Source organism: Fringilla coelebs (genome assembly GCF_963513975.1).
Source record: "Fringilla coelebs genome assembly, chromosome: 1".
Taxonomy (NCBI): Eukaryota; Metazoa; Chordata; class Aves; order Passeriformes; family Fringillidae; genus Fringilla; species Fringilla coelebs.
In genome coordinates this window covers 87,157,640-87,229,728 of record NC_140028.1, presented here as the reverse complement: position 1 = coordinate 87,229,728, position 72,089 = coordinate 87,157,640, and the positions used below count along the sequence as shown (strand labels likewise).

At 38.9% G+C, this 72,089-nt stretch overlaps 2 protein-coding genes across 2 annotated transcripts; both read left to right on the top strand.

Annotated features, from left to right (window-relative positions):
* Window positions 1-34,896: 34,896 nt before the first annotated feature.
* Window positions 34,897-51,629, top strand: EEF1E1 (eukaryotic translation elongation factor 1 epsilon 1; the record flags this gene model as incomplete). Its single annotated transcript, XM_084203497.1, is given in 5 exon segments — window positions 34,897-34,925; window positions 34,927-35,053; window positions 37,030-37,230; window positions 43,854-43,949; window positions 50,998-51,629. Coding segments are annotated over 5 exon segments (594 nt in total). The 3' UTR covers window positions 51,139-51,629.
* An 8,459-nt stretch (window positions 51,630-60,088) lies between these two features.
* BLOC1S5 (biogenesis of lysosomal organelles complex 1 subunit 5) lies at window positions 60,089-69,797 on the top strand. The gene is made up of 5 exons (XM_084212290.1): window positions 60,089-60,323; window positions 61,442-61,524; window positions 63,680-63,809; window positions 65,440-65,498; window positions 67,734-69,797. The coding sequence occupies exons 1-5, from the start codon at window positions 60,209-60,211 to the stop codon at window positions 67,911-67,913; spliced, it is 567 nt and encodes a 188-aa protein (XP_084068416.1). The 5' UTR covers window positions 60,089-60,208; the 3' UTR covers window positions 67,914-69,797.
* Window positions 69,798-72,089: the final 2,292 nt, after the last annotated feature.

The following is a 72,089-nucleotide window of genomic DNA, read 5'->3' as shown; positions in this document are numbered from 1 at the left end:
CTCAAGCAGTAGCAGATAAGTGAGCCACTGTAGCTGAGACAGAAGAATGGGGCTCAGAAGGTGATTCTACACCAGCATTTTTGCACTCTATCTTGGTGACTTCAGGCAAGCCACATAAGCCCTTTTCCCTCTTTTTTACCGTCTTCACACTATTAATTCAAATTGATGTTTAGCTTCATCACCAAGATGATGTTAAATGTATTAGAACCCATAAGCATTGCCTCTCTAGCGAGCCTTCCCATGGCAAAACAAAATTGTGACATAATGGGAAATCTATCTGCATCCCATGAATTCTAATTTTATTGTGAAATTACTCTATCATCAAACATATCAGTGTAAGTGGGATCTACCATACACTATCTGTGCTGTATCATATATTGATCTGCCTCCAAAAATTAGGCATTTTGAATATCAGCCATCTCTTACTGAAATTCACACTCAGTGTAACAATAACCGGTTGAAGTGAAGAGCATAATCCATCCTATTTTTCTGTGAGGGGAAGAATTATAGACTACAAAATTTCTTGTAGGAAACACAAGTATTGGGTATGAAACTCATGTAGCAAGACTGGAAGCCCATGCCAAGTAAGAGTATAAGAGGAATATATCCTTGTAACAGGGAAAGACTTTTAAAACCAAGCAGCAGCTAGTGCAGAGCAAGTTTACTTAGAACAGAGAGATTGAGACGGAAACTTAATGGTTCCAAAATTGCTGTATTGAAAAAGGGATTCAGGACCGGCCTGACTCAAAAAACCTTTTGGAATTAATGAAAAAATTTAGGCATGAAATCTGTAGAGAGTTTATTGCCCTAGCCAGATTTGAATTTTTCATTTATATAGGGACAGAAAAACTGGGTTTAAGATTTTGTGCAAACTGTCTGTGTGTATCATGTAATTTCCTAATTCTTGTCTCTGAAGAGTTAAATTATAAATGCAGAGTGCCTACTGTGTACTACTCACTCCATGGAAGAATGTAATTAAGCTATTGGGCAAATAACACCTGTCTGAAAGACCTGAAGCACCCAAAGCCAACATCTCAATTCTTGTGGTAAGGAATAGCAGAACTACGTGCCAGAAATACAACATGAATGCAGAAGGAAATATTTAAAACATAATAGCCCAGCCAAAAACACAAAGCCTAAATTATCGATATTCACCTATCTAGCTACAACTTTGATGGGTTTTGCACATATAAGTACAAATAATCAACTGAGAAAATTTAGAGAAAATTTACAGAGGAAGTAAATATGTGCTGTAAAAATCTTGAGTTACATATTGCAATCCACCTTGATCTAGTTCCTTGCTTCACGTGGTTATATTGTTCTTTGTTTGTTTCCCTGTCTTGTTCTATCCAAAGCACTTTAGGTAAAGCAAAAAGGGGAAAATCTTCTCCATCAACCATAAAGAAAAAATTATTTTAAGAGAAACCAAAATTATTTTCTTGATATAAATACCAGACCAAAACTTTATGAGTTTCCTAGTTTTATTTTAGGCTTCCTATACAGATACTATGCACTTGATACACATGGGTTCAAAAGCTTACTTTAACAGCAAGGACAACAACAGGAGCAGACTTCACAGGTCTGCATTGGCTACAGCTACACTAACACAGGTGAAGTGGGGAATTAGAACCCAGCAGAGGAAAAGGAACCCACTTTCCATAACCATGGGAACAGACTTTTTCTATGCAATTAATATTATATGTAGCTTAGATCAAGGTGAGAATTCATGAGGCTGGTTTCTGGCCAAGGGGAAACACTTCCTTGCATTTACTTCCCACACTAAATGGAAGGTTCTGCACTCCTCACATCAGACATTCTGCCCTCTGGAGCACAGAGTGCTGCGGGTCCTATCTAGATATGCACACATACATGACTGCTTTTCTGTTGAATTAGTCTGGCTACATTATACAGAGTTTATGCAAGCTTTATTTCTTGTGAATGTTGTATTAGGCTGAGGGAGATCAGCTGCTGGTTTAGAGCAAAAGTTTGAATGAAGCAGGAAGACAGTATGTAACTTGGCAGAAACCCCAGCAGTATGAAATTAATACACCCAAATACTTTTACCTCATTTAAATTGCTGGAGTGAGATTATCCCAGCTCAGTGCTTTAAATTCTATAGCCAAAAAGTTTTTGATGTGGAATTAGTGCCCTATTGTTAGATTTACTGTGGCCACAAATTTATTCAACTAATATCTTTTCTTGTCTGGGCTGCTGGCTCAATGTAGAGCTGGAGGGTGACCACCACCTCAGCATATCAACATACATTGAAGTGTCTTCTCTAAGGCAACTAGTGATTCTCATGGGGTTTTGTTTTTATTTCTTGAAAGGAGCCTTTCATTAGTCTCAGCTTATCATAGGGTTTTGCTGAATCTCAGGTGTGACTAATCAGGTGAGGCACCTGATTAGGCTAACAGCTAACCCCTTAGAACATTTGAAACTAACCTCAGTAAACCCATACACTTGTCTCTAGCACTAAAGTTCCCCAAGGTGTTCCAAAAGCACAATTAAAAAATGAAGCTTTCCACAAGGCTTGGCAAAAGTCTATCATGCAGCTGGTAGTGATCTATTTTTTAAAATCTTTCTTCCAGATGGCTAAAGTATAGCCACTCTCCCAAGAGTGATTATGCTGCAGATGAAACCTCTCTATTTTTGATCATAAATTCATTGGAAAGGAGATTTAGTCTTGTGCAACACCAGGTGTATTGTCTGTGATTAAATAGCAGGTGATAAGAACAATAATGATTCAGCAGCATGGAGAAAAGTCAGTTCCTACCAGAGAAAAGTCAGGAAAGAAGGGAAAAGAAAACTGATAATATTTGGATTTGTTAAATCCACTCAGATTTACTGGATGCAAAAAGATGCAGCCCTGTACTGTACTCAGCTCACAAGTCAAATGGAGACAGACTGCCAGATGCAATCAGCTGCAGGGGAATCAGACCCAACAACCTGACTTTTCTTTTTCTTTGCCTTCTCCTCAACATTAGCCTAACTTTTCAGAGTCAATAATATCTTCCATCTTCCCCAGCCCAATGTGGACGAAGTTTAAATTAGTCATAGCTTTACTAACAATTAATTTAAGAGCAGAACTATATCATTAATTCAATCAAGTAATAAACACATAGCACTTGGAAAATTGTTTCATTTAAGAGGTATTACCCTTATTTCCTTAGGAAATTTAATTTGTAAAAGTCATCTTTTATTGAACTTGATAGCCATCTCACAGCAGGAGAACTGCCAGTGTGAGATGCAAATCATGTAGGAATACAGAATATTTAAGGAAAATATTTGAACACGTGAGGGATTACTGTTTGCTTGCTAGTTTATATGGATAACCGAAGCTTGTAGATTTCATGATTTTGAAAAATCTACCAAGATAATGGCATGGCTGTGCCATTCCATGGACACTTAACCCTTTCACAGACTTCATCAGACACTACTGTTCCCCTGATTTTCACAAGTAGTGTCTACACCATGAAGTAGTGTACCAGCAAGAGAAGCATGTCCACCTCTACAGTTTCCAACTTGAGGGTAGTCAAACAGTGAGAAACAGAATTTTCCTGCCCTTAAGCCCCATTAAGGCTCTGATTCTGCAGTGCACTCACATGGAGAATCACTGAATCCAGTGTGTTCTCTATGGATATGCTCTGAAACCATTTTGAACAAGAGGAAAAGTTGCAGCAGAACTGACCATACTCCTATCACAACCCATCAGCTACTTAGTAGAGAAAAAATTTGTTGATTAAAACCCATTTGGCAACAAGGCTAGTAAACTCATTTCTTAGAGTGAAGAAAACATATCTTCCAGCCTTTGAAGTTTTGAATTACTTGCTTTGCATGCCACATTGGGTTCACAACCATGCATTTCCTAGTAATAAATTATAAGAATATTTAAGTAAAAGCATTCTCTTTCTCCCTGACTCAAACTAAAGAAATGTCAAAAGAGTTGCTGCAAATGGTCAACACGAGACTGAGTCAATGACAGAGATTTGGAATGGTTCTGGTTTCACCCAGATTATTCAGCTTTACCTTCTAAGTATGAAAGGACCCTACCTTATTTAACAGTATATATGTGGATGTTACCAAACCAAACTAATCCAAAGCAGGGTTTCATCCCTCATTTTTAACTGGAACACATAGGTTAGTGTTAAAAGTCTGATTAAATAAAAATGTAATAATTTGCATCTACTGAATTGCTGTAAGATTTATAAAGCTTTGTTATTGTGTCCTACATGGAAATAATAGACAGATTAGAGCTTTCAGGACAGGAATTTTCCAATTAAGATAAACAATTGGTAACCTTAAAGGGAAGGTAAAATGATTGATCCCCTGCATCACCTCCTTACTGACAATAAAGACGAGTGAACAGGAAGAGACAATTACTCTTTTCTGAACTACCAGAGAAACAGATTGTGCACAGCAGCTGCACTGGATGGCTCTGGCAACCACCTTTACCAGTGAGAAAAATATATACCTTTTGGATTTTGGCAGGGTATACCAGCCTTGGGGTACATTATAAAGACTAATCAGCCAGTCTGACAGGAAGCTGAGATGTTAAATCAGCTAAGAAGGATACTTATTAAGTATAATCTTTGTAATACATTTTCTTACTTCATCTATTTGTAATTTTATTCTATTATTTCTAATGTGCATTATTTCCTAGCTAACTGTAGGGTTTTTATCCTTAAACCTTTTCAAAGGATTTAAGGATCTGACAAACTACAAAGCATGCCAGTTCTTTATCCCTGAAGTCAGACAGCTGAAATACTCTTTGTTGTGCCCCATATCTCAATACCTTTATCCATATTTTCCAAAGAGTATCAGTGCTGAACCTCTAATTTTGCCTGGCTGAGAAACAATAGTTTTAAGGGTGAGTGAAAGAAACCTCACTGGTGGCCTGTGTATGGTAAATGTTTCTTCATTCCCCCAAAGAATTTTGGAAACTGTCTAAAGTTCAGGGTCCTTATACCATCACAAAACACAGTATATGTTATAATTTCAGTAATATGTAGCTACTTCCTGGAAAAACAATTACAAAGCATTTTGTGTTTAATAATCTATTGTTTACTGATTGCTTTGAACAGTTTAAAAACCAATACTGAAATTACTGTACTAATGTGACAAAGCTGCTGCTGGGATTTTTTGTGATCAGAGGGCCCTTTATTCCTCCATTATTAGTAACAGCTGCAAGCAGCAATACAAACATTTTTCCTATTAACTATAATCACAATAACACACATTTAACATCTTCCCCTTATTGAAATTTGAAGTCCTCTTCGCACACACATGCTTGTCACAAGCTCTTCCCTTCCTCACTAACCACAGTTAGGATCAGTGTAAGAACCTCTGCTGACATGGCTTGCCTGAAATTATGCTCTTTAGTCTCCCTTACACACCTGCATGCAGGACATTTGTATGCAGAATGGTGCTAGGCAGCTCTTCATCCATTCGCCTGTCTGAAGCGGCATCAATGTGACATCTCAGCCTCCTGAAACATAGTTTCTATGTCTTTTGCTTCTTTCTTTGATAATACTGACAAAGTATCTTTCTTGTATGTGCGTTGGAATAAAAAATGAAAAAGAGGAGAGAATGTGGCAGTTTGAAGGTGCTGCCCAGTTGGGTACTTTTGTCCTTGTAGAGAAGGCAGAGAGCAGAGATGTGCTCATCCTTGCTTTCCTGCAGATCTCAAGCAAAGCTTAAGATGAAAGCAAGAGTGAGAATGACTAGCAGTATAGAGAGACCAGGACACTTCAGTCACCAGGTTCAAGTGTTATTCTTCCTCAATACCCTTATTCCAGCCAAAAAAAAAAAAAAAAACCACAGAACTTGTTTATATTAATTTGAGCAACACATTTTTTAATCTGTGGTTTTTATTCTTGTTATGCACTTTGCTACAAAATACCCATACTAGGTTCCATTTACCATAGAAAATTTTGTAAAGGAGATGCACAGAGGACTGGACTTACTGAGTTCTCTCTCCTCTCTTCCATCAGCTCCCATCTAGCAGCTTTCTCTGATTCGTGCTAAATGAAAACCAGAGAAGGGGTGACTTTAGAGACTCTCAAGTGGCTTTTGCTACTTAACTCGTTGGCAGAAAGTCACAGTAGATATCAGCAGGAACACAGGCAGTAAGACAAAAGGGAAGAAAGCATGCATCAAATGATTGGAGAGGCCCATCAAGGAGAGAAATGAAAGAGAAATAATTGCTAGGAAGTTTTCTTAGTGCATTTCCAACTTAGACACATGCATTGAGCTACCGAAGACGGAGATGACAACCAATAATAATGCTTTGCTAGAGAGGCAGGTCTAGGTCACGGCTGTGTTCATGCTGGTCAGATCTGATTGACTGTGACAAACAGTGCTGAGTAATTGCTCTAATCACTCCAGTAGGCATTGTACCTTGGCCCAACAAAAGGATGATGCAACAGCGGCTTCAGAAGCCTGCTGGCCCTTCAACCTGACATCTCTGACAGCAGCGCATTTGTTTTAATGGGAGGGTTATTTGGAGTTGCTGCTGTTCAACAGGGGGAAAGCCCAATGAGTATTCCTAAGTTGGCCAGAGATAAGGGTCTCATTAAAGTGCTCAGGAGTACTTATTTGCAGGTTGACTTGCTGTGATGATCAGTTGGTGGAAAGCTATAACAACAAGAAGCACAAAAACATGTCATAGAGCATTGGCTGCAGGTTTGTGTTTCTCAAGAGCAGCAATTAGGATGGTGTGTCATCAAAACTTTCACATCAACAAAGCAACACATTTACTTTAAATAAGACAAAGTCAAATCTACTTAAAGGAAACCAGGAATGGAACATTCTTCTGTAGTGCAAGCCACTTTAGGATGCCAGTCTGAGAAGAGTATTGGGTGAAAGACCCTATGAAGAATCTCTAGTTCCTTCCTGTAATTCTTGCTTTTTTCTTCCTTCATGTCAAAAAGTCTCTGCCTATAGCAGCAAAGTTTTCTGAAATCTCATCTCCCTTTTAAAGCAGATGAAGCAGCCTGAAATATCTTCATCTTCCTTGTTACTGGAGGTCTTAAGAATGACTGCTGTGTAGAAGGAAGCAGGCTCTGTTTGCCTGATTATAAAGAAATGATGCACTTCTTAAGCTCTTCAGCCACTCCACTCTCCTAATCATTTCCTGCCTCTGGAAGCTAAGTGTGCTCAGGGCTCTCCTTGTTCAGAGCAAGTCTGATGCACACACTGAGCACCCGAGATGAACTTGAGTATCTGGTTTTCTGGCTGCCACAAGAGCATCTGCCACACAAACAGTATGCACTATGTGATTTTATTGCCCACTCTCTCAGTATCAAAAGCAAACACTGCTTGCTGGGATGCACTCCCAAGTATCTCATCTGTAAGTACTAAGTGAATTGTCATTGAAATATACAGCATAGCCTTCCATTAGGAGAGCTAAAATGTTTAACACATGGGTGAGTCCCCTCTGGGGGACTAACACTTGGCAGAGCTGGCCTCCCTTAATAACATGTTGCTCTCCAATGGAATGACTACAATAGATAATACTAAGTGGATGTAAGTGAAAGGCATGCTGCTAAATACTTTGTTTATTTTTACTTACTTCTGTGTGTGTGTGCACACATGCAGCAGCGTGTGTCTGTAGGGAGTTCAGGCTGCTTGACCTTCAGAAAATAGGTGGAGCTGCAAATTCAGCAGCACAGTTGTTTGCACTGCCTTAAGCATTAATTCCCCTGTAACAGAGAAATTCAAGAGCTGACCCTTAGAGCAAGTTTTTAGTTTATATCACCTAGCTGCTGCCAGGCAGTGGGAGCTGTGATTCAGCTTTATATTTAAATATTTAAAATGCATTTTTGTCTTCATTATTTGCTGTTAACTTAGGTACTCCTGCATTTTGCAGGAGTATGTGGATGTGCATGTGACAGTGTGTGTGTGTGTGTGTGTGTGTGTGTGTGTGTGTGTGTGTGAGAGAGAGAGAGAGAGAAAAGAAGAAGACGCAGCAGCCCATTTAACAAGAGCTGGGGCTTCCTCCTTGGTGACCAGTGCACAGGAAAGTCATGCATGTTTTGTCTTGGGAAGGTAGCCACATTTGCCTTCTCTTAGAGGGTGAAAGGTAAATTTGAACTGATTGCCCCCCCCTGACTAGAGCAATAAATGATGACTGGAAGTCTGGAGAATGACCTGCAGGATCCTTTTAGTAATATCACAGCAAAGGCAGCACTTGAGTGTCACGTATGTAAAGAGATGCAGTTTTAGCCCATGCTTTCTTCAAGGCTGCCATAAATATCTTCATTAAATTAATCTTAAATTAAATTAAAGATTGATCACCCAAAATATAGTCTATTGGGGTAGTAAACTCTTCAGATGACTTGTCATTGGAGTTCTTGGGCCACTGAAGCCTCTCCTGAGCCAACTTTTGAAATATTAGTATCCTTGTATCCAGGTCCACTTAATTTTATGCAAAGGTTACATGAGGGAAGGTTTGGAATACTGGAAAATTACAAAAACTATGCAGCTGCCATCATTCATTGATGTAAAAGGTAATTTATTTTGACTTATTGGTCCTATATTTTTCCTCTTGTCATATCAGTATTAATAAGTGATTCTGTTCACTTCATTGAAGGTAGTCAGTTATATCTACAATTGGTGCCCACAGATACAGCTCCAGTGACTTTGATTTGCAAAGCTGTGGATTTGGCCCATGTTCTCAGTGGACCAATTCCAGATACACATGAAGGTTAGAATCTAACCCAACAGGTATCCAGAACGGTTACAGTTTTAATTGTGGGAATTACTTGTGTAGGGACATTACACTGAAATTTGATTATAGCTGCTTTGACAAGTGTAACACTCTGTAGGAAAATCAATCCTGTTTCTGTAATGAAGAAAAACAAGTCATTTTCAAAAGGAAATATGATTATACATTCACAGCTTAGGTTGAAGAAACAGAAGGCAGCTTAATACAGTGCAGGCTTGCTCAGAGGGAATATCCACTCGCTGAGGCCAGCATAACAAGATTGGATTCCAGTTTAATGTGGTTGTGACTCAAATCCCTTTGGAGAGTTTGTTTGACAATCTGACAAAGTTATCTCAAGAAAAATAGGTTAAAAAACATAAACTTGACTTCAGTAACTGCATTTCCTCTTCAGCATGTAGAGTATTTTGCCTGGAGGCCCTTGCAGCCCGAAGCCCCATAGGTAATACCACTTTGTGCCTTTACATAAACCAAAATGTTTTAGCAGGCATTTTGCTCCAAGAAAACGTTTGCCATGTGATCTTAATACGGGGAAATAAGGTCTTTCTGATCTCTCTATATGAAAAAGAGAATATGAAAGAGATGAAGTGTAACTGTTGTTAGTGCAAGGACATGGGCTCATTTCCAATAATTTCTAACAACTGTTTTAGTTATATTTGAGTAGATGCCAGTTCCCTCATGATGCATTTCAGAAATCCCAGTTTAAAGTTGAATCCTCACACCTAGTGTCAAAGCAGAATGTACTAAGTGAAAGTGAATGCACAGCACTGCTCTGCTTCCACAGATGGGAAATGGAGGCCCAGAGAAATGTGCCATGTTGCCTTTGGGGCTAATTGCTTAGTCACTGGCAGAGTCGAGTCACTCCCACACTCTGTCTTCAGGCACAGTCACAGAGAAGCAATGGCAGTAATTGGAGCCTTCAAGATATTACAACCTCTAACTATTCATTACTGTCCCCAGTTGTCATTTGCCATCTTTCAGCGGGTGGTTACCAGCTAATAGTTGAGCCACCAGAACAGATTATGTAAATCCTAAAGATTCAAAGCCTAATCAGACAGGTCTTCTCAAGTCACCTTCATCTCCTATGAGGAAAAACTGAGGGAGTTGAGTTTGTTCTGCCAGGAGGAAAGAAGGTTCCAGGGAGACCTTATTCTGATACATAAAGGCAGTACATAAAGGCAGCCTATGAGAAACATGGAGACAGACTTTTCAGTAGGACCTGTTCCAACAGGACAAGGACTAATGGTTTGAAATTAAAAGAGGGTCAATTTAGATATAAGGAAGAACTCTTTTATGATGTGGTTGGTTAAGCCCTGGAACAGTTTGCCTGGAGAGGTGGTGGATGCCCCATCTCTGGAAATATTGAAGGCCAAGCAGGACAGGACTCTGAGCAACTCTGATCTAGTTGAAGATGCTGCTGGTTATTGGAAGGGGGACTGGGCTTTATCACTTTTAATGGACCCTTCTAACCCAAACTAGTCTATAATTCTACTGTCTTATCTCTGGTTTAGGTTGGGTTAGATGAATTGAAGTAAGTGTGGCATGGGATATTTTTGGAAGTACAAAATAACATGACCTTGACAGCAGACTGTCCTGTCTCCAGGGTATCAGCTGAGAAATACAGAAAACTTTGTGAGGTCTCTGAAACCAGCTGAAGATGACCCCAGCACAATATTGCAGTGACCCAAGATTTTGATAAACAATCAGAACAGGTCACAGGACAGAGAGAGAGGATACATACTCAGTTGAACAACGTTCATTCTGAATTCCTGCATGGCTCACTCAGATCATGAGCTGGGACCCTTCCAAAGGGCATTCTGAACTTCAGCATTGTCTTGGTGAAGTTGCAATCAAAATGATTCAGATCCAAATGCTAAGAGTCAAGAGCTGCCACATCTCAGAAACTTTAAGTCCCTTTCTCCTCAGTGCTCAGTAAATATCACTGGTTGGGTGGGCACCTTCCTGAGAAACGTGTAAGAGGTAATGTTTTAGAACACTTCCTTTCAGAAGCTCTCCTCATACTCTGGACCTCCCCATATTTTAAGTGTAACCTTCTGTTGTGGTTATTGCTCTTCTCATGACTTAGATGCCTCAGGAAACAGGAACCTGTCATTTCTTGACTTTACTGCCCTCTGTTGAATCAGCAATGAGAAAAGGTCTGAAAAAACAATTAGTTCTGTCCTCTGCTCTCTGCTCATGCAGCCCAGCGTGAAACACCATACTCTGGGCATCACATCTGCCCTCCTCCATCACCAGCTAGGAGCAGGAAATGAGCACTTCCAGGGGCAGAGCCAACAACACATGCACCTTGCCACCTATGGCAGCCTGGGACTATCATGCCCTGACATGTAGTGACATTAAAGCAGTGTCTTGCTTGTGACATGGTCACTTTCTAGGGTTTTTCCTGTAGTAATAACAGCCTCATAAGCAGAAGCTAACTTTCCTACCACAGTGCAACAGGCCATCATCCCAAATTCCACCTGCGAGATGAGAGCGAATGGCATATGGGATACTCTGCACTCTGGGCTATCTCAGGGCTCCAGCTGACATAAGCACTATCTGATGGGCTGTGAATAATCAACAGGAGTGCATGCCTGCCTGCACCAAATTTGTATGGCCAGGTGATCCAGTAGTGCATAAATCCAATCTTAGTGATCATCTGACCACAGCCTAAATGTTCAATGCTTGGCTGTATCATTAATCTCACTGTGTGATTTTAGAAAAGTCATTTTCCCTTTCCTGAAAATCATTTTCCCACAGCTGGAAAATGGGACATAAGAGGTTCCTGTAAACCCATATCTCTTGGGGGCTTACTGTCCCACTGCAGGATGTAAGTAAATTCTGCTTGGTTAGAATGAGTGTTTGCAAAGAAACAGTAATCATAAAATAATTTTTTTTTTAAAAAATAGAGAAGTCAGAATGAAGAACAATTGTATTTTAAAAGGTTGGTTGAAGGCTGTCTCCAAAAATAATGGGCTTTATTTTTATCCAGAAAACAACTCTCAGAGAAATAAAGTGTCTATCTGTCCATCCACTTGATGTAATTAGTCCAAAATAGCCCTTTCTGAGGGCTGTAATCTGGAGCACAGAAATCAGCCTCAGCATTGGCAAATTCTAATACTGAAAGAATATTTCTGCTTCTGTAATTAATTAGATTAAACTGAAATAATATTTGCAGTTTTATCCATCTGTTCCTTTTTCTGTTTTCAAATGGGTTATTCTCTTTATTACCAGACTGAAATATTTCTGTGAAGAGTATTAGGTGATTTCATATAATGTTAACCTGTGAGCCATTATAAAGTTAAAAAAGTAGATGTGTAGGAATAGTATGATGAAATTCACCTTTGTTCAGCCAAATTATTTATTTTAAAAAAATTTTAAAACTGAGAAAAAATGGCATAATATGCACCAGAAATCATTCTAAACACTACTTACTAGCTGTTTCAAAACTGCATCTTTTAACCTTTCAAAATAAGTTATGCTAAAGTACTGTGCAGTGTTGAAGAATGTATTGCATTTACTCAGACTATTTTTCTGTCACTACCAATGTCTGCCACATGCTGCCACTGTTACTATTGCCCTTAGTGATTATTGGGTTTGCCCATGTTTTGGAAGAAAAGCAGTTTTAACATTATGGGATAGATTCAGTCATGTACTGGAACCCCTCAAATCTGTCTAAAGCCTGTTTTAAGCTCATATATACTTTTTGGCTTGTTCCTTTTTTCCCTTTTAAAAATGTATATCCCTGTTGCACAAAATGGGGACTGACTGTAAGTGAATTAGTCCCCATTTTAACAAAGCTGTTTAAGTTAAGACTGTTTAAGTATGTGAGTAATCAATAAGCTCAACTCCAGGAAAATGAAATGAGCGTGTGAATATAAAGCTCCCTGAATACATGCCTTAGCATGGCTGAGGAATGGGAAGTCTTCTTCATAAAGTTGATCCCAGAGCTGCTGAACAGTGGGGGACTGCAAATTAAAGCAGCCACCCATGTACTGAACAATCTTCTCTCTAACACAACCTTGTGAGTTTAGTTGTCATGCTTTGCCCATCACCATAGCACCTGAGCACATTTGGAAAGTTAAGGCAACCATTTTACACTAGATTCTAAGATTAAAAATGTTTACACTTAAGTTTTCAACCGTGGAAATTTACTTACATTACTTTTTGGGCACAGAGGGAGCATATATTGCCTTACACACCCACCCAAAAGTTGATGACTTCAAAAAACCCCAGGCCTAGAGAATATGAAGGAAATGTATTGTTCAAATCAAAGTTAAATTTATAATGCGCTTTGATCTTCTACTAAAAAGTAACAATTTAAGAACATTATCTTATGCCTACCACAGATTTAAAAATATTAAAAATGGAGAAACTCCTTTTACTTGTAAGGATCTAACGTCTTACTATTGTATAGGATTATTTCTTAATTAATATCACATTTACAAGCATTTTATCCAGCAAAGGTTTAAATGTCTCAAAGAAGATATTTTACAGTTGATATCATTCTGTCAGTGCTGAGATAATGGTGTTACTGGTGCTGCATAAAAATCACTAAATAAGTATTAAAAGTAACTGGAAAGGTTTCTTGTCATTTCCAATGAGAAACAGTCTGCCATGTGTGCATCCATGTGTCTGAATTTGGGCTGGTATTTCAGATTGTGAATTTTAGTAAGTCCTTCAGGTAAAATGGAGGGTGAGTCCCTGTCAAAGTACTAAGTAAAAAAAAAAAAATTACCACCACCACACAAAACCCCCTCTTATTTCTGAATTATATCTAGGGCAGATATTTTCAGATAACAAACCTGACCCAGTGGTCAATCAAAGCCCCTTCTGTGAAAGCCGTATGTGCCAAAGATTTTTTTTTTTATCACTATTATTTCTTATTACAATGAAATGGTGAATATTTTTTATTCTGTTTATTTTTTTCCCCTGTACTTGTTTGCTTTTAAAGTAATGGGTAAAATCCTGCACAGCTTAAGCCCCTGGGAGATTTGCCAAGATATCAGTCATCTAGTGCAGCTTTCACACCATAATGTAAGTATTGTGGATGTTGAATTTTAAATAAAAACATCCTCTTTCCAAATGCTTTTTAGACACTAAAATTAAACAAAATGAAAAAATCAAAGCAGTCATGCCTAAAAACCCTTTTTCCTCTAAAGACTTGACATTTTTTGCTCCTGACTCTTCTGATGTTATAATTTAAACACATTTTTGGTTCTTACAGGCAGGCAGGCAAGACAGGACCTGAACAGTGAACATAAAATCCTTGCTTTCTTCTTGCCTCCTTTTGAAAAATGCCTATCAGACAGTCTTTATATGCATAAAAATACATTTTAAAAAGCAAACAAATCTATTATTTTTATGGGTCATGATTAAGACTTCAATTAGTTGGCTTACTCAGTTAATTCAACTTTTAGCTAACGTTTCATTTTTGAGCAAGAGATATTGACTCATTCACTGAAGTTCCTAACAAGCAGTTCTACTCTATTCTTTGAAACAGAGGTTTTTCACTTTTCTTAAATCATATTTCTTTCTATTTTCAGGGGATTTTAGTGCTTGCCTATGCATATAGATCATAGACACTTGGTTTAGATGGCACCTACCTGCAAGCACCAAATGGTACTCCCTTTTCCATCAGCTGGTGAGGCATTTCAAGAGCATAGAGGCAAGGCAAATTCAAGTTATGACATTGTAATAAGAATTCTTGTGAAGCACAAAATGCTCAATAAATGACAAAGGTATCTCTTGAGGAACAGCTTAAAGCCATCTATACTCAGGCATTTCTATAGCATAAGAAAAGCAGAATGAGAAAAATTTATTGTTGTTATTTTTATTGATTAAACTTCATGTTGAATTTGAAGTAAGTGCATTCAATGGCAGTGTAGTCTCTGGAACCTACTTCTAATCCAACTAACTTGAGGATAAACTCACAGTTATATAGATGATGCGTATTCAGCAGCCATTAGCTGTGACACAGACAGTGATACAGCATAAGAAAATTTGGGAGGGGAAGGATTCTTTATGTTGGAAAGAGGCTTGCAATTTTGCATGACAGGACATGCAAAATACTCTTCTATTAAATAAAATTAGCTATATATGAGAGCTAGAGAAGAAATCACTGACAAATGGGCAAATGGGTTATAAATCTTTCTCCATCTGCTACATGCAAGGCTTTAAGAACACAGATTCATGTCAGAAGACAGATAGATGTTGCATTATTATGTTTGTGTAGAAAAAGTCTTGCAGATGAAAGGAAGCCTGCAAAACATAGCATTACCTACACACAGGTATACGAGATGGATTTCAGAAAAGTTGATCACCTCTTTATTAGGAGACTTACCTAAGTCTGACAACTTTTTTTTAAAAACACATAAATATGTGGCCATTTGCCCCTCACTTAGGCAATTTGTGTTTCTTTCCAGGATTTAATCTAGATCAGGCCTATGTCACAGCCTCGTGTCCTCTTATAAAGCACAACTATGGACTACCTAGGCCTGACTCTGTCCCTGCCATTGAAGGCACAAAAGCCTCACTTACAAGCAGACAAGTAGACCTGGGGCAATCTGATTCCACCTCACCCTTCCCTTGGAGCACATGAAGGACATCTCATATTTTGTTCCAAAGAGAGAGGCTCTGGCATTGGGGAGTATTTCTGATCTCTCCCTGTGGGTTCTTGCTCCTTACTTTCACTAGTAGCATTCAAAAGTGGTTTCTCTGCAAATACAGGTTTTTTTCCACTGTAAAACGTATATATTATTATTCCAATGTCACTCTGCTTTACAATGTTCATCGCAGACATGGAGTGTCATCTCATTTTTGTTGTCCTCTTATGAGTGACCCCAGGGGAAAGGCAGGCAACTCTCTTGTTCTAGTTTGACCCACCTCTTCAGTGATGGCAGCTCTGAGGACTGGTTCAAGCTCTGAGGAAGCAGAATATGCTTCCTCTATCAGAAGTTGAATGCACACTTCCTCTGATACATCTGAGGAAGGTTATTTATAGCAACTGCTTCTAGAAAGGCTGTGTGATCTGTACAGGGCTCTTCTGAATTGGATTTGTCCCTGGCTTGAGCTGTGAATTAAGATTTCTGACTATTCAGTAGTTTAGTATTCATCTTCACTCTTTTCTCTCTGAACTGAGGGGGAGGATAGAAAGCCTTTCTTTACAGTCCCATGGGGTTCCCTGTATGGAAGGAAATCTCCTGCAGACCCAGTGGTGGGCTTTGTGGTTCATTTTAGGTTGGTGGGCTGCAGGCTTGCTAAGCCTGAAATTCAGACTCACAGAAGGCATTTTTTATGTTTTCTCACATCTCTTTATCTCTTCCCTGCTCCACAGAACATTTTGTTCTTACTTTAGAGCATCAGTCTCTGATATCTATAGGCAATGCTTCCTGTACACTGTTTCATTCATCAGACCATAAGTCATTCAAGTTAAGGATGAGTCCTTTGCAGACTTAGTCTAATGAGTAAAGGACCTGAATTTCATGCAGACCAGCTGTATGATAAAATCAAGTTAATATTACCTACTATTTCAGCTGCCTAGACCAAATTAATTGTGTTTAATTGAACAGTGATAAATTCAGCTACCCAGTTTAGCAGATCCCCTTTTCTTTCCCAAGCATCCATCAGTCCTCCCTCAAACAATATTATATTTATGGGGATTTTAGATAGTCACCTACAGCCACCATATAGCAAGATATAAATGGGGACAACTCCAAGAGGAAAGACAAACTGATAGATTGTTAGACAGACTGAATCAGTTTGCAGAGTTGACAATTATATTCATTAACTCAATCAGCCTTCTGTTAATAGTGTGGGTTTGATTGCCGTCTTGCCTACAGGTAAATCTCCATCAAAATTACAACCATCAGTTAGTCCCCATTTTTAGAAACTATATGTGCCGGGAGAAAAAAAAAGAAAAAAACAGAAAAATCTGTTGCCATATCCTTTCTTCCAGCAGCAAAAAGCTGCTCCAAAAGCAACGGGAGGTGCGGAGCCACAGTGACCTCAGCCGGCGCTGCAGGGACCGTGCGGCACTGGCGCCCCGGCGGGGACCGCGTCCCCAGCTCTGCCGTGCCGCGCTTCCAGCGGGAGCGTGCCCAGCGTTCTCCCGCCCTCTGCTACTGCTCTTGCTGCCTGATAAAGATCCAGGGGCGAGATCTGAGATCTCAGACTGGGCTGAAATCTTCTCCAACTCCCCATCCTCAGACCCTCTAAGAAACACGGTTCAGGATGGCCACACCTCCAATTTCGCTGGGTAAGGATGTATAGTAGTAACTAGGCAGATGTTGGCTGGTACCAGCGAGAACAATTTATTATGGGCTAAAATTAATATTACTATTTTTTGCAGGCACTTGTAGCAGACTTTTTGAAACTGTCCCCCAACATTTAGTAATAAACAGCACAGATCTTATGCTGATGTCAGCCTCAAATTCAAGGGCTGTGGTGACACGAAAAAAATAATTCTGTAAAATTCTCTATGAAGTAAATCAATTTCATAAAAATTTCTACACTTTACAAAATTATATCTCTGATATTCTTATATTGTGAATTCTCAAGTCATAGTCCATAATTATTTAGTACATCTTCATGAAAAAAACAATGCTGTTAAGGGCACTAACACACACATTCCAAGGTGAATGGTGATCATTTCTGTCCAAGCACTCATTTTCATATTTCTGTACATATTTTGTGCTAATTTTTTGAACTGAGATCATTATGTTGCAAATAACAGAATCATCATTAACAGCTAAAAGCATCTTTTAGTTTCACTCATGAAGTTTCCATCATTTAAAAATACATCGTGCTATTGAAGCCATATAAATGTGAGTCAGTCTTAGTTTTACAGATTATATAAACATATTTTTTCTACTGATAAGGAATAAAACCAAGACATTTTATTTCTCAACACAACACAACTGTGGGTAGACACAGAATGTACAGATTGTACACTCAGCTAAGACAAATGCATCTTGTTCTATTTACATTTGTGAGCTATGGTAGATTTCCACCAACCCAAGAATCAAGCTTCCTGTGTGTTCAGGGGCAATGTCTCTGTAGTCCACAATCCTCATAAAATCTAAGCCAATCTTTCCTGGCCCAGGTTCACATGCTGTTCAACAGAAAGCCTGTTGTTGGGAGCTGGAGTAGGTCAGAGCGCCATGCTGTGCTGTAAGAAAAGGTCACTCAGAGGGCTGAAGACTGAGGGCAGTTGAGGTTGAAAAGTGGGAAGAGCAATCTGGGAATGGGGCACAGCCAGTGTTCACAGTGAACTAGTTCACATCAACTCCGTGACAAAGCTTCCAGGGAGCCACAGTTTCCCCCTGAAGCTGTTTCTCATTGCAGAAAATTTTGAGAAGTGATTCTGTGTGCCTTATTCAGAGGAAATTCTCTAAGAACTTACACTGCTCTATATAGATATGACATCTTTTGTCTGATATGGTGTATCTGGGCCCTTTAGATCTGATCACTTGTGTCCAGAAGCTTTAAACCTGAACTGCATTTATTTTACACAACCACAAGCAAGTAGTGCATGTTTCCTTTCCCCTTCTTGAATTTAGCAATCTATACATGCCTTCGGTTTGTTGTTTTGGTTCTTCTATTTGCATCGTCTGGAGAACTGGAAATGATCCAGAGGTTGTCCATCTGTCAGAAAAATGTAATTTTTTAGTCAAATTCTGCCCTGCTATCATGAGAATAGACATTTCCTTTCTAGCTGCAGCCTAAGTCAGTTTCCTTTTGTGTGCTCTAATGTGCTTCTGACCAACCAAGGTTTTTTTTGTTGTTTTTTTTTGGCAGGGTGGATGTTGGCTTATTGGTTATGAGAGCCTGAACAATCACTGTAGTGGAAATAAAAAGCCCTGACACTAGAGCAGTAGAAATAACAATGTTGGTTTCTTCCCACTAAGTGGAAATAACATGCTTTGTTCCACCAATTTGAGGTACAGAATACCTGACATGAGATGGTGTATAACATTTCGCATTTTTCCTGGGAAAATGTCTCAGCCACACTGTTCTGTGCACCAAAAATGGCCAGGTACAATGTCAGTGATAACAAGCCAGATTCTCAGGGCTGAGGTAAATTGGAAGCACGAAGTTTACAAGGACTTGTATCAATTGATAATGTGTCCCAAAACACTTATTTCACTGACTAGCTAATAGTCAGCTCTTGAGTATTGGGCCCTAATACCCCTGTGTGAAATGTTTTAAAAGACTGTCTCTAAACTCCAAAAAATAAATATATAATGAGTGATAGACACTTTCAATAACTGATCACATATAACTGACAGGAAGAAATGGTGAGCCCAGTTGAATAAATCATGCAGCTTGCTGAACTTGATAGCATCATATATTTTTAAGGTAAGCCCTCATGGATTTTGAATAAAACAGGAATCACTCAGAGAAAGGCATGCTTTTGCCTGTTCCCTATCTCACTGTATTAAGGTAATAAAAAGCCAGTAAATTGCCAGATTCATTTATTTCTTTCACTGTCTACTTTGCAATTCTGCATGGTCACAGGTAATAATGAACAAACTCTTTCTACTACCCACTTGTAACATCATTTTTAGTATATACTCTCTTAAAGGACTTAAAAATATCTGTAGTTAAAAAGTATTCTAAAATTTTAGAGGGACCCTAGATGTATTAGGATTAATGCAAACATGAGGAAACACAAATATCTACTTCCGTGGACAGTGAATCAGGACTGACCTACTGTGAGTGAGGCTGAACAGGAAAAGAGTATTTTTAAAATACATAAATTAGCAGCATTTCCATGGAGAAATTTTAAAACATAATTCTGGAAAGGAAACATAAATTCTTCTTTTTAAGGTTTTTCTATTCCCTTTTCTCCACAATTTTTTATATATTTTAATAGTCTAATTTAGTGTAAATCCTACAAAACTGTTGTCTAAGACTTCTTGACTTTCCTTCCTATTTGCTGGCAATTTAAACTGAAAGCAAGTGTCACTTGGCCTAACTGACTATCCACTGGGGTCAGCAGTACCTCAGCAGTACCCTGAGACTTTGTGCCAGCTTTGTGAGCACAGATGGGGCTGTACAATGGAAGGGACCAGCCTGGTTACTTGTCTGCCTCTCTCTCCCATGAAGTACGAGCAGGGCACTGAGCAGTGCTGGTGGAGCCAAGGGGAGCGCCTTTGAATCATCCCAGTCTTTGGGCTGCTCTCCTGTTAATGGCGTGGCAACGGCAAATTTAAAATCAATTGCCTTTATATAACACTCTCCATTTGTCAGCTCACAAGACAGACATTTCCACTTTTCTGTGTTGGTTAAGCTGGAGCATAAACAACTGACTTTCCAAAGATTATCGATAGCCTCTGTATTAATTATATAACAGACAGAGACCTCGGCAGGCAGAAGTGGCCTGGAGACCATGGCATTAGCCCAGCATGAGAAAGATTCATGCTCTTCTGATATGTCTACCTGGGTAGCCTTGAACAAACCATTTACTTACCCTGCTGGGTCCTGTTTGGCCAAACTGAACAGCTAACCCTTCCTTGTTCCACAAGAGGGTTTGGTGTAAGAATAACTATATCAAAGGTAAGAGCGCACCGTCTGTGTATGGGGTGATGTACATGTCTTATGGTGCAACTACAGTTATGAGATTTTTTTTCTAACTTTGGTCTAGTCACCTTACATCTTCCTTTGAAATAAAATGGGTTTTTTGACCAGTGTAAGTCTATGCAGTCTTCATAAAAATCTGATCCGAGTATTTGTTTGAAATTTTTCCCAGACTGGCCTGAAGTAAAACAGAGAGATGCATGAGGGGAAGATGAAGCTTTTCTGCTACAGCTCCTGGATCAGATTCTCAGCTGATAGAGCTACAGGGTAATTGGATTACAATTAATGTAAATCTCCTGATTGATACCACCTAAGAATCTAGTCCCGTCTTCTAAAAACAGACTTTTTTTGCAGAGGACTGTGATTCCTATAATGTTTTTCCTGTCTGTTTGTTAAAAGATGTAATGAGAAAATAGAACAAGCTTTAACAGTGAACTTCTGGGCTTTTCTGAATTTCAGTTTACTCTTACTGTAATATCTTTTTTTATGTCACAACTAGACTGCAGATAGAAAGGCTGACTGTGTCGAGGGAATTTTGATGTTTTACATTTAGAAGGAACATTTAATGAATTATGCTGCCCCCAGATAACCCCTATTTCATTTGTATATAACGCTCAGGGCTAAGGATTGTCTTCCTGATCCTTCTCAGATGTTAGGCAATACAATTCAAGAGTGGTCAAATTACTGCTCACATCCTTACTTCAATTCTGCAAGTGTTGAGTGCCTTAACTCCCACTGAGGACATAAAATGGCTTAAATACAATAATAATCTTAAATTTATCAAAGGCATAAAGTTCAGAGTGAAATCAAACACTTTTTTCTTCATGTGGTTAGAGTGCAAAACATACATAAACCTGACCTTTTAGTAGTGTACTATTTGGTTCATTTATATTAGTACCTAATTGTTAGATTTTTTTTCTATATGTAAAGTACTCTAAAACATTAAATTGCTTATAAATATTCTGCCCCCCTAATCTCTGGAGGTATTACTGACTCAGCTCCCACTAACTGGACTTGTCAGTTAGCAATTTCACATCTTCAGGAGAGGAAGAACAGGTATTTAAGTTGATGTCAGAAAATAACTAAGAGGAATCAAATGTTATATTGGTAAATGAAACAGTATTGGTCTTAGGAATAAACTATTTTATTACTTAACAGCCTTTCAGTAAAAAAACTGAAAAACTAACCAGACATCAGGCTTCAGGGTAGAAGTTTGTTGTCTGTCAGGGTCAGTGAAAAGATTTCTCCACCTTCCCCTCTGTCAAGACACTGGTATAATTGGCTCCATGCATTATGGAAAGCAGCAGCTCTCCCTGTAGCACGAGGCAATTGTCAGCAGCCTCTGGAAACCGGGCCTTACCCACAATGTGCTTCACATCCTATGTCTCCATGTTTGCTTCTATCGTGTTTGTTTTTAAAATATGCTAATTATTTGCAGCTATAAACACATGAGCATATTTGTACCTATGTGAGAGATCAGGCCAGGTGAAAAGTTTCTGCCTCTCATCTGTGAGGTTAAGCAGGTGAGTGAAAGCCAGCATGACTCAAGTGTGGCTGCAAAGACCAAGCAGCTGCACTTGCAACCCAGTCCAAGTGACTGGACCCTCACAACAACCATAAAATTTAATTACTACAAGCAGTGTCCAGCTGCAGTTACACATCTCAGTAAAACTAGCCTGTGAGAAATGAACTAAAGTTAGTCTGAAAATAATTTACATTTTTTAATACAAAATGTAACACTTCTGAAGTGTTGCCTAAAGACTGCATTTGCCCTCTGATTTCTAACTCACCCAGATGTACAGAGAGAGCAGTATATGGAACAATGATATGTTCAAACACTGTCAGCCTGAGCCTTGGACAGGAATAATTGGGGTAACTTCAGTGAATAAATACAGTATACATCACTGGCTACAGTGGAACTGGGCTAATTTAATTACCCTGCCCTGTGCTTCCTCAGAGCTCTAAGCACTTCTTCCTTTCTGTTTTAGTGTGGTTTCATTATCATTTGAATGAACCAAGGAAGGATCAGTGGCTGCAGAAGGCTTACCCCAAGCACTCTCATTTGAACTGGGGGCAGAACTCCCCTTGTAAAGAGTGGAAGTCCATTTGGGCCTGGAATGGTGTGTTTTCATTGGATTTTCCTCTCCTTAGGATTACGAATGAATCATCAAGAAGGACTGAATCACTTTTCAGATGATATGGTAGTTTCAAGAGGGAAACTCAAGTCCAAGTATTGGACTAGGACAGGAACCTTTTTGAGTAGCACTGATAATTTTCTTCTACCTGTTTTCTACTTGCATTCCCGCTTTGATGGAACCACAAAATAAGAGCCTTTTGACCAGCAACACTTGTTGATCCAGGGCAGAGAGCATAGGACAGAACCAGCAGGTGCTCCATTGCCCATACAGAATCCAGATGTTATAAAGTGCAGCAGAAGCAAGACAAGCTGTGAAATAGAAATAGACAAAACATTCTGCAAATTCAAGGACTCATTCACGTACTTGCTTCTCAAACAAACAGCAACCTGATATGTTGGAACTCAGCTTTTGGCATCAGTATTAGAGGAGGATGAAAAATAGCTCTGCTGAGCAGAGCTGGGTACCTCCATTACAGCAAAGTAACTGTACATGCCAAATAGCAAACACCTGGTCTTTGGTGTAAGCAATGGTACATGGAAGAGCTGCAGGTCTCCTCCATATCATCAATATTGACCCAGCTGTCTCTCATGGTGTCCATAAAACCATTTGTATGAGGACATGGTGTTTTTTTATCATCAGGAAACCTGTTGCAAAAGATCTGTCTGAAGTTCCTGAAGTCTTCTCCCTTGACTAGACCCAGTCAAGTGCAGATGAAACTTTGTCAGGAAAGTTTCAGTGCTGGTGGGGTTGCTACAGCAGACCACCTTAGTATTTGTTGCATGGTATACTGTTAAATTCAACTTTGTGAATTATTCCTGCTGCTGGGTATGTTCATTTACACATAGCAAAAGATTGGATACAGAAGAGAAAGATGTATTACTGCCAGAATATCACAGAACATTCTGCGCTAAGAAAAAACACAGAAGAATCATCAAGTCCAGCTCTTACCTGATTGGGCTATACAAAGATAGAACCCACAACGTTGGCATTATCAGCACCATGTTCCAACCAACTGAGCTAAATCATGTGGCATATATATCAATCTTTTCAGTGTATAATTTATCCCAAAATTAGTCATTTTGCCAGTGAGGAGAAGATAAGCTTAGTTTGCAAGCATGAAGTGATAATCACAATATTTTTAATGATCATTCATTTGTATATATTTCTGATGGGTAGTAAAGACTGTTCATTTCTAGATCACAGGCTAAGATGCTAAGGCTGCGAGCCCAAACTGCAGTAGCTTGACACTTAACTGTGTTTTCTGCATACCTCTAAGATACCTGAATTCCTTCAAAAATGCAAAGCAATTAAATATATTCTGTTAGCTCTCTGCTGAGTGTTCAAGAACTATTACACACTGACAACTGATCTGCAAGTTGCATAGACTCTCTCTAAGATTGCATCTCAGCTTCTTTGCTCTCTTTACTTAAACACTGCATCTCTGTAGAAAAGTGATACAGCCCAGTCTGAAGGCCTAGGATATGACTTAAGAGCCATACAACACATCAAAATCTTGAGAAAAATTGATTTGCAGTGCATGCAGTAAACATCTAAGGAAATACTCAGCAGGGTCTGAACAGGTTTTGTCATTCCAATTAGGGATAATGATAGCTGCTGCATTGTAGCTGCACTTCCTTACTCAGGCAAAGTTCTGCTCTGTTTAATGTCATCCAGCAAAGGAGGACTGACAAATTCTGGTGAAATACCTAAATAATATGGTATTGCTCTGTCCCAAAAGAAACAGGTTTACTGTGTCTTTGAATAACAGAAATTTGCAGTTATGTTTTGATATGCCCAAGAAGTTAGTAGAGGACCACAATCTGAAAACATGCAAGCTACCAGCTATTCACCTTTTAATCATTAAGTACGTGATATCTACATTCACAAAGGTTGCTCTTAAAATGTTTATGTTATTATGGCACATGCCCCATGCTTCTGAGAGCAGTTCTCTTCTGTTACCTGGGGCAGCAAACCCAAGCATGGTTCAGTTCTTCAGCCTCCATCAACAACAGCTCAGCTCATAAACACCAATCAGTCTCCATCACTAATTTCAAGGAACACAGCAGGCTTTGAAAGAGGATGGTGGAAGGGTGGCCATGAGCTTCTTTCCATCTCCACTGGAATAAGGTCCATAACCTCCAGCAAAAGGACAAAGCAGACACCCAGGGACAGTGACCCCTTAAACTACCTCAGCAAGCACTGGCAGGGGCCATCTGAGCACACCCTGAGGGCTCACCACTCTCCCTGTGAAGAATGAGTGCAGACAGCTTCTGTACCCTCAGTTTTCATCTTACCTTACCCCATGCTGATTTCTCCACATAAACAGGCCTTTGGCTGCCCTTTAGAGTCTGCTTGCTCCACAGATATTTGTTAGTCAACTTTAAAACTGTGAAGAGTAAGAATTGGCATCAAAGATACCCGTGTTATTTAAAGACTGCTTCTGGACCCTGACCATATTACAAAGCTAAACAGAAAATCTTGCTGACATCTGGGAACCAAAATTTTTTGGGTCAAGCTCACTTGTGTTCACTGCAACCTACTTATGATATATTTAATTAGTCCATACTTCAGGGCTGCTGTCAATCAATTTCCTCTGTCAATTGGCCACAGATGGAGCCGTGTTGCTGGGGGAGGTAGCAGATATTCCTGACACTACTGAGGAAGATCAGCACGTCTTTTTCACACTCACACCATTAAACTCATCATCAGATTCAATAGTAACAAGCTAATGGTTTGATAACAACACATTTCAGGACAGAATTTTACTTCAGTAAATCACCTGGGAATATCCTTCTTCCTCTGGAGATTAGGGCATGGCCCACGGTCCTGTATCTTCCTGGGAAGATCTGGAAATGCCACCTAAGAAATTGCTACTTCACTCAAAATATTGGCAATAACTATTATTTAATCTCTTCCTTACCTGTAGCAACATTTTTTAGGCTTAGAATCATTATAACAATTCTCTCACTCAGAGGTCTCATAAATTTGGGTTAGTCTGTTTTAAAGGACTGTCTACAGACGTAAGACACTGATTTCATGATGTAGTTGGTCGCTTTATATTCCTCCTTTCCTAAATGAACAAGAGCTCAAAGACAAACCTGGGAGGCTCTTCATCTTTTCCAAAATGAAAGGAGCTTAATTTCTAGGTTTAGAGTGAATCAGGCAAACAATGCATCTAATTTTATTTCCCATGGTAAATGGACAGTTGATGATTTTATTTTCCCGGTCTTTCCCACTGAAAGATCTCAAAGAAGCAGACTGCGTTATAAATGGTAAAGAAAAATGATAATCCCAACGCTGTCTCCTGCTTCTAAATGATGATGTGCAAGGCACATACATAACTTCTTGGCAAGGATCCATTTGTCAAAATAAGAGAAGCCAACTGCATAAAGGAAAGAGACGATAGATCTTGACAAACTTGTAGATGCTAGCAAAAATGGAAACAAGAAGTTGCTGTGACTGATGTATTAATGTAACACTGCCAGAGTACTAGCTTCAGAAATTAACAGCTGTTGATGCTTTTGTGCCTAGTCAAAAGAGCAAGTGTCATGATTTCTGCTATGTTTGACATTTTCTATAGTTTCTACTCAATTTTAATCTCTGTGTAATACTCAATGCTCAGCTTTCTACAAGAAAGACAGAATAAGTAAGATTCCCACAAATGGGATAATATGTTTGAAGACAGCTGACCTTAGAAAAGAGATAGCAGAGATGAAAATTTCTTGACATTTTTATGAACTCATCATTTTTGCCATTTAATATATAAAAAGAAAAACCTATTTCCACTGATTGATTACTTTAATGAATAAACGTACTCAATGATTTGGTGGCTTGAGTGGATTAAATTTCCCTTGCTGGCAGGAACTGGCCTTGTATGAAAGTGTTTTGAGGGGTTATTCCTTTTTGCCACACCAAAAAAAAAAAAAAAAACAAAACAAGAGAAGATAGAAAATCAGTCTGAATTTCAAACCACTTGATCTCTGTGTATATTTTGTAAACCACTGTCTGAACCTCTGTGAGCTCCCAAGAAGTAAAATTACAGGCACCCAGACTATAGGCTCAAATAATTCTAAACCAGATATTTCAAAACATCATTGATGTGTTGAACAACACCCAGCAGCTTATAACCATAATCTGCTTCCTTTGCATTATACTTCCTTGCTGTAATCAGTTCAAATACTCATCATCACAAAATCATCGTTCCTCGCCTCCACAAAATGCTTTCCAAAACAGCAGTAAATAAACACTAGATTTAAAAAAAATGTCTGTCTCACCATATATGGTTTTGACAAGTTTTAGATGGAGAGAAGCAAGATCACTGCCAGGAGGAACAGGGAAAAGGAGGAGAGATCACTACAAAAATCAAAATTTAAAAAAGAAGACCAAACCAAAACCAAAAACCACCCTAACACCTAGGAAAAGGAAGAATTGTGTGATTTTGCAGAGGTGCTTAAAAACAAGATAATCTTCTATCTGTGACCCTGTTTTCTTCTGGTAGGCCCACTATTAAACTCATGGGTTTTGGTCAACATCACCTGAAATTCTTAAACTCATAAGGTTTTTGTGTCATTCCTTCCTGCAGTCCTGGGTAAAGTGCCATGAATCACAGTAGCAGAGCTTCATCTGACATCTCCATACTAATACAGATTTCCCTTTAGGAGATGCATGTGCTAATGTCAAACGAACACACTTGCCAAAAGCTAAACGTAAATTTCCTCTCACAAAGGCAGCCACCCAGAGACAGAGCTGGTGCTGGCCTGGGTCTCTAAATTATATTCCAAACACATTTTACCTTTAAGAATGTTGCTTTTCTGGAAAAATATGCATTAAAGAGCTATATAATGTACTGCCTAATTCCAATTCTATATTTTTAATTTGTTATCTTACTTCATAGATCTGTGTGTCCAGCAATTAAAAGTTAAAAGAGACCAAGCAAAGAGAAGAACAAATGCAGGAACCTTCATTTTTACTTTACATTTACTTTCACTAGCAATATCAGCTTCAGGGGGCTTTGCTGCAAATAAACCCTGCAACTGCATGAATATGAAAGAGATCTCAAACTATGGTCACTCATCAGCTCCATATTTTCATTTGTCAGGTTGTGACCTGATGTTTTCTCCTGCTGTCTTCATGCAACTTGTCTCAAACCGCATTTGCAGGAGGAAGGCTTTTTAGCTTTCCTTTGGGGCTGGCTGCTGCTCAGGGAAGGAGCCTCTTGGTGTTCATGTCTGGATAAACACACCTGCCTATTCACTCTGCCAAGTTTCTATTGCTCTTTTCTCATTTTCCTGTTCTGAAATGTTCCCTAGTTTTAGTGAGTGGTTCCTCAGTGATTCAAAAAGAAGAAAAGACAAATGTGTTTGTGTGTAGTATTTGCTCTCTCCTGTTCTATTAGAGGAAATGCACAGGTACTTTACTCTAGGAAGTGTCAGATGGTTGGATTAAGAACTATCTAAGCCTGATTCCCTTTTTTTAATTTTTTTCTTGTTACTGTTTTAACTACTGCATTCTCTAAATACTAAAATATACAGTTTTATTCAATGTGAGATTTTCCCATTGCTACTCTCAAGAGTCCCAACTATTTCACTACCCAGTAAGGCAATTGAAACTACATAAGCATTTGCATTTTTCAGAATTCTCAACTGATAAGAGCTACAAGTAGCAGTAGTTTAGAGGAGTGTTGGGAAAAAACCCCATGTTTTCCACCATTTCTTATCTAGAGATGTGCTGATTAGGTTTAGATGAACTGGCAATAAAAACTGCCTTGCTTCTATGGAAGTACTTGAGCCCTGAAACTGATATAAGAAACTACCTAAGATCCTCAGTAAAGACTTTGGTACAGACTTCTGTCTGTATCAATAACTATATTAGATCAAGTCTGTCTGTAGAGTAGCTGTGTCCTTAAAATCAAAAGAATACTTGATCATTAAAATCAGAAGAGGTGTACGAGTTCAGAAATTCTCACACCAGAGCAGGAATCCTAAATGCATCTGACTGCAACTCAACACTGAGGAAACTTTTTGTCTGAGACAGGAAAAGCAACTGATGGCCACTCGTGGCTTTCCTACCACTACCACTAATGTAAAAACGCAGAACTACAGGAAAGACTATTTTAAAATGTAGTTCATTCTTAGAGCCCAGTGAGACTCACCTATGACATTAGCATAATCTGATAGTGATGTGACATCTCCTTTCAAATCCACCCTTTCCTCAAGGACATCAGGAGAGGTGAAAGCTGACAGCATTTCTGATACAGTGACAGAGCTGTGGGTCAAGCGAGCACCACAAGTTTACATGAGGGCTGAATTTGACCTTGTGTCACGACAGCTCCCAAAGGATCTTCCAGTAAGCAATAATGTATTCAAGACTGTACATACTGGCATTGCAATGAGATCACCACTTTAAGGGCAACGTTGAGGGCATCTTTCATCCTGGGGCATCACAGAGCATTGGAAAGATGTTCTGCTACAAAAAATTTGCGACAAGCTGCCATCGTCTCCTGCAGGGCAAATACAGGAGTCTACTGTTGAAGACAAGCCATCAGAGCCTGCCTCAGGTGCTGACAGCACTTCTTTAACACATCCACTTCTCTAACACAAGCCTTATTCTCAACAACAGCTGCTACTGATCGAGCTGTTACTGATCGGGCATCTTCTCCTTGTCGGCTAAAAGGCAAAAGCAAATCTGTCAGAAACAACATGGCCTGGCATCCTGTGGGCAGAGGGCTACATCAGCTTCTAGTCCGCTGACTGCATACTCGTATCTAGTACAGCCGGCCAAATGTGCTTTGCAGAGGCCTGGGGAAGACCAATTGATCTTTTGGAGGCAGGAGAGAGGCTGTGTGATGAATGGCAAGGCTCACTTCCAGCCCCCTGACCCGCCTGCCATCTAGTGTATATTCAGGACATTGTGTATACTTCCAGCTCAGCACAGCCATAGCTGGAGAACAAAGAACAGAATTAGTCTGGACAAACGTGGCACGTTACTGATAGGGTACACTGAAATAGCTTAACCTTTTCATCCCAGGACTCTGCATTATATAGTTAGGGCAAACCCCCTAAAAACAGCTTCTTGACAGCAGCAATTCACTTACAATGATCATGTTCTCAAAAACACAACAGACTAAATCCAGCACTTACTTATCTGTTAAAAGAAGCTGCAGATTGTATTTCAACAACCAAATGTACCACATTTACACATGATAAACCAGGTGTAGTTTTCTAGGTATAGCACCTTTAATATCTGTCCTCTGCTTCATCTGTTTAGCTGTCAGGGACAGAACTGCTTCTGCCAGATACACATAACTGCTGAAAAAAACAGTGGTCCCCTGCTGAGCCAATCCTTAGCATTCAGGTTGGTATGTCAGACACCAGTTTGTTCTTCTCTGCGCCATTTTTTGTAAGCCTGAATTTCCATACAATATTCCATACAATTCCAGAAATAATGGTTGCTTTTCTTTAATGATATCTTCAAATTTGGAAGGCAACTGAGAAATAAAGGATAGCAAATTTGATTTAAGAGGATGAAGCTGAGAGCAGAATTTGTCTCTACAGAACTCTCAGTAAATTTTCTGTGTAGGACCATATTTCCTTGTCTCAGGGAAATAAACCTCGTAACAATCAGTGCTTAAGAGTTGACTCTTTCCTTATTGAAGAATAAAGTTTCCTGGGCTTTCTGTCAAAAAAATACTCCAAAGGAACATCAATGAGACAATTTTTATAGATGAATAGATGTGTTTATGAATACATGCACACTGTTGATTGGTCTCCAAATCCATGGAAAATAGTTAAAGTTATTTTGGAATTATCAAACCTAAAGTGTCACCTATGTTCAACAGTTGTTTAATTTCAAAATTGAGTCACAAGGTTTTTGAGACCCAAATGTAGATATGCCTACAACAGACAAAGTTCAGGGAACTCTGAGCTATGTACATGTGAGTCATGTCTGGGAACACTTTAGGCATGGTGGTGTGGAGATGATTTCCTCTTAGCTGGGTTGATTAGCTTTTATGCAGCAGTGCAGTAATGCAGCTATCCTCCCTGTGGATCTGGCCCTGTCTTGCAGCTAAGATAATGGCCTTAACTCGCTGCAGTGCCTGGGCAGCACCATGGCTTGAAATTGTCTTCCATGGAACAGAAGTGAAAAAGAAATCAGTCAATTTTATAATGGTCAGTGATGAATCCTGTTGCTGCTCTGACTGAAATGAATATAAACATATGCACCCCTTGCTAAATTAAGGCACACATGTGCATGAGGTCAGTATTCTCATAAGTATGACAAGTGTCCCTTTCCCTGCTTTTGGTGGTGCACTATCACAGCAGTAATTACACAGCAATGTTCCCTTCCCTGTTTCCTTCAATATGCACTTAGGCTAAAATCAGCCGCTGGGACAGTAACCTCTATGAATGCCTGCCTGCAGAAAGGCTTCTAAGTAGCAGTCCTTTTGTCAGTGTAACCTAGTAGAAATGAGGCAAAAAGAAAAAATTGTTGTGCCTCTTAAGGTTTAAAATATTGTTTTGGAGTTGTTTTCTGCCTGACACATACAAGAATGGCTAAATTTTAACACAGACCTAGGGCTCATGTTTCTCTTATCGAGCATGGGGTTGAGCAGGAAAAAAGAAGATGAAGCAGAGGAGAGTTGGCTGTTACAAGCACCATTCTTTTCATGTGTTTGATTTTCCAAGAGCACTTGGGAAAAAAAGTCAACTTCATCTTTGCTTTATTCAGCCACTGCAGGAACCAGGAACAAGTCTGGATCTTTCAGTTTGTCTGCCACAAGTTCCCCTCATTTCAATGAGCACCATGGTCTCAGTCTCTTTTTTTTTTCCTCTTAAGCTGAATGAATATCCTGATCACACAGTCAGTGTAAAGGGTATCACCCACAAACATTTAGCCAGTTTGTTACCCACATTTAAAAATTAATGGTCAAACCTTGCTGCAGCACCCTGCTTGGGAAATTTTTTATAAGGTTTGGATTAGGAAGGTCCTACTGGTCTTGTGAGTGGGAAATAACATGGTATACTGACATTTTTATTTTAACAACTGTGTGAAAGTGTCCCTTGGGCAAACCTGCCACCTCCCTGGGGGTACCAGAATAACAAGCCTTAAGGTGAGCGTAGTTCATTGCGCAAAGCAAGGACACAAACCACAAAATGTGAAAAAGACCTCTTTGCTTCTGGTTTGGGGCAAGGGGAGGAGGCCGTGCAAACGGGATCTCCATGCCCCAGGGAAGTGGGCTGAGGAAGGAGTGGTACTCAATTATAACTTAGGCCTCCCTGTGGAAGAGGATGGCAGGGCTACAGCCGCTGTTGCTGAAGTTAAAAAGATGGAAGGAAAACTGGATTCAAATTGGAACTGCAGTGGGTTCAAGGCACAGGGCAGAAAACATTTTCCATTTGTATAAAATATAGATTTGTATGTAAATATTCAACAATAGCTTCCGTAGTAATGAATAAGAAATAAATTGCTTATTTGATGTATGATAAAACCACTATTCTGCACAGATGATGCAGATGACACTTGATTTATATTGTCTTGCAAAAGCTTCAGACAATTAAGGAGAAAACTGTTCTGAGACTTATTCCATCGACAAAATTCTGGTACAGCTAACAGCAATATGATTCACACAAGGATCGTCTGGCATGTGAAGCTTGTTTTAACAGATACCAATGTGACATACATAAAGCTGTCAGGCTTTCTCCAAAGGACAGTCATCCACTTCATGTTTCAAGTGGCAAATTAATTATATTTGACATTTAATTTATAACCTAAGGTATTTTAGACTCGGAACTTGACTATGACAACAGCAGATTAGAGCAGGGCCCTGTTTGACAGAATCGATTTTTCAATTTATTTTCCTTGTATGTGAGAGTCTTGATTCAGATTTTTGTGTCTCGAGCTTGCGTACAGGACAACGATACCTCTAAGCAAAGAAGGTTTCGTTCACCTCCTCCCCCAGCCATTTCGTGGTGAATTATTTTGCACTAGGAAGCAAGTTTCTTCTGCAGCCTTAATCACAAAGCTCCACCTAATGGAATGAAGGGAGAACTGTGCCCAGAAAAAGAGAGACTTTGCTAAACACTGCTATCAAGGGAAAACTACTACACAACCGTGAGCAGTTAATCTCCTCCATCTAATTTATAGAGTCTCCTTTTCCAAGGTCTTTAAAACTTTGAGGTAGAAAGTAATAACAAAAAAAAACAAACAAAAAAAAAAAACCAACCAAAAAACAAAGCAAGGAACCACTGAACAACCCCCAGGTTTCATCTGACTGAAATTGTGACATTTTTATTTTAACTGATAGATACTTCAACACATCAATACTAATATTTTACACTCCTAGATAGCATCTTCTAGGTTCCAAAGCATCTAAAAATTACAAATATATAAAATAACCTGTAAGTGTAGGCATATATTTACTGATAGATGGTTCATTAAAAAAGTAAAATTGCTCAATAAGGAAACTATCAACTAGCTTTCAAAAAGAGGGGAAAGAATTTCTTTCAATTTTTCCACTGAAAAGGAATCCTTCTGTACAATTTTTGACAATTTATTGATATCACAAAGCTGGAACACTACTGGAATACTGCTGGAACAATATAATTTCAAAATATTGCTTAAAGAAATGAGCTGATTAATTTTAAAAAGCTCTGCAAAGAGCAAGGCCATTTTCAAAGCTTCTTTTTTAATTAAGTGCTGTGCAGATGTTAATATAAAAGATCCTATAGAGCTTAAAAATCCACTCATAATTTCAGATTTGCTCCCCAGCAAGAGGAAGGCTCAGTGTCCGCTTTCAGACTTTTTCTATAACAGAAGGTACAAATCTAAATGTCACCTTGTATCAAGATAAAGTGTTTCACTGGAGAAACAGGACATTTGTCAGGATCATCTTATCTGAGATGACTAACGCAGTGATAGCCCTGAGTCTGTATTGTGAAAATGTCAGTAGTAGGACAAGACTAGCTCATTCTTTCTAGTAAAAACAAAATGTTAATTTAATGTTTAGTAGTCTTCTATCAAAAATTGCACTTTGATACTCTGCAAAAATAAACCTGAAAGTCTAAAATTGTTTTAATTCATTTATGACCAGATGTAAAAGTATGACATCTGCAGCAGAGTATCTTGCATTGAAAAGGTGATTAAATCGTGTCTTCATCAAATCTCAAATACACTAAAGTGCAGTTAAATAAGGCTATTTCACGGCCAGCTGAGATTTTGTAAGGTTTACCTCTTAACTCCACTACTACTATTAACAGTCTTAACCCTACTTTTATCTCTCCTCCTCCTCCTCTGATGCCCTTGGGTAGCACCTTGGTTCTGGCTGATCTTTCATTTCACAAGATCCCTAGTGATGTAGCTATGCACAAAACTTCAGCTCCCCTACTAAATTTGGCTGCACTTGGACAATGAGTTCAAGATTTGCCCAATGAAGGAAGGCAGGACAGGCAAACAGATGGATAGAAGCGGTGCCTGAGAATGGTTCTTGAGAAGCCGAGGAGAAGGGAGGGACGGTCTGTGCGGAGAAGCGGAAGGCATCCCCCAGGGACATAACAGGGCAGCCCCTTGTGTATCCCTGAGCCATCCATGGAACCGAGCAGCGAGGGGCCGGCAGGCCGGGACACCGGGGGTGTGGAGACCCGGGGACAGAGCTGGAACTGTCCGGAGAAGGGCAGCGAAGCTGGGGGAGGTCTGGAGCACAAGTCCTGTGAGGAGGGGCTGAGCGAGCTGCGGGTGTTGAGGCTGGAGAAGAGGAGGCTCAGGGGGGACCTTATCACTCCCTACAACTGCCTGAAAAGAGGCTGTAGCCAGAGGGCTGTTCTCCCAGGCAACCAGCAATAGAGCTAGAGGAAATGGCATAAAGCAGCACCAGGGGATGTTCAGGCTGGACATCAGGAAGAATTTTTCCACAGAAAAGGCGGAATTGGCATTGGAATGGGCTGCCCGGGGAGGTGGTGGAGTCACCATCTCTGGAGGTGTTGAAGGACAGACTGGACGTGGCAGTCAGTGCCATGGTCCAACTGACACGGTGGTGTTGGGTCCTAGATCCGACTCCGCGACCGCCGAGATCTTTTCCGACTAAACTGACCCCGTGAAACCCGAGGGCTGGGACATCTTCCGGGACACCTCCCGCGGCGCCCCCGCCCTGCCGGGGGTGGGCAAAGGGGCGGCTCCCTCCCGCCCCCTCCGCCCCTCACGGATGCCCCGCCCCCACAATGCCGCGCCCCCCGCAAGACCCCGCCCCGAAGGCGCGGCTTGGCTCGCGCGTGCCTGGCCCACCATGCGGCCGGCGACGTGCAGGCACGACTGCGCATGCGCTACCCGTGACCCCCACTGCTCCTCCTTCCTCCCCCCGGACGGCTGAACGCGAAGCCTCTCTGGGCTTCTCATTGGCTGGCCGGTCCTTTCGAGCCAATGGCAGTTGCGCTTCCTCCGGCGGAGCCGTGGCGCTGTCCGCCAATGGGGCGAGCGGTTGTTGCCGCCCTCCTTCCCTGTCCCGCGTGTCCCGCCGCGCAAGATGGCGGCAGCGGTGCGGGGCGCGGAGGAGCTGGAGCTGCTGGAGCGGCTGCTGGGGCTGCCGAGCGGGAACAAGTACGGCGTCCAGGGGGAGCGGAAGGTGAAGGGAGCGAGGAGGGGCCTGGAGCGGGTGGCGGTGGCGACACGCGTGGGAGGGTGGTCGTCCTCTGGTCTCCTTTCCCCAGTGACTGCTTCCCTCCGAGCTTCCCTTCCGTCTCCCTGGCAATTCCCCTCAGACACCGATGTGAACGTGGCTGCGGCTCCCTGGATACCGGCCCAGCCGACGTCTCCTTGAGCAGGGTCTCCCATGCGCTCCCTCCAGCCCTTCCCTCACCCTCACCGTGTGTTGTGGATGTCGTAGGGCCTCGCTGCCTGCGAGCCTGTAGGTTGTGGAAACTCCTTCCCTCTGCTTGTGGAAAGAATCATCATCCGTCATGGAAGGGATTCCGGCTTGATTTATACTTGTTCTTTCAGCCCTTTGCTTTCCTTATGCCTGTGCTATCTTGATTGACTTAAGTGGGAAGAAAAAGGTGGTATTTTATTAATAGAAAGATGTCTTGAGGACGTGTTGCTCTTAAATATTTTATTCTTTAGAGTACTCCTACCTGGCACGAGGTTGTAGTGGGGTGGGAGTTGACCTCTGTGCCTGGCCAGTGAGAGGGCCAGAGGAAATGGCCTAAACTGAGATGGGAGATTAAGATTAGATAATAGGAAATGTTTTTCCCTCTTGTGGTGCTCAGGCATTGGAATAGGTTGCCCAGGGAGGTGGTGGAGTATCCATTTCTGGAGATGTGTAAGAGCTGTCTGGATGTGGCACTGAGTGGTGATTCAGTGATTTTAGGGTTGCAGTGGCAGTGCTGGGTGGATGCTGGACTGGATGCTCTTAAAGGTCCTTTCCAACTTTGGTGATTCTATGGTTCTAGATGTCTTGATGTTTCAAAGTTTGTATGGAAACATTATGTTCCATGGTTTAAGAGGCACCTGAGGCATGAAAAATGCAATTTAGAGCTGAAGAGTGTCACAAATTTATGAGCCCCTTGTTTGAGCCTTCCTTCTGGAGAAGGTTGGTTGAGAAATGAAGCTTTGCAGTTGTCTTATGTTTGGGGTTTTTTAATTAACTGTTTATGACTGGAGTCCTGTGTATCTCTGTGTGTTTTTCAGTTGCAAAAACTGCCTTAATTATTTTCCAGCCCAGCTGATATTTTAGTGCTGTTACCATAAAGCATAGTGCTGAAACATTCAAGTAACTAGGTCTGTGTGTAGCTTTTCTGGCTGGATGCTTTAATAGTAGCAGAAGACTCTTGATACAAGTACAAAGATAATATTATGCTTTCCGCTGGCAGCTTAGATTAAATAAATCTGGACATAAACAGACTGCTCTGTGCAGTCAAATACTTTAAAAGAAAGAGTGTTGCTTTTTAATCAGTTTCTTTCATTTTATGTCATAAATGCCTGAATGGGCTTCAGGCTGTTGCAGTGAGTTCTGGTTCATTCACTTCGTTTCTCGAGGTGATGGTCCAGTTTCCGTTCCCATGGTTGAACACATGCTGCTGCTGCTGCCACTCACAAAGACATCATGACTAAAGCTGGAGGTGTGCTGTGTTGTTCTGCTGGTACCAATGAGCTCCTGACTGCTGTTCAGGGCATTTTGGAATGGTGCAGTGTGTAGGAATAAGCTTTTCAGGAGGCGTGGTTGCTGCAGCCTGCTTGCTCAGAGAGAAGTTGGATGCTACTGACTTCACAGTCTGAAGTCAGAGAGTCCTCAATTTGGAAATGAGTTAGAAGTCAGTTAATAAGATTTCTGACAGTGTTAGAACAAGCAATGCTATTTCTAATATTGGCATAATTTGCTTAATGAAAGCTAAAGGTGTCATGATTTCACGTTCTTCTGTAAGAATTGAAAATAAAACATCCCAAAGAGCAAAAAGTGGACAACACAGACTTGGTTTTGATGGCAGCGTCTTTACCATGAATGCGTCTATGTTCTGAGGGAGCATAAAAAACCAATAGCCATTCATATAGAGATTCCTTTCTTCAATTATTTGCTTAGTCTTCCACTTCTGTTTCCACTTCCAGGTTCCTGTTCTGCAAACCAACAATGGCCCTGGGCTGACGGGGTTGATGACCATCGCTGCCCACCTGGTCAGGCAGGCCAGGAAGGAGCAGCTGCTGGGGAGCACTGCCGAGGAGAAGGCTGTGGTGCAGCAGTGGCTGGAATACAGAGTGACCCGGGTCAATGGAGGCTCCAGTAAGGAAGATACCAGAACAGTGCTGAAGGTAAGGAGTCGTTCATTGCCTTGCCACTGAATTTTGGAATGACTAGACCTTGAAGATTACAGTGCTAATGTGTGTATGAGCATCCAGTTAATAAAATTTAATAAATGCTAAGGGTTTTACAGTATTACTAATTACTGGCTTTTATTCCTCTTGCGGTTTTTCACTTTTATTGACAAAAATACCCAAAAACCCTGCGACAGGAAAATAGCTAAAACTGTAACCTTGGTCTGCTGTTATTAAACTTTTATTGTAGGAAGCTTACTTTCTCTTAAACAGGCGGAAGCAGAAAAGAGCATCCTGAGGGTCCCACTTGTTGTTTGAGCAGCCAGATGACAAGGAGCAGTTCACAAAACTTACTCTATTTTCCTTACTCCTTGCAACTGGTAATAAGTATTTTTGCAGTCTTGTGGGAACAACTTGAAGAGAAAAATTGCTTTACACTGTTAAGCACTGTTTACAAACTATATATAAAAGGGCAGTGAAATTCAATCACTTTTTAAAGTGTTTATTTTTTCTAGTTTTAAAAGTATGTTTTAGGTGGATGGTATGTTTTTGATGGTATGTTACATTGCTTAGTGCTGCCAGTGAGTCTGAGTTTAGAAATTTGTGTGCTGCAAGGTTGACTTTACTTGAAGCTGGCAGAGTCCTAATAATTTCTGGCTCTGGCAAGGCGTGCAGAAACCAAAGATAAACTGAAGCAGTATTAACACTGTTACTTAAAATAAAGGAAAATGCATCTTCAAGTGATAAAAATCAACTCTGTTACTCTTCGAGCTGATAGCCCTCTTGATCTTGAGGCCTGTCATGCCTTCATTACCTACCAACTTGGTGAAAACCCTGACAAACCATTTCTCTCACTTGAACCCCTTATAATATGATTTATCTTGGTTTCATTGTATCGGGGGAATATCTTCCATTGGATAGTAATGAGTTTGTTTACATTGCTTCTCTATTTGTAACATATCTGCTCTTACTTTCTATGTACAAATGCTATCAAAACCTTCACAGTCATGGTTACTCTGCAGATACAGCACGAAAACTGTCTACCCTGTAGGATTTTTAGAACCTGATTGAAGGAGGCACTGATTAATCAGGGTTTAACTTCAGATTTAGCTGTGGTATGACAAGGTGGCCTATGGTGATCCCTGTTGTCTAAACTTTTATGACAAGTGTCACAGAATTTCAGTCATTCTTTGAACAAACTTGAAACTTGTGATGCTTTCTATTCTCCCAAACTGTGAGAAAACCATATGAGAATAAATATCTAACTTCCATTTACCTCTCTTGCCTTTTATAAAAACCAAAAGGAAGTTTTCTGTCTTGTTATAACAAAATTCATCTGCTCAGGATGGTTTTAGGGACAATATCTGCAGTGTCAGCACATGTAAGAGTATTTGCAGAACTGCATTGGAGCATTAAAACCAGATGCAGAGATATGGCAATTTCCTGCTGGAGCTGGGATCTCTTTCCATCTTTGGCCTTAGTGACACTTGTTGTGTAAGAAAAGACAATATGCTGAAATACAAATATGTAGCTATATCAAGTATTTCCAAGCAAAGCAAATTTTCCTTAATGCGAAACAATCAGTGTTACTTTAGAGAGAATCTCTGCCTTTAAGTGCATTTAAAAGTTTTTCTGTGGATTTTTTTAAAGCAACTGTTGAATAACCAGAATTTATTTTAACGTAAAGCTGCTGTCAAATTGTTTCAGCACTAATAATTTCATAGTATAGCAATTAAGAGCTGCTTTTTTTTTTTTTTTTTTGTAATTTGTTCTCTTGCCACCATGATTAATCAGAAAAGGGGCAGCTACCATTAAAGTATACTGTGCCAAAAGGGAGTACGGGTGAAAAAAAAACAGAACTAAAATAGGGAGGGAAGTCTGAGGCTGTAGTTTTACAACGTGTCTGGAATACACAATGGCAGTCTTGGGACGCTTGCAGCCTAGAGCCACAATTTATAATAAGCTTCCCCAAAAACAGTTCAGTAACTTCTGCCATAAACTTTAGGCTGCCTCTATTTAACCCTTAACTGATGTGGTTCTACAAAATGTCAGTAAATAACTGGTTTCATGTTTGTTAATTTGAATGGGAAGGATTTTCTGTTTGCTTTGCAAAAATAGGTTGTTAAATTGTTCTTACTAATGTGTTGCCTAAAGCTGTTACTTGGCAGGAAAATTATGGTGAAAGAGACCATCTCAGCCAGGGTTTTTATATTCATCCAGAGCAAATGCCACACTGTTCAGAATGGACCAATAAAGAGCTTGTTGAGTTTTGTCTAATTTTGATTTGTGCTTCTGTACTTGACAAAATAACTGGGAGCAGCATTTCTGCTTCAAATCTGTTCCTCAGCAGATCCGTAGGAATGATGAATATCAATAGCAGTGATAGCATAATATACAGTGCATTATATTAACTTTCTTTTCCACAGGGTAAAGGAGTATAATCTTTTGTTTCTTTGATGTTTCGTTAGTGGCAAATTAAGCTGCATAGGAAAAAAAAATCTGAAAATTTCTGAGTTGTCATGCAGGATAACCATGTTTCTGTTTATGCCATCAAATGTCTACTTAGGTGTTAGTGAATTCTGTTCAGGAGATTTTAATGTCTCTGCTTTACCAATTTTAGGTATTTAAAACCTGAGAATTCTCCCCCCCTCACACCCCATCTTTACAAAACCTCTGACAAATAACTGGTAGCTTGTTAAATTAATATAAAAGCATCCAAACAATGTAGAAACCTCTGGTCTCCGAAGGATAATAACTAAGGGTCTTTGTGTACTACTTCCAGTGTCTCATACAGAAAAATGTTCCATGATTTCAATTAGCTTTATCCCAGGCTCCTATGCTGCCTGGCTGTAAGAATGAAATCCAAACAGAAATCTGAATAAGAGAGCTGTAATTTCTATTTAATGTGCTCTCTTGAAAACTTACTGTTTCCACAGGAACAAAAGCAGGTTAATCCATGCTCTGTTCATGCTATTAATCCACAGCTCTGTACGCTGGTTTTTTGCACACTTGCAGGTTTAAAGATTGAACTTTTATTATTGAGGCAACATTTGTGGATTTTTTTTCCTTCTTTTACAGGAAACTCGGTAATATAATATTCTTCCAGACCAGGTTTAGCTCATAGTTTGCCAGTTAGAGAGAAGAGAGAATTGCATGAGAATTAAAAAACGTCTGTATCAAAAGTGTAGTTCTGCTTTTCTTGGATGTGGCTGCAGAAACCCTGTCTTGGGTTCTGCATTGTCAGGGGCTTTCCCGAAACATTTGGGAGTGCTCAGCGTTTTGTCTTTGCATGGTTCGAGCGACATAAAAGCATTTAGGGCATAAATGACCTCGAGAATCTTGCTAACTTAAAGGACATACACCAGCAGGGTGTTGTGGGCAAAATATCCAAAATCATAGTGTGATTAGGTGCATTGGAAGCTCCTGAGTTGTCCTAGGAGGCAACTGTTCCTTATCCGAGCCGCTGTCACAACTGTCAGTGACTGGCAGGGATACCGCGGCCTGTGCAGATTAAATGGACCATTGGATTGCATATTTAACAGGCAGTAAGGAATGCTGGCGGTGCTCAGAAGTGTGCTCTGAATGGGATGCGTTGAGCTGTTGCTAGATAGAGGCTGTAAATTGGATTTTTTTTTTCCTATAGAACAAGCAAATGGAAATACATCAGTAAGTCCATAAATAATGCAACAACTCTTTCTGTTGCTTTTCTCCCCCTCAAAATGGTGTTTAAATTGCTGCAGTTGTTCAGTGTATGTTAATGCATTGTAATGCAGCTATGCCTTAAGTATCTGTCTGAAATTTGAGAGTTTCCTGAGGGAATGCAACAGTAAGTTTATATAGTTACAAGCAACTTCCAGGACTATCTTAGTCTTTTAATCCTGAGTTTGTATATATGGAATTCATTTAAGTAGTGGCCTTCAGTACATAAAGGACAAATTATTCAGATGACAGCCAGCAGACCTGAATTTCCTGCATGTGATAGAAATTCTATAGAGTTTTGTGTTCATATTTTCATTAATCTCTTCAGGACTGTAACACTATTTCACTTTAATATTGTGGTCATTTGGGCAAACTTGACTTTCAGGAATTTTAGCACATTTGGCTATTTGCCAGTAATATGATCATCCATGGGAAGCATAACCCATGGGGCAAGGTTAACTAAATGTGCCTAATGCACATGAAAAAAATATGGTGTTTCTGAATTAGTGTGACTTGGAGAATGAAATCAAAATATCTGTCTATATTTTAGGGGAGGGAAGTACATGTTCAAAAACAGAATTGTAAACTAATGCTAATTTATACAAGACTAAACCATTTTTGTCAAATTTGATTTGCTCAGTAAACTGACTTCATAAAATTTGAGGAACCAGAATAAATAATTGTTCATGCTATAATGGCTTACCTTGCCTTTAAAGTTTTAGGATTTTTTTATTGATGACTATTTTGAGTGTACATATGCAATATAAAACTCGGAATTAGCATGCTGTAATTTCTTTGATGCAGAAATCCAAAATTTTCAGCAGGGATATAATTGTGGTGATGGTACCTTCAGAGATAATGAGCTTTTTCCTTTACAAAATTCTGATTCCATAGCCCTAAGATAAGAAGAATGGAGGAGGAGGGAGAGAAGATAATTTCAGCTGTGTTAGTTTTCATTACAATGCATGTGGAATTTCTGGTTAATTGAAATGAAAAATGCTTGTCAGAGAATATGTTTCAAAACAGACAAGTTTGGGTTGTTTTTTTTTTCCTAGTAAAGCAGATCTTTACGTTTGGGGTTTTTTCTTCCTGCAAGTTTTTCTTCTTAACATTGGATTTTCCTTTGTGTTGCATTGTAAGAAATTCCACAGAACTGTAGATACATGTTTGAGGTAATTTGAGCACCCACTAACATGAACAAAGCAGTAAACCAGTCTAAAGAGAAGAAGCTGCATAGCCAGGGGCAGTTGACCTTACAGAATTTGAACTATGCAGGGGTTAATATGTTTCTCTGATTTGCTCTAATAAAAGAAATCAAAGCAGACATGGGGATGTTCAAATATTACAGAAGTACAGGAGTCCTGTCATGAGGAGGTTATCAAAGAATAATAAGGTGGCTTAATGGAGTCGAACTTGTCAAAAGCAAATGCAAGGTTAGATGTCTTAAAGTCTCAACATTCTAGTTTTGTGTTTTGGTCTTGGTTTATTTTCTATATATGCATTATAGGAAATCCCTATATCAGTAAAATTATGTAACCGCAAAAAGTGCAACATGCTAAAGGCCAAATATAATTTTTAATTGTTCACATTAACCCCCTTCTCCTAGCCCAAGACTTGTTTTCTCAATAAAATGTGCTTTAATTACGGCTGAAAAATTAAAATTTCTGAAAATGTTAGTTAGGTTTAAGCTGCTTACCTCTGTTTCTAGGGCAGGGGAAGGGAGTGGCTTAAGCAGATATTGTGTGCTTCTTTTTTTCCTTCAGATGAGGGGAGTTTCCAAATCCAAGGGAAAGCTGGGAAACTTTCTGTAGATGTCTGAAAATAATATTGTAAAACTAAAGCTGGCTTATGCTGGGATCGAGGTTAAAGTAGGAAATTTTATTTAGAGAAAAGGGGGGGGGGCAGAAAGCTGTATAAGTTGGATGGCAAGTAGGTAAGATCTGGAGAAGAGGAAGAGCTGCTGTGTGATGCCTGTGTCCTCCGAATGATAAACTTGAGCAAGAGTGAGCCTGTCAGCCTCTTGGTTTATGGCAGAGAATGGCTGCATACAAAAAGCCATGAAAATAAGTCTTTCTGTTAATAGGCATTTGAAATAATTATTTACTGAACCTGGAGAGAAACCTTCTACTGCCCACCCTGTTAGCCTCTGATCTGGAACAGTTGAGAGATGGTCTTAAAATGCTGAAATTCTCTCTTTTTAGAGACTTGGACGGCAGCTGAATTGACAATATCTGTCACAGAGAATTGCTAGCAGTAATTTCAACATTAATAAAAGCAGGTGTCAAGTGATAGCAACTGATGGGTATCATGTTCAAGGCTGAAACACCTTGTCTCCCACCCCACTATTCCTGTGTGCTTCCATGGTTCTTAGACATTTGGTGCTCCAGAACCTTGCTGACCAGCTGCATGGAGTCCTGGAGGACAGGCATAGCTGCTGCTGAGAGAACAGTGTGCTGACAGCATACTTTTGTCATAGGACTGCATTTTCTATTAATCAAATGTAAAACATTTGAATTTGCACTCATAATAAATACACAGCTCTCCTAATTTTTGAATCGCAGTAATTTGAAGTCAAGAAAAGACAGACTTGAAAGTATTTCTATGAAGTCAGCTTAAAATAAATTGCATTTGCATTTACAAAAATTTCACTACGTATAAACTACTTTGTTTAGAGACTAGCATTTAAATTTTACCTAATTCTCACTGTCAAAGATTGATATTTTATTTTATTATCTTAAGCCTTACTTTCTAGAATTTTTTCTTTTATTGTTTGTTTTGTTTGCTGAGTTGGGATAACAAAACTGATGTTTATTTTATATGCATGGTCTCTAAAGGAAATTTCTATTTTCTTTAACAGCTGCCTTAATATATTATTTCACAAAGTCGATACTACAGCAGTGTAATGACTTTTTCCTTTTTAGGATCTTAACATACACCTTGAAGATAAAGTCTACCTTGCAGGAAATACTTTTACCTTAGCAGATATTTTGATGTACTATGGATTGCATCATATCATGGTAAGCATTACTTGCATCACTTTTATATGTGCAACTATCTTAATTGTTATTTATCTAAAGGGCATTTTATTGTTGTAGAAGTTAACCACCAGAACAGAAGAAGATAAAACGTGTTTTCAAGTTTTTCATTTTATTCTTTAATATTTAGCTGTGTATCTGTCAAAAGACCTGTAGTGTCAGAATGCTTTAGTCTCCTCTGCAAAATATAGCAAGGATGATACCCATGCCTGTGTTTTTGTGATTGAGGACTCCTGCCTTTTCAAGTCTGAAACATCACAGAACTACAGTCACAGAAGTACCTGGGCAAATAGATAAATGAAGTTGAAAGGATGTGTCAGAACTGAAAGTATTGACTTCGTTAGTATTAGAGAAATACAAATGCATGATTAGAGAAATACGAATGCATGAGACTTAATCTCCTTAATGCATATAAAATGTTTGAGACATAACAAATTGTCATTTGTGTTTCCAGACTTAAGCGATAAGACTTGATAAGGCACATAATAGGAAAATAACATGGGGAGCTGGTGCTTAGGAGGAAAAGGGAAAAAAAAACATGCCAACAATGAATTTGTTCTGAGTGGGGAAGATGTTGAGATTATTTGTAGTCCACTCAGGCTACTATGAAGTGCTTAAAAATTGGTGCACCTTCAGTTCTGAACCCCAAGTGCTAATTTAAAGATAAAGCTGTAGAAGCTATTTGCATTTTGGTAGCTGGGATGTGTTTGTAAATGAGCCATTGTCATTCTCTGGAGTGGGAAGAAACCAAAGGATACACATAGAAAGGTCTTCTTAATTCTTGGGAAAAGATGAAATCAGTCAGTTTTGCATTAGAAAATTGAGGAGGGGAGTGAGGATAATTAGAAGAAGATGCCTCTGACAAATGCATGTGTGTCTGAGAATTGAATTCAATCAACTGGGTGAATGGTTACTTTTATACAATTAGAAGCAGAGCTCTGGGAGAAGTGTAGAAGAATACATTTCAAAATGGAAGCAGAGGGGAGGGGCAGTCAAGAAGTGAAATTCTGCCAGAAATGAAAGAAAGCGTGTATCTGTATCTTGACTGTCCAGGAGTAAAAGTTCAAATAAGTGTCAAGTAGAGAGGAAAGCTCCGTTTCAAAAGGTTTTTGAAAACATGCTAGAGTAAGTCACATAGAATTAATTCTGTTAAATCGTATTTACCTTGTAAAATAACTTAAGCAGTAGGATAGATGTGTTGATTACAGTGTCAGAATGGGTTACCTTTCACATATGATATGCAGACATAAAAAAGGCTACAAGTATTTTCTAAAAATACTATTATATATTCTGTTAGAGAGTACAAGTTCAAATGAGACTTTAAAAAAAAAACCTTGGCAGGGGAAAATCCAAGCATATTTTAAATTTAGAGTTTGCTCTAGAGTAGACCACCTAATCAAGATGAAAAGATACAAGTTATTGCTTTGGGAAATGGAACAGATGGTAAAAACAAATGACTTGGTGCTCCTGTGTGCCTGCAACCATCCAGACACTACTTGGGACAAGTTTATAGTACAGCATCTGTTTCTGAAATGTTTGATTTCATTGAAGGTAATTTTCTGAATCAGAAAGGTATAAAGGGCAAGCAACGGAGTGACTGTCCTAAATAAATATGAAAATCTAGAAGCTACTAACTAGGAATTACATGTATTTTGAAGGTTTCAGAATTGATAAACATATAGAGGCAGGATCTTGAACTGTAGAATCTTGTGTTTGGTTTTTTTTCATGTCTTTTAATTATTTTTATTTTTCTTGTAATCAGAAGAGAGTATGTCCAGTGCTGCTGCTCTGCCCTAAGCTTAATGGGGGAGGCAGGGAAAGCTGCTGTATCTCTTCATTTGATGTGGTTCAGAAAAGGAGTTTGTCATATCCACACTGCTTCAGCTAAGCCTTGTGCAAAATATCAATACATGTTTCCTGTGGTGCTTTAAGAAAGGAGGTAGAAATGGGAGACATTGGGGCATAGGGCAAACCTACAGATCTTGCTGTCCATCAAGTTACCTTAGAAATTTGATCTGAAAACATCACTGGTAGTACCTTAAGGGTTAGTTTAATCTCTGCTTTTGATAGGCTAAAAACTACATGCTAACACAGACGTTAGTGATAGGATACTGTAAATGCTACTGACATACCATGGTCGTCCTGAATAAGCCAAGTAGTAAAACTTTAAAACCCTTCTGATGCACGTTTCATTGGAAAAGTTTTTAAGACCAACCACTCCTATAGCTTGTTCTTTACCTGTAGTGTCTTGGTTTCTCTGAGTATAGATCATGCATCATTGAATTCATTCCCCCCTCCCATCTTCATTTTGCCCTTCCCATTATCCAGGAGGGGTTCTGGAGTCTGGTTCTTCACTGTCCAGGCTCATCCATTTGACCTGACAGTTTGTTTACTGAACAGCAGCAAACCTTAATTCTGCAGTTGTGTGCCTGCCTTTCTTTCTCCCTGTCCCTTCTAGTTATTCTAATAAACACAATAGTGCAATGTGTTTAAAAATCCATATTGTGAGAAAAAAATTATTATTTCAATCAGTGAGAATCAGATTCATAGGTAGTGTTTCAGAGTTCTTGCACACAGAATCTGTTTTGGGTCTTTTAATTAGAAATACACACTCATAGTAATAAGGCAGTAACTAAATGGTACACGCTGTTCTGCATCATAATATGGGTCACAAGCACAAAAAAAAATTAATGCTTGATACTGCCTTTTCAATCAATGTGATCTACATTGTCATATATAATTGATGTCTCTGTGTATGTAACATTAATATTATTGTCTTATAGACACTTTAATCCCAGAAATATGTATGTGGATAAATGTGGACAATAAAATTCTACTAGGTTAAAGCATAGATTGCAGCAAAAACCTGAATTTAGAAGCATTGCTTGAGGTTAGCTTAGCCAATCAGTAAGCATTAAATTCCCCCTGTGGTAATGAACTTGTTTTCTAATCTGGGGGATTTTTAAAATTATTTTTTTAAAAGTTTGCAGATGTCTTCATTCTTAAATGTTTTTGACCAGCACAAGTCCCGTTTTATTTCAAGAGAAATAATCAATATGATGATTGATCTGCTTTTATACTTCAAAAATGTTGTCAGAACCAAGGAAGTAGTCTCAAATCTATATGTCTGACTTGAAAATTTCTTTAAAAAGGTCTGGAAAATTACTTCTGGGTGAAGTTTATATCTGCAAATGGAAGATGCCTCAAAATTTTGGTGTCAAACCAAATATGATCAAGTACAGAACAAACTAAGCTGTTTTCCTTGAGTCAGAACCACTAATATTGAACTGTAATGAGACTAAGGGAGAAGAATTTCAAAGAGTTATAAATAACTATAATAAACTACATTAGTAGTTTATTTTGGAGTTATTTTTTCCATAAGGAACATTTTCTGTAATAAACAGACTCCCATGACTTTTTGTTTAAGATTCGCTGATATGCTGCCTATTTTATTACTGAGGTAACAGGCTTTTCTTCTAAGCAATGATGCTAAAAATGGTTTTTCAACTGAGTTGCATAAGAAGCAGTTTTAACTTTGAAAAAAATGTGATTTTGAGCTTATTCCTTTAACAGCAGAAAATTAGACAAAACTATATAAAAGTACAGGTATGTCATGAAATAGACCATCCAGCTGTTGGGTTTTTTTCTGTTTCTCCCCTATCTAAAGGCTAAGTTTAAAATGTCAGATAGTATCTATCCTTTTCTTGATGCTGAAGAGGTTTCTATGTAGGCAGGTATTTTTAGATTTTCTGTGACCTGCAGGTTGTGGGAATGGGGCTTTATGCCTGCATCCCCAATGCTATAGAAAGAAAATATAATTAAACTTGTGTATTTTTAGCCCTTTCAGAAACTCTTAAAGTTGCATTGTATGATAACCACCTTGGTGCCCCTCAGTGAGCTTTGTGATGAAAGAAAAAGACTTTTTTTTTCATGATAGGAAAGAAAAAAAAAGTCTGTCAAATTAAGTGTCTGCTTCTTTGCTATTAAAATAATTGGTTTAATAGCAAATAATTATTTTAACAGCAGAACAGCAGCCTTTCTTAACTTGGGGGAATTATCTAATTTAATGAGGAAGAACAAAAAATACCCATCTAACAAAATGTTGTAAAAAATGCCATGGAAGTGATCTCTAAACAATTAACCTAAGAGTTATGTTCCAAGTAAAAAGTAGAGCATGCCACAAAGTGCTTTCTAATATATTTCACTGATAGAGTACATTATGTAAATAAGTAAAAATATCTCGCTTGTTGTGCCTAGAGTACAAAAAGGGGTCTTATTATTAGCATAGCTGTCTGTTTTGCCCTTCAGATGTTTTTTCACTATGCTAACAGAATGGAAGAGGACTAGTTTTCCAGACTTTTATTTTTGATTTACATTGGAGAAACGTGAAGATTGAGAATTATCAGTAAAAGATGATAGGAAGGAAATACTCTGTCTGCTGCAAAGTATAAAATTTAGCTCAGCCTTTCCATAACCAGGTGCTCATCCAGTAAAGGCTTTAAAAAAGGTTACTGCAAACTCAGGGAACTTAAAGTTTTAGTATTTTAGTATTTGCCCATACTTAAATACCTTTCTTCACTTCCAGTAGTTTTAGATTGCCTTAGAGTGTACGCATTGTTCTTTTCACGAGCTGTGTTACTTGGTAATTGGTCCCCCAGTTTCATATCAAGCACCAGCATCCAGCTACCATTAATTATAATACACTGCAGGTGATCAAAAGCATCTTTCTGTAAATGGTACTGCTTTTTTTTTTCGTCCCGAATATACTGTACTTGCAGAAACTCAGGCAGTTTGTGAAACAGTGTTATATTACCATAGCTTCCACTTTTTATTTGTAATGTCCTTAAAAATTCAAGACTTTTTTCTCCCTTTTTGTTAGTGCTGTTCTGGTTAATGCTATTCACTTGGTTAATTGCTAGTAACTCTCTTATACTTCTAGATCTGTAAAAATATGTGGCTGATTTTTATGGTTTTTCTGTGCATTTCTATCAGACTATACAACTGTAGGAACAATGTTTACATTTCCATGCCAGCAGCAAGAAGAGCAGATTTTCTCATATGCCTGAACTGGGGTTCATAACAGAACAAAATTGCAGAAGGCAATACATCTGTAGTGCTGTGCTCATATTCTGGCAGATACATTCCTTAGGAAGAGCAGCTACTTGGGTTTAGGAGCAGCTGCAAGGTCCCTGCCTTTTGGTTACTGCCACAGTTACTATGCTCCTAACTCCCCATTAATTGAGCTTTAATGCTATGTTCTACTGGTTTAGAATTCCCTTCTGCAACTCCTTGAAATTCTTCTCCCTCAGTATTTTTCCACTGGTTCATCTTCTTGTATATATCCTTACATTCTTTTTGCTGCTGCATGTTTAAAGCTTCCCAGTTCTAAGCCAAGTGCTGGGCTGTGTGAGAGAACAGCAAGGAGAAGCAGCAAATCTGATAGGAAATTCCTGAAATCAAAAGGGTGGCATGTCACAAGGAGAAATATAAGACAAGATGAGGGTTTAAAGAGCAGCTTTTTACCCATACACCTGAATATCTGTAAATGAGTTTGTTAAGCTCTTTCTGTGATCCAAAGTTTGTTGAAACAGGTTTGTTTCCAGCTGTCTTGTGCCTAAAATCAAATTTTCAGTGAACCTGCAGCATCCATAAAATCTAGTGTTTGTAGAACAAAGTGTAAGGAATTTGCCATCTGTTTAGCTTTTGAGGCGAGTAACCTTAATTAGCTCTAGAAATCTAAACATAAAAAATATTAGACATGTCTAGATCATTATTTTTCTGGTAAAACTGTCGTGTGCAGATTGACTTTTTCATTGACTGCTGGCATTGTCAAAATTTAAAACAAGCTTGATGGTTAATTGGCCAACTGAAAATGAAGTGAGGTGAATCCTGGTGGTTTCAGTATTGGTGAGATAGGATAGGGGAGTTGATGTGAGCATCACATTTTGTTCCTCATGCAGGTTTTATAGTCTATTTTGAGGACTACCCCATTTGTAATTCAGTTGTAGTGTGTTAATGTGAGAAAAGAGATTATGGTCTAAACTGATAAGCCAACTTGATTATAGAGAAATAAGACATAAAATTTCTAATCAAGAATACTAATACAGGTGATACAAGATGGGAATAGTTCTACAGCTGGCTTGAAAGACTCTGAAGTAATAACCGACTTTGTAGTAAAGCTTTGAGGGTGCTGTTGTCCTAAATTTGAAAGACTTTTAAAGGTAGAATTTGGATCTGTAACTGTAGATAACTTTCCCTAAGCCAGTCTTCTGATTATGGATAGACTTGAAGCTCTGCATTAATCTTAGCCACATATTCTGTGACAAGGAGTTGTTGCAATAGTTTGATCAAGACTTCTTCCTGATTGATCTTGAAGCTGTTCTGTGTGATAATACTTTAAATATTTTTATGCAGTATAGGCAGGTTTCCAGTTTGTTTTACTGTTGTAATTTGAATAATGCCGTTGTGATCTTAATAATGAAAGCTAGCAGAGCTGAACAGTTAAGTTAGGCTGATTTTTAGTAACTATTCCATTTTGAGCAGTAGTCATACAAAACAACTTCCAGTTATCCTATCCAGTCTGAAATTGCCTAGAACAAGCTTACTCCTGTACTTGAAATGCACCTTGAAACATGAAGTAGTAGCTTTGCCTGTGAGACAAGACTGTCTACTAAATGAACGTGAAAGGGTTGTGTATGTTGTGGAACTCTTCCCTGCACCACCTTGTACTGTATCCTGGCCTCATGAATAGAGAGGTCAATTAAATTCATGCAAGCTTTTCCCTTTCTCTATCATGCAACTTATATTCCACCTTCAGGTCTGTTCTTATGAGTAGATTAAATTTCCATATGTATTACGGGTTTGAGTTTTTCTATGTGGAATTAGGATAGAATGCTGCTGGAGTGTAACAAGTTACTTGAGTTTAAATCATTTGTAAAATGATCCACTTTTATTTTGCTTTACCACATGTTATGACTCTAATCATGCAGTGCCTGGTGTTACTGGTGCTTTGTATTTATTCCCCATGCAGGTGGACCTCACAGTGCAAGAAAAGGAGAAATACCTTAATGTGTCTCGTTGGTTCAACCACATCCAGCATTACCCAGGTGTCCGACAGCATCTGTCCAATGTCGTCTTTATCAAGAACAGATTATACACTAATGCTCATTAAGGCAAATCTTAATGTCATGTTGGAATGAGGTGTGGGAGTTCAGAAGTTGTGCTGTCCAAAGCCACTAACCTGCAAATGTTTTGTAACCTTCTGTATGTGAACCGAAACTGTCAATGCCTCAAGTAATACAACTGCATTGAATTGCTGTTGTTCATTCAAGAATTTGAACTAAAGAATTGTTATTGTGTATCTGATTAAATGCAAAAATGGTAGAAAGATGAAAAAATGGAGTTTTAATTCACTATTTTTTAAAAAAGTTAAGGTTCTTTTAATTAGATACTTAAGTGAAATTACATTTACCATCAATTATTCACTCCTTTTGCTATTTATTGAATGTGTATGTATGTCAACCAGCTTTCCTTTCATTTTCCGTGGATGTTTACACTAGTTTTGTACAAGTTAAGAGCTATATTGTGTGCCAAGGATGTGAAAAAGGGAACATGCAAATGTTACAAAGTATTTATGTGACCGAATAAATTATTTTAAAACTAGTCTTAATTTGGCTGTGAAACTTTCTAGTTTTTCTTCACTAAAGAAGATTTCAAAAGGTTAGTTCACTTCCTGCTTCATTTTGTGGTGTACTGTTTTGACTGTGGAATCATTTTCTTTCAAACTGCATAGCAAAATTAGTATCCTTAAAAATTTTATATGTGCCTAGCTTTATTTTTTGCACAAGTGCAGATGCACTTTTCCCACCCTGAAACAAAACCAACCAAAACCCTCAGCTTAAAATAATTTGCTGCTCTATCAAATTCATTACCAATGTTTAAAATGGGCTTTAAAACCAACTACACTGTTGTTGAGTCACACATTTGGATGGGTCATTTTACTATAGAACATGGTCCTCTGATCTTAATTTGTAACAAGTATAAAAGTGCTAACTTGAATTGGTTAATTAACTTCTGCACAATTCAGATAACATTTAAGACACTAAAGAAATACAAAAATACTTTGATATTTTAATTGATAAATAAACTTTTATGTTGGTTTCTTCAGCATTGCTTAGCAGATAGCTTCACTCGTACATTCTTTTGTTTTATGTGCTGCTTAGCTTTTTTTATATTTACTAGGTGAGAGGCTTCTATCTTGGATAGATGTTTGAGCATAATTTAAATATATCCTGACACATTAATGGACAGAAGGAACTTGGAAGGATAAGCATAACCTGGACAGTTCCAGGTCCTAATAGGTGTTTTCTGTAGATATACATAATTTTATTCTTAATTATTTTACTGAAGGTTTACAGGCGCACACCAAGTTACTTTAAGGGCAGAACTTTCAGAAATTTCTCACCATTTCCTGGGGACTTAATTCTCCACTTCTAGCTACTCTTGTTCCTTGCTATTTAGAAGCTCACCTTCTGTACTTAAAAAGACCTCTCTGAAATCTTGTTATCTGTTCAAGAGTTGTGGAGTGGGCTTTAGTACAAATGTACTTTAGAAACTTTTCTCAAAGCTTTTCATATTCAACTGCCTGAGAGCTTTACTGTTATTACTTGTACCCTTAATATCCAATTTATTCAAACATTTGTTACTTAATAGCATGTATTCAAGTGAGTTTGGTTTTTCCCTCATGTGGGAGCAAGTGATGGTAATACTTATAAAATTACCTGCATTTCTACTAAATTCTGCTATAATGAACCATTTTCTGTTTCAGAAGGGGAGCATGGGTCTAAATCAGTGCATTTAGTCATGGTTTAGGGAAGTTTCATGTTCATCCTATGGATTTATTGTTTTTATCAATGTTTTTGCAAGTGAGAATGATTTAAGTTCTTTAAAGTGAGTGTGCAAGCCTTCAACCATGAAAATAGCTTACGTTACTGCTGAGAGTGCTGAAATTGAGCCAGAGCTAAATGTTGCTGGGAACAATACTGTCATCTTTTCAGTTAGGTTGTTGTAGAGATGATGCTACAAAATGTCATATTTTTTTAAATCCCAAACAGCTGCTGTTTGCAAGTATTGGGATTTCTCAGGTTGGCTACATGCTACTGCTGCAGTATCCCCTAGCCTCTTGTGCCAGTTTTATTTTCTCTGGTGTAGAACAAAAGTGTCACTTGCTGCTGAAATGTTAAAAAAAAAAAGTTCACCTACTAGAAAGATGAAATGTTTAGAAGTGGATTAGTAATATTTAACTCTCTGCTATCTAAAAGGGATTTGTTCATTATCCTATAGTAACTTGAGCATAATTCAATCTTCTTTCCCCTGCTTGGAGAAACTTTAGAGTATAGAGGGTTAAAAGCAAAGAAGGATGAATTGAGACTTTGCCTTTAGAGAGATGACTGGGAAAACCAGATGGTATTGATTTTTGTCGCCTCTCCTATTTTCTATCTAATGCCTTTTGATCAAGGACAAATAAATCTGTAAGAAAATTTCCAAAAAATCACACGATTCTATTTGAGTTGGTCTGAGACTGTATGAGATGCATATTTTACAATTATGCTTCATAATTTTAAAAGAGATGTGTAGTGGGAGCTCTCAAATTAACATTGATGGTCTGTGTAAAGGGTTTGCATGGGTAAATGTTCAGCTGCTTTTAAAGCTACTTTCTCTTTCTGTAATATTTTATTATACTTTCAGTGAACATTAGTAAAGAGACTTTGCTCCCTTGCAACCCCTTTCTCTGTTCTTAAAACTCCAGTTGCTGAAGGGCACTGTGATGTTTTACTTTCGTTGCTTTGCATTTTGATGATGACCACAGTGATGTGTGGAATTTATTTTCACAGCGTTTCATGAACAGCACCACTTTCATTTGTTAATGTATCTCATCATTGCAGTATTATTATTTTGCATAATTGTTCTAATTTATTCAAGGGGCCTGACATGTTATGGTCTTATAAGTATGCGCCTCTGGGACTTGAGTGTTTTGCCATATGGTGAGATAGTGCTGCATGACAACCTTTCAGCAACAGAAGAATTCAACAGTGAAATAAATATGATAATTGTAAGTGTTCAGTGAAATCTTACACTTAGCACTTAGTCTTTTTCCCCTTGATACCAAGATGACCAATTGTAGACCAACCAGGCTGAAACAAGTGTTCAAGTATTGCATGAGATATGTTAGAAATGTGCTGATAATTTTTAGTTGTCTTTGTCTGTGTAACTTGACTTTTAAGTGAGGGTTCAGTTTGACTTCTGAAGTCTCTAGGGGTGTTTCTTGCTCTAAGACTTGTAACCGGGCAACAGTGATTTATAGAAAAATCCAGTTTTAATACAGGATTAGGAAAGAGTGAGAAGGAATGAGAAATTGGAAATATTACACTGAACAAACACACAATAATTCCAGTTTAGACCTGGGGACTAAGAAGATCTACCATTCAAATGGAGCCAAAGTGAAGGCTTTTGAGCAGCAAAACTAAAGAAATTATTTATGATAGCTTAAATGTGTAACATACTTTCTGTCCTGTTTCTGGTCATGAGTGATTTACCTTCCAGGCTGGTGTCCCAGTGTTTCACACAGAAAATGAGTTAGAAGGTATCACTTCTGGTTCACACTTGAAAGGGTCCAATCCAGCCACTTTTGTTACCTTTCTTCACATCAACCTCAGTAAGTACTTGCTGAGAATAGGTTTGCACCTCTTGAATTTCCTAAGATTCTTTGTGTAGAAAATCTAACTTACCAGTGAAATCTCCTAGCAAACACCGTAGCTGTTTGCCTGCAAGAGGTGATATTTTCACATATTTTTAATCTTTTTCATCTTGTATTTCTTCTCTATGGTCTATCCAGCCCTCTTCAAAACATTTGTAAACAATAAAGAAGACCTTCTCTCAGGAATTTCACGCTACTGGCTGAATCTTCGGAAGCACGTAGATCTCGAAATGGGGAACTGATTTTTAAGGTGAGGTGCACCTTAGACTTCCCAATAGATGTTACAGCTTTGGAGTATCTTGATAAAATAATTCTATAACTTCACTTTGTTTCACTCTCACACACATTAATTTCAATTATAGGTGATGAAAGATTAATCTGGACCCTTCAGTGTGAGTGTGGATCCTGGGTAATTTGCAGGGAGCTGAGACTCTTAAGTAAGGTTTAATGTAGATGTAGTTTGCAATTCAAATAAGACATTAATTTATATTCATTATTTTATATGAAAATGTGTCTTAGAAGTGGTTTTGTCTGTGAAATACACCCAAGTAACATTACACATGAAAGAGCAGTAGAACTTGGCTATCTTTTCTGCTTGGTTAAAAAAAAAAAATAGATGATCAAAAGACAGATGTTGATTTGGAAGAGGACAAAGTACTTAGAAAGCGATTAGCTGAGAGAGATGAAAATAAAAGAATAGATAGAACTATAAAATCATTATTAAGAAATCCAGTGTAAGCTCTTCTATTCAGAAGTGTGGTTCATATTCTTTCTGATCTGCTAGCATCTTGTTTGCATCTCTGCTGGTGATTTATGGTTTGTCTGCTACATGAATGTTGAAGTTGGGAATAGATTTTTCAAGTAGATTTGCTTTGTATGGCCACAAATTGATTTTACAATTGTATGTTTACACAAAACCTAGTATGTCATTTTTTTCTACCTTTTTTTTTTTTTTTTTTTTTTTTTTTTGGCTAGAAAGAGGGATCAGTAGGCCTATTTGATTTTTTTCCCTTTTGGTTTTTAATCTTATCACCTCTTTTAATCTTTAGTGTGTTTCACAGTCTTTAACTTCAAAGCCTAATTGCAATGATGCAGCTGCCTAATGGATTGCTACATTTAATATTTTCCCCCTAAGAGCAGTATTTCTTCTTTGCATCTATAATTGGATCATGCTGCTGCTGTCCCTGATGGAAATTCCAGGTTTCATATTCACCATATACCTGAGCACATGCTTACTGACTTGGTAATCTTAATATTTTTTTTTCTATTTATTTATCAAAATTGACTTTGATTACACACATTTTCTTTGTGCTGGAATTTTATTGCAAAGGAAATTAAAGGGGAGATGCCACCGTGCACCTCCTCTTGCCGATGAGTTTTCAGATTCAGACTGGGCCTTTGTATCCCACCGCTGCATGTCTTGAGTGTGAGATGTATTGTACCTCAGAGCCCAGCTCCAGGGCAACATAAAGATATCACAGATTTGGAAAGGGGGATCGATTTTGTAGCAAGCATTACTTGTTGCTGCTCTGTGCACGTACCTGCAGGCATGGCCTTTATTTTCCACACTGGTAGTGACTACAGCCAGCGTGGCTGCCACAGAACACCGCGCATCCCATCTCTCACTCTGCAGGCAGGCGGGAGGTGATTAATTTTTCATTGTTGCTGCATCTGAAGGATTCCCCTTTCCCCTCCCACACTACCTTGGCCCCTTTAGGAAGATTTTCATCCATTAAACTTTCCCTTCTCTGTTGAAAGGACTAAATCTCTTTCAGCATTTTCAGGCTGGTGATCTAATTTGACAGCTCGTAGGTGATGTCTATTCCTCTTCAAAGAGGCAGGTAGCCCCGGGCTAGCCAGCTGCATTGTGGATTCTGCAGATTTGGCTTGCTGTTCCTGCTGGGTGTCATCTGTCTTCTCAGTCTTGCGCTGGATAATTTTTGTCCTCCCCAGCATCATCTGCCTGAGCAGTTTCTGCCTGGCAGGCCTGTCTGTCCAGGTTGAGCATCAAACACAGCGGCCGCCCGGCTAATGTGACAAGGCACTCCTCCAAAGAGCGCAGCCCGGGGCCTGCTTTGGCCAGCATCAGCATCGCAGCCCGCAAACTTCCAGCCATCAGGATCGTGGTCTTGCTCTCCCATCACGGGTGCAGCCCATGGACTTATTCTGCTGGCACAAAGTATGTCCCCCGCCTCGCCCTCTTAAGGGCCGTCGCTCCGATTCCTCCCATCTGGGCAGATGTCTGCCTCAACAGGTTTGGGTTTTCCTGCCTGTTGCCGGCATTTGACTCGGACACCGCCACTTGGATGAAATAATCCTTTCGCGGATTATCATTGCCAGACAGCCTGTGGGGGAAATGACAGGACTCGGCACGTTCATCTGAAGATTTTGCAATTCAGAGTGCTGCTAATGCTAATGGGAAGTGGCAGGGTGATCCCTAAAAGAGAAAGCGGGTTCCATTGCACGGCAAAAATGACAGAGGTTGTTTAGCCTATCTTCCAAAAAAATACATGATGACTACATATGTTGATTTTCATGCTGCAAGCCATAGCCATTTCCATATTTTTGTGACTTGATGACTACTTTCTACAAACTGACAGGTTAGGGGCTCCACAAGTATTGTCTTTTTATAGCCATCACCTCTTTAAGTCCTCCTTAATTTCTTTAAAATATGTTTTGAAAATAAGCTTGACTGGGCAATGAGAGTAAGCAGGGGAACAAAAAACAAAACCAGGCATAAATACAACAAATAGCATATTCTTAAAAAAAAAAAAAAAAGAAAAAAAAAAAAAAAAAAGCAAAATCCAACATTATTCAAACAAAGGAAGAATGGTTTCAGAACAGTAGTCCTAGAAACTAATGGAACTATGTCACAGGATTTGCCCTTGTTGCAGTCCCATAATTCTGAACCTGACATTAGTCATGATGTAAAAACTCTTTCCTAGAAATGCAGTAGTTACAAAGCTGCTTAACTACAGGATTTCTTTCTTAACAAAAAAAAAGAGCTGGACTATAGTGCTTAGAGGGGTAAATAACTTGTCTGAGAGGCTATGAAAGAATGGCAGCTAAGCTGGAAAGGGTAAAATTAAGATTTGAACAATTCTAGCCTAAATTAGTAGTGATGATTAAGCCAGCTGGAATGTCCTGCAGATATTATTAATATATGAACATGAACTATAATTTACTGGTGATTGTCAAATGCTTACATGTTTTGGATTCAAATGGAAAAATACTAATTTACAGGTTGCAATAGCTGGTCACTTTCAGGAAATAAAGTAGAAGGAAACTATTTTTGAAGTAATTCTTATATTTACTAATTGCCTAATTAATGTAATGCAGACTATGTAACAATGAAGGAGTGCAAAACTATTTTACATTATATAATTATGCTAAATTTAATGTTAGTTGAAGTATTGAACACTTCCCAATGTAAGAACCCTTTTATTATTTAAACAGATTTCATCTATATTTGGCCTGATTTTGGGGGAGATTGTTTCAACAAAACCAATTAACTAATTTTTAAGCCTGAGTTTAGAAGATTATAGACATTGTCCAAAAAAACCCCCGTATAGTAATTTCCATGAGCAGTTTCCAAGCTTTTGTGATGTGGCACAGGATTTAATAATAGAATCATTTTTTGTGTCAGTTCAAATAGCTTTTAAAAACTCCCCCTTTTTCCTGAGCCACACAATTGCTCCCATTTATAAAAGCTATGCAGAGTAGAACATGGGCAGAACTAATTTCTAACAAAGAATACATACTACTCCTGTTTTCTGCTAATAAGCTAGTAATTATTCCAGCTAAACTGGCACCTTTCTGGTATTCTAGATAGGAAGGAAGTAGCAGTAGCTGTAGCAGAATTTGTGGTCGAATTTATTCTTTATTGACACAATGACACTGAGAAGTGTGATATGTATTGCAGATTAAAAAAAAAAATGTGTAAAAGAAGAAACAAACTTAGATGCAATAGCCTAAATATAATCAACCTGTTCTAGAAATGGTAGAGTTTATTGAGTAGCAGGAAGAAAAATGTCACAAACAGAAGTTAATATACTGTAATTTAGAAGTGGCCAAGAGGGAGGGGAAGTATATTGAAAATATCCTAACGGTCTCACAGAATCACAGTATGGGTCAGGTTGGAAGGGACCACAGTGGTTCATCTGGTCCAACCTCCCTGCTCAAGCAGGGTCATCCCAGAGCACTTGCTACAGGATTGCATCCAGAAGGTATTTAAGTACCTCCAGGGAGGGAGACTCCACAACCTCTGGACAATCTGTTCCAGTGCTCAGTCACCTGCACAGTAAAGAACTTCTTCCTCATATTCAGGTGGAATTTCCTGTGCATCAGTTTCTGTCTGTTGCCTCTTGTCCTACTGCTTGGCAATGGGCACCAAGAAGAGCCTGGCTCCATCCTCTTGTTACCCTCCCTTCAGATACTGATAGACATTGATAAGGTTCCCTCTCAGACGTGTCTTGTTACAGCTGAACAAGCCCAGTTCCCTCAGCCTTTCATTGTAAGAAATGCTCCAGTCCCCAATCAATTTGTAGCTTTCCACTGGACCTCCTCCTGGAGCTCCATGTCTTTCTCATACTGAGAGCCTCTCTTGTACTTTAAAATGGTTTTGAAATAAATGTAGAGATTTTACATCGCTTTTTGCTTTTTTTAATCGTTGTAAAAAGAGTCTGCTGCTCTTTTTTATTTGGTTGGTTGGTTTTGGTTTATTTGTAGCCTGTGTCCAGCAGTTGTTATTCATGTTTACTGCACCTAGAAGCAAACTGAGTTAATGTATGTCTCTTACTATAATTACTGAATCAGAGAATCAATTAGATTGCAAAAAACCTCTGAGATCATCGAATCCTACCTATGACTAAATACCACCATGGCAACTAGACCAAGCGCTCCTCGTCCAATCTTTCCTTAAACACCTCCAGGAATGGCGACTCCACCACCTCCCCGGGCAGCCCATTGCAGTTTCTAATCACCCTTTCTATGGAGAAATTTCTCCTGATGTCCAACCTGAACATGCCCGGACACACCTCGAGTCCATGTCCTCCTGTCCTGTCACTGATTACCCGGGAGAAGCGACCGACCGCACCTGGCTACACCCTCCTTTCTGGCGTTTGTGGAGAGCACTAAGGTCTCTCCTGAGCCTGCTCTTGCTCACGCCAAACACCCGCAGCTCCCTCAAGCCGCCCCTCGCAGGCCATGCCCTCCAGCCCTTTCTCCGGACCCGTGTCCGTCTCTCTGCCCCAGGAGCCGCCCCCAGAGCCGCCGGTTCGGGAGCGTTCGGCGCTCCTTGGGGGCGGTTCCGCCGCCGCGGCCGGCGCGCCGCGATGAGCTCACGGCGCGGCGGCGGGCCCGGCGGAAGCGCTGCGGGAGGGAGGCCGGGCCAGGGCCAGGGCCAGGCCAGGGCCGGGGTGGCCCGGGCTGGGCTGGGCTGGGCTGCGCTGGGCTGCGCTGCGCTGCCCGGGGGCCGCCGAGCGCCATGAGCGGGGCCGGCCCCGCGTCCCCCGGCCGCGGCGGCGCGGCAGCCCCGCCGTCCGCCGACAGGAGACGGGACTCTCCGGCCGCCGGGTCCCCGATCCAGCCCATCATAAAGGGTAAGGAGGTGCCGAGCCCGCTGTGTAACCCCGCGGCAGCGCTGGAGAGACGGCCCGGGAGCGGCCGCAGTGTGCCGGGACCTCCCGGGAGCGGTCCCGCTCTCTCCGGGGTTGCGGCGGCGTGTGCTGAGGTTTAAAGCTGGACGCCTGGGAGGCGCAGCTGGATCTCGTCTCTCAGAACTGGAAACCTGGGTGACTCTGTGGCTTTTTTTCGGGGAGCCGAGTCGGCCACTGAGGCACTTGCCACGGACATGGAGTTTGCTGGGGAGTTCTTACTTTTGGTCTTGTTCACCCAAGTTTTGTCGTGGTTATTCCGCACTCAGAACCGTTTGGAGTGGGCTTAGCTCAGTTTTATTTACTGAAGTCATGACTTTCCCGAATTTCGAAATAATCGTTCTGCACCGTTTTGAACGTGCTGGGATTCAGGGTGCTGAACAAACACAGGTGGATACAGTAGAGCCACAGGACAGGTCCATCAGATGGGGCAGGAGGACACATCCTTTAGATGGCAGTGCCGCCTTAAAGTCTTTTTTTGGGACTACATTGTATATTTCTTGAAACAGTATTTGCTATGCTCTCAGAGCCCTTTTCAATTTAGCAGGCTTTTTCTTTGTGACAGGCGAGCCTGTTTCTCCACATATATTTAAATAGTAAATACTCTTTTCTAAGACTCAATTTCAAGTCTGGCCCTAGAATACAAGAAAATGCTGACAGTTTTCCTTTGAAGTGAGGATTCCTCCTGTCTCTTGCTGCAAAAGACTCCCACACTTACTCTGTGGATCTCTGTTAAGCTCTCTGGTCTTTTACCAGCACTAAAAATCAGATATGAAAGCTGTGCTGAAGAGAAAGAGGATTGAGACAAAGGGTGCTGAACTGCAGAGGAGAGCATTCACCTTCACAGAAAAGTGTCTTTGGAATCTGGTTTGTTGTGTTTTATCTAAGCTGTTGATTTCCTGGATATATAGATTACCCTACAAATTCTGTTCTGGTGCTCTTTTGTCTGTACCTGATGAACAATAGTCCTTCCTCATACTGAGATACAGTGTGCTGCCTGTGTTGTTTCACCGGGTGTGAGAGTGAGAGAAAAACTAAAATTCTGTCTTTCATTAATTTTCTAGATGTTGGGGAAGTCTATTCAAGACTGCTGGATCACCGACCAGTAATTCAGGGAGAAATACGTTACTTTGTTAAAGAATTTGAAGTAAGTATTTGTATCTTATTGGATGCTGGCAGGGTCTGAAACTTTGAACAGCTTTAGCATCTTTTTAGATATCATAGTGGGTACATAACTTTCTTCAAAAGGGTTTGACTTGGATTTCTTTTTCCAAAAATAACACACCTGTAGTATATGTCTGCATCTTTGGCAAACAAGGCAGTAATTTAGGTCTTTTTCTTTTAAAACTTTTGAAAAGAACATGTGCTTTTTTGGTTTTTTGGTTTGTTTGTTTTTCCTGCAGAAGACTGGCAAGAATATTGGTGTTGGAGAATATTGTAGTCCTAATATCTTAGAGAAATCCGGTTGGTTCAAGGAAAGTATTGTTGGCCAGTTTGGGTTTACATCTCTTTAAGAAGCTACTTTATGCCTCAGCTGGATTCAGCTAGCACAGGGGTGTTTTTTTATTTGTTTGGGTTTTGGTTGTGGTTTTTTTATTTTCATTACACAAGAGAAATTTATACTACTGGAAGAGAAGAGGAACACTTTGTGCAAAGCAATAAAATCATTAAAAATTGATAAACGGTTATTTGATTGGCTGCAAGTAAGGCTAAAATACTGAATGTCTAGAAGTGCAAACTAGTATGTACAGCTTTGCCTGGAAAGTATCATTTGGTTTCCACAAGATGGCAGCAAAAGTTCAGAAAATTTGAATCCTATGCCAGCAAAAGGCTGTTTCTGTATTGATTTTCTTTCTTACAGAATGTGGAATTTAAAAATGTAACTGAAAATACAGCTACACCTCAAAATTCCAGTATGCAGACCTGATTTGTCTACAGACCTGATTTGAATGACATTAAAATGTCTTTCCCCCTCACCCCCCACAACCTAGATTGTAGCTTATATTTCAAGCAGGTCTATTTTGTCTCTGCTGCATTAGGAAAACATGAATATGAAATAAACTCTCATCAGATCTGTATCATATGGGCTTGAGAGTCATAAGTTATTTCTTTTCTCTGCTTTCCCTAAGCTATAGGATACAGTAAGTAGTTCTAAATGTCATTCTGTAGGAAGGAAAATATTAAACTCATGGACAAAATTAGAACTTGTATCTTTAGGCTCATAATTCATGTATTTGTCTCGTTTCACCTGAAGTCTTGCTCTGTTTCTTAGACAAACTTAATATACTCTTAGATCTCTTTTTGAAATTTAGTTACTGGTTTATACTTTTATGGGGGGAAAATAGCAAAGTAGAGGATTGTTTAAATTTTTGCAGTTCAGAATGTCTTTTAAGAGGGGTTAGGACTGCTGGCACCCAAAAATTCTACTTGTTTCTAACTTTGAGATATATGCTTATTTTTTCAATGATTAGCACCTAATGTGCAAGGAATGGAGATTTGCATTCAGGAAACCTGGAGCCTGTTTAATTAAGGAGTCTTGCTTGCCTGTGCTCTGTTTCTGAAGTTTTAAAATGGGTGTGGTGATCCCTGTTCCACTTCATGTGATAGAGTATTTTTTGTTTATGTAGAGTTTTAATGTAAAGTAAAATGCTGGTGAAATTCAGAGTGGGAATAGTGCTGTGGATTCAGAAAAATAGATTATTTTGTAAATTTAGACAATAAAACAAGATCTTGCTGAACTTGTAATTAATCATGATGAGCAGTGATCTAGAAGAGCTGCCTCTTTAGTCAGCTGTGTTAAATTATTTTTTAGTCGACTTCATTGCTTTACTTCAGTTAAAACAATTTTACTTGCTTTGTTTTCACCTCCTGCCATACTAAATGTGGAGGGTCAGACATCAAGCAAGCAGAATCACTAGTATATTATTTCTCAGTAACCAACTGACTTATAAAAATGAAATGCTTTCAAGCTCTGTTGCTCTCTGTTGTTTTAGAGATGCTGTAAATTATCTATACAAAACAGGACATTTTTCCCCACAGTGTGTAAATAGTTAATACTGCCTTTTCTCGCAAGGGCCAGAGGAGTCATTCAGAGGATTTTTGTATTTTAATGTGAAGAATGGAATATTGGTCTCTTTTTTTTGGCAATTTTATCTTTGTTGTTAACAAAGTAGAGTAACGCTTCAGTAGACAATGGTCTAGTCTTTGAGATATAGCTATTAGTTTATCAAATGGGAAACCATCTCTAATTTGTGAAGTGGAATTCCTTGCTAGCCACTCACTTTCTTTCATTTTTGTGGCAGGAAAAACGTGGCCTCCGAGAACTGCGAGTACTTGAAAATCTCAAAAATACGATCTTTGAAGCAAATGAGCGTGTTCTTCCAAAGTGTGAGCAGGCAATGCAAGACAATTTGAGTGAAACCTTCAAGAGATGTAAGTAGGTTGCTTCTTATTGCTCTTGATGCATCATTTTGGGGAGTAATTTAAGTAGTTTGGATTCAAAATATGGTCTATTAAAAAATTACCACTCTTATGTAATTTTCTGTTCTTTATGTGCTGTGTTCTCACTTCTGTGCAACTTTGAAAAGGAAACAACAGGGATGTTTTTTGATACATAATAGTCCAGCCAATCAGCTCTTGTTAAGTTTACATTAGAGTTTTTGTTGGTTTAAGTAGAAGCTGTTTCAGCTCATTCTTTTCCTATTCACTTGGAAACAGTGTTCCACATTGACTAAAGCCATGTAGAAAATTTCAGTTTCCTGGTTTGTTGCAACCATGCTGTGATGTGAACTTCAAGTTTCTTAATTTTCCCACAGGAGTGCATAATACTGTCTCCCTTAAATCCCTTAAAACAAAACTTTCTGCTGTATAGTAAGAAATTTATTGTTATTATTTAGTCACAAATTGGGAAGGAATAGTAATTGCATGCTAATCTTAGTTTCATCCTTATTAATATATTTCTTTACTGCTCAGATTTTAGAAGAATGTTTGAAATTTGTACTAGTTTTTAAATGTGCTTTTTTTCCCTTACTCGTTTAGCAGGATGGCTTCCTCAAAAGAGATTCTAAGAGAGTATGGGTACACAGCTTTAGCTGCCAAATTTATGCAGTTGAAACATGCCACTGTGGGTTTTGTTACAATTTGTGTGGCATGTTGTATAAGCAGTTAATTTCCCATAACCTATTTATATGACATCTGGCATATGCAGAATGGTGTGTGGAAAGCACACCAAAAGGATTGCAGGAAAACATTGAAACTTAAAATTTAGTCATGCAAACAAGGCATCCTAATACCATCTAACTGGGGTGAACCTTCGATGCTGCTCCCTGACTTTCTCATGGCCAGCTGTGGAGTACATCTTCAGTAGTAGAATCTCAGAATGATTGAAGTGGGAAGGGACCTCTGGAGCAGCAGGAGCTTGAGCCAGTTGTCCAGGACTGCATCCAGTTGCTGCTTGGAAAATTAGTGTATTTAATTCCATGTTAAATAAGTTATGGGGGGAGGGGAGGAATTGCATAGGAATACAATTCCTATTTCCATTGACAAGTTTTCCCAGGCTTAGCCTCTGGGAGAAAAGACATGGACTCATAAAGATGTTAAAGAGCATAAAGATGTTGTACATATGGAGTCTATACACAGCTGGTGGGGAAAAAATAAAATTAAAAAAAAAGCCAAAGCTCAACTAACTTAAGAGTTAGAGTTTGATCACCTGTTTTTACTTGCTGACTCGAGGGTGGTTTTTGATGTCTTCTGAGGTGCTGAGCAGTGCACTCCAGCTCATCAGCTAGGTTAAGAGTGTGGGCACAAAAGGACCTCAATGCCTTCCTGCTTTTGGCTTCTAGAACACAAAGGTTGAACTCTGCAATAAGCCTGCTTACTTTTATATGTGTTAAAGTTGTAAGTGTATAGCATTTTCTGCAAGTACAGGTGACTCTTGGCAGAGTGAAGTGACACAGTGGGATATAATCTTCACCTTGCAACTGCCTAAATCTTCTAAATCCCTTTCAGGAAAGTTTCTTTGATTTCCAACAGCAGACTGATCTACTGCAATTTGTTGTTTCAGTGCAAGCCGCCAACGCTATGATCCGTAGACTCCAAGAGAGAGAGTGTGAAGCAAGAAAGGTAAAGGATGGATGGATGGATAGATTTTTGTTTTGTGATCTAAGAGTCTTGTGCTTCACAGCAAGTTTGTCTGCCTTCAGTATAGCAAAACTTAAAAACATATTTTTCTATACCTTATATACTGGCAGTAAAACTTTTCTTGGGGTGATTTCTGCACTTATAAAATGCTCACTGCAAAGTTAGTGGATCTAGCTAACTCTTTCTACAATCTCCTGATATATGGAAATTATTTTTTTTTAATTCCTTTGCTTTATTTTTCCACCTAGCTCAGACTATAACATTTGTCACATACAGGGAAAGCTTAAATATAAAAAAAGCTTATTTTCTGTGGAACAAAAAACATCTACTAACCTACCAGAATGGAAATGTAAATCTTTCCTAGTTAGCTGAGAACATTGACCATATTATATATATTGCTTGTTGAAAAGGAAGTGTTTCTTTTCACTTGTGGATGGGTTATTTAATGAAGAGGTATATTATAGGAACATGCGAATCATTGGAACCTTTTCAGTTGGCTACACTTTGCTTATTTGAAATACATGTGCTCTGAATCTAAAACCTGGAAAATTACACATTAATTACATTAAATTAGTTTCATATATTCCCAATCCTACTTCTTTATTGTATTCCTCTGTTATCTCTTTACTTGCAAAATACTGTTGATTATAATTTAGTTCAGGAAAAACCAAAGACATTTCCATGGCCATCAAGCAAAACAGGCTGTGTGTTCATGGATGTAAGCTGATAGTCGTGTTTTTCTTTCCTTTTTTGCAACTGATGAAGATGGGCAGTCCAGTTGCAATTGAATACTGGTACTGTGCAAACAGCACATGTCTGAGCACTGACAGTTTGCTTGTGTCTGACACTAGAGTAGATACTCATAGAGAGGTAGGAAATTCTTACAGTTCTGCTACTGTTTGTTCAAAGTAAAACTTCAATAAGAAATTTATAACTTAGAAAATGAACAGTCAGTAAGAATGGTGACTGTTCTTTTTAAAAAATATTAGCTGGGTGTTTCCACTTTTTTTTTTTCCTTTTAATATGTAGTGGAGGAGTAGTTATAGGTACCCAGGATTCATAGCATTTCTTAAAGTTTGCATAGTACAACTTTCTGGCTTGAAACTTTCCAAATGGGAGTAGTAGCATGTTGGTCGCTTTTTTAAAGATATAGCTAAATGTTGTCATTGTAGTGCAGCCACTTGAGGAGAAATTACTTTTTCTTACTTTTCTGAAATTATTTGTTCTGAAAAAATAGTGAGATTTTGGCAGAAAGTAGTGTAAGGTTTGGGTAGGGGGTGTAATTGTGTCAAAAAGTTTCAAATGTTTCAAAAGTTCAATGTTTCAAAACCTATTGGATACAAAGTAACATACCTGTCAAACTGTTAGTGTGCACTTGTGTATCTTGTCAGGAGATGTTACTGTATTGGGTACAAACAAAATGGATCTTGGCATAATGTTGTTAAAGTGTATCAAAAGATGCACTGAAAAAAGTAGTGTATTTAGGCCGTGCTGTGTGATCTTGAAGAACAGCAGAGATATAAAAATACGTAAATGGGTTCCCAGTGCCTTTAGCTGACAAAAATGCCCCACATAAGAAACAGTCATTGCTGATATACTGAAGAGGGGCTCAAAAAAGGATTAATCCTCTGTTTTGCTGGGAGATGGAGCAAATGGAAGAACAACTGCCTAGGTTTATTTTGGCTTCTGCACTGGTAATATAAGGGGGCCAGACTGTCAATACAGCTTGCAAGCAATCCACAGAATTACATTGTGTTTTGTCATGTGCATTGGATGTGTGTATGATCTCTTTTTCTAGATATCTAGAATTTTTTTTTTTCAAGATAAGATAGTGAATGGGATAGAATTAGCAGAAGCCAAGGAGTAGGAAAATATGAGGAGAAAAATAACTTATTTATAAAGGAAGACATTAATCACAGTGAGAACTAGCTGGCTAAAGCAGAAACATTAGCTGCCAGTTTCAAAACATTTAATATCTCTGTTATCATATTTTATAGAAATAGCATCATTGCTAGTACAATCACATTAATTGTATTGCAGACATTTTACCACTTGTTTTGGATTGGCTAAACAAAAATAAATGTTTTCTTTTTAGTTTCTCCTTTCCATGTGTTTTCATGTTAGTTTCCAGATACTTTAACATTGTGTAGCTCTCATTAACCCCCCTGTTTTACTATGGAAATGAGTGTTAAAAGCTTCCTATTTTCCTCCTGTCAGCTTCAGGCAGACAGGGTGATGGCTCGTGAGGAGAAGTGCATTGCCCACTGGGAGGAGTTCATGAAGGAACAGCAGAAGAAACGTGCGGAGGTGGACGAAGAGCACAGAAAAGCTATGGAGCGCCTCAAAGAGCAGTATTCTGAGATGGAGAAGGAACTGGCCAAATACGCTTCTTTTTAAGACCTTTTTCAATAATGCTGGATTTGTGCCATGCTCAGTTGCTTCTGACTTAAATTGAGGTTCTTTTGGAAAGCTGAAGCTGATAGAAAACAGGAGAATTTGCTCTACAGGCTTGGTACGGGAAGAAAAGGTTTGCATACTTTCAACTTAAGTGCCTATCTATGCTTTTTTGGTTCAGGGCAGGTGGAACGCCAGTATTTCTTTGTTTGTTGGAAGCTGGAACTGAAAATTGTGTGACTACATCAAGCTCAGGGAGCTGCAAACTGGAGTTCTCTCCCATCACCAGAGTATCATATCTTTTGGGAAAACAGAGACTAATGTAATATCAACTATCCTGGTGTGCAGCCACAGCCCTTTCCCAAAAAGTAGGTTAACAGATTCCAGCCGTAGTTAGCTGAGAATTCACTGGGAAAGCTCTATATTCTGCTTGTAGATTTCAAGAAAATAAACTTGTCTTATGGAATATTTTACTTTGAAGATTAACCAGTGAAAGATCTCAACAGAGTTTTAAATCCAATTGTAATTTAAACTTTTGGGTTGTATGTTCAGTATTATGAAGTAGAGTTACAATTTGAATGGTTTTTGTTAACATAAAAATTGTAAGGTAAGCTTGGTCAACAGTTCCTTTTTTTTTCTCCCTGTAAATGTCTCAGGCATCTCTTTTACTGTTCTAAGCAAAGCCAAAACAAAAAAGTGATCATGAGAAGCATATCAGTCTTTGTATTAGCTTTATAGCTAGTACAGTTTTACCTTAAATATTTGGCATGCTGTTGGTTTACTTAGGATAAGCTTGTCAGAACTTTATGAAGCAATTGAGGTAAGATTTTTGTTTCTTTATCCACATAACAAATGAGCAGATTAAATGCCTGTAATACTGATCTGCTTTCTTACCAACTTTTACAGCGTGTGTGAAATATGCTCCTGCACTGCTTTCCTTTAGCCCAAACTTGCAGTTACCAGCAGAGTAACTGAAGTTAACTCAATCAGTTCATTAACCAAGGAAAATGAGACGCAGTACCTTAATGAAATTTGCTGCAAGCTAACCGTTAGTGCAGGAAATATCTTTCCATAATTTAGCTGGTGTCCAATGTAGAATGGAAACAGGTAAAAATAAACAGAATTTACACTTTACCTGTATTGCAGCAGTAATATACCAACAAGGGTTGCTTGTGTAGGTTTATGGCTTGGTTTCAAGGCTCCATTCCTGGCAGCATGTTGATAGTGTGATTAAAGTTAGTAGAGGAGATGGAATAAGTATCTGAGATTTCTTTCAATAGCACTGAATTCCTGCCAGGCTGCTCTGCCTGCTACCATGGGCCCAACAACTTCATCAATCATCGTGTATCTGGACTGAAAAGAGGATTTGCCAACATTGGGGCACGCTGGAATGTTGTTAATTCTCTGTTCTGAATGGTAAAATCATAGATGTCTCAAAAGGATCCCACACATGAAAAATAGGAAAGCCTCTTTTTTGAACAACTCCTATCTGAATAGAGAGGGACTTCTGTAATATTTCTCAGCTTGTGTACCCGTGATGAATGTTGTAACTAAGCTCAGACTTTTCATTTAAAAAGAAAAACTTAGTTCTTGCCTGTTTTTAGAATTGGGTGTGGAATAGTTTTGTTTGGAGCACAGACTGGAAGTGGCTTCTCTTACCAGATTATTTGATGTATATGTGCTCAAAGCCCAAATATCTTTGTAACAAAATGCATATAATTGCATACTGAATTAATTTTTATTTTTGCACTGATCATTTTTATTAAGATTTAGATATCTAATTAACTGTGCACTGGAGCTGTAGGTTTTAGTATTTCATCAATTTGATGGTTCATAAGCAATGATGAAAGTGTTACATTTGGATATTCACTGGAAAATAAAGTGGTATTTCCAAAACCTGTGTGTGCTCCTGATTTTTTTGAAAGCTTAGTAAGTACTAACACTGAAAATGTGTTGCTCTTTCAAAATGTTTTATGCTGAAGAATCATGTGTGCTGGAGATCATTTGAAAACACACTTATTGAAAATCTGTCTACCTCTTGGTCAATGTTATTCATTGTGGGGACTAAATGAAAAATATCTGTTCCTGAAATAATTTCATTTAGTAACTTTACCCTTTTTTTTTGCTTGATACACTGTAGGTGCTTGGAAAAGCTTAATCATCTTTGAAGCAGCTTGTCAACATTTGTAGGAAAACCTTTTTTTCTGTCCAAATGCTTAAAAAAATCTCAACCAATACCTGATGTGTCCAATACTATCTCAGTATGTCTGGCTGATAAAGATTTCTGTCTTCAGAATTTTTTTATCCAAGTGGAACTGTGGTCTGTCTGAACACAATAGTTCTCCACAGTACAACTTCCTTTGCAAAGTTCTAGACTTTGTTATTCACAGTCTCAGCTATTGGGGAGACAGAAAAATCAATAGTTTAATAGTTGGTTTTATGCCATTGATGCATGAAGAAAGTGTTTCACCTTATACTTGCAATTTCACATGACTGAATTCCATAGCTTTAAAATTCTTGAGGATTTATTTAATCCCTCTTAAACCTGATAGAAGTTTGCATTGGATTCCAATGTAGGACTTGAAAAAGGTCCTCAATATCAATTTCCAGTATGAAAGGTGAGTTTTGCAATCCTTTTCGTACCAGGCTATGTGTATAACTTTTTGTTTAACTATTAGTGCTGTTTATTTGGCTGAAATGTTCTTTGGAACTGAAAGTGGGGTTGGGTGTCGTGTAACCACTGGAATGTTTTCTTAGTCTTTCCGTTCTAATGATCACATAGCAAGAAGCTGGTGTCTTCCTTGGAACTGCTGTATGAAATCTGCCCCTGCTGTATTTAGGAGCAATAACAAACTGAGGAAATGAAGAGGTATTTAAGGGTTTGAGGGCTTTTCTAACTGCCTTATGTTGATGATGAACCTAAGCACTGTTCTTCTTGGAGTGTTTTATATCTAAGGCTTACCACATTGTTTTATTCCTAGGAATGAGGGAGGGTGCTGATTCATATGTTCTTCCTCTGCTTCTTTCTGTGGTGATACTAGGTAATGCATTTTAAAGAAAAAGTAGATTGTTACAACTGGAACATCACATCTTCTCTGATAATTTATGGCTTGTTAGATCTTTCATCAAAAATTGTGGGTTTTTTTTTTCAGAAGCCAAACTCTACAGCAGATATATGGCATCATCAGGTAGTAAATTGAATCAGTTGGAAAAGGCTGATTATAGTCTCCAGGGTGTAGATTCTAAGGTTGACAGAAGTTCCCCAGCAGGTGTCAGTGTAGTCTGGAGAAGGAGCACGAGGAAGCCTGGTTTATAGGAGGAATGAAACATAAATGCTTTACAATGTTCAGCGGTAACACAGTGTTCTGTGTGAGTAAAAGACATTTGATGGATGAAGCCGCGTACTTTATACTATAAAGTGATGCTACTTACCAGTGGCATTTGCCCCATTGGAGCAGGACACTCTTAGAAGTTATTTATGTAACATGTGCTGATGTGAACAATGTTGTCTGCAGTTCTTTTGCATTCTAATTTAAATTTATTATAATCTCAGACTCAAATGTTGGAAATTAAAACTTTGAAGAGCTGCATTCTAACACTGCTGTTGGTTTTAGTGGATCAGGTTTTCTGAAGATTTGATGCAAAAATTTAAGCTTATTGAAGGAGGTTGTGCCATAAAAAGGAAATGGGATCTTCCTCAAATAAAATTTTTGAACCAAATTACTGTTCCACACATTTTTAAAACAGACCAGTTCTTTTAATCACTTATAATGAAATGGACTTCTCAAAGTATTAAAGATGCAGTATGCCCAGTGCTCTTGGCTAAGATTCTGGTCTGTGCGTCAAGGTACAGCAGAATTTGCAGGAAGATGGAATTGCAGCAGCTGTAGTAGGATGTTAATGATTACCACAACTTTCATAAATAGTTTAATATTCAAAGATTGTTCAAGAAATCCAAATAATGTAGACACTTAAAAGAGAAGGCAGAAGTCAAAATCAGAGTCTATTTTGAAGCAATTAACAAAGGGAGTTTTCTAGGGGTTGAAAGAAATCCTGTAAAAATACATTACTCCATATCCATGTTCCTTCCAGTTCTGCAGAGTGTACAGTTTTGCATGCAGTACCTTGGTATTTTCGTATATAAGCAATGAGCAAAGTAGGAACAAATTTCCTCAAGAC

Bases quoted from the DNA above. Each gene is read 5' to 3' on its own strand.
- BLOC1S5 (XM_084212290.1), top strand. From the start codon at position 60,209: ATGAGCGGGGCCGGCCCCGCGTCCCCCGGCCGCGGCGGCGCGGCAGCC. The intron at 61,525-63,679 runs GTAAGTATTTGT...TTTTTGTGGCAG, and splicing joins ACTTTGTTAAAGAATTTGAA to GAAAAACGTGGCCTCCGAGA. The intron at 63,810-65,439 runs GTAAGTAGGTTG...TTGTTGTTTCAG, and splicing joins GAGTGAAACCTTCAAGAGAT to TGCAAGCCGCCAACGCTATG.